At 40.6% G+C, this 62,380-nt stretch overlaps 2 protein-coding genes across 4 annotated transcripts; one reads left to right on the forward strand and one right to left on the reverse strand.

Annotated features, from left to right (window-relative positions):
* The first annotated feature begins 30,204 nt into the window (after nucleotides 1–30,204).
* On the forward strand, nucleotides 30,205–50,262 carry CIBAR1 (CBY1 interacting BAR domain containing 1). Its single transcript, XM_054985507.1, has 9 exons — nucleotides 30,205–30,451; nucleotides 35,274–35,508; nucleotides 38,789–38,857; nucleotides 40,593–40,694; nucleotides 41,546–41,551; nucleotides 43,375–43,479; nucleotides 44,198–44,311; nucleotides 46,692–46,811; nucleotides 49,857–50,262. The coding sequence occupies exons 1-9, from the start codon at nucleotides 30,420–30,422 to the stop codon at nucleotides 49,953–49,955; spliced, it is 882 nt and encodes a 293-aa protein (XP_054841482.1). The 5' UTR covers nucleotides 30,205–30,419; the 3' UTR covers nucleotides 49,956–50,262.
* A 2,815-nt stretch (nucleotides 50,263–53,077) lies between these two features.
* Nucleotides 53,078–60,730, reverse strand: RBM12B (RNA binding motif protein 12B). Of its 3 annotated transcripts, XM_054985413.1 has the most exons (3): nucleotides 60,487–60,730; nucleotides 57,526–57,572; nucleotides 53,078–56,909 (listed from the first exon to the last, which is right to left on the reverse strand). In XM_054985413.1, the coding sequence occupies exon 3, from the start codon at nucleotides 56,879–56,881 to the stop codon at nucleotides 54,410–54,412; it is 2,472 nt and encodes an 823-aa protein (XP_054841388.1). In that variant the 5' UTR covers nucleotides 56,882–56,909; nucleotides 57,526–57,572; nucleotides 60,487–60,730; the 3' UTR covers nucleotides 53,078–54,409. The 3 variants fall into 3 exon arrangements, with proteins under 3 accessions (XP_054841388.1, XP_054841387.1, XP_054841386.1); XM_054985412.1 differs by having other exon boundaries at nucleotides 53,078–57,572; XM_054985411.1 differs by having other exon boundaries at nucleotides 57,526–60,730.
* Nucleotides 60,731–62,380: the final 1,650 nt, after the last annotated feature.

Genomic DNA, 62,380 nt, shown 5'->3' on the forward strand with positions numbered 1-62,380 from the left:
GAATTTGGAATCCCCATTATTCCCTTTGGGGGCTGAAGGGGCCATTTTTCAAGAACACTACCCCAAAATTGCAGGGATCCTACTTATTCCCTGTCCACTAAAGACCCATAAAGTTTTAAGTGAGTTGAACCCTGAACAAGCTGCCCACAGCCACTCTCCATTGTCTCCCATGGGGGAAGATTCAAGGCTTTCTCCAGGATACAGAAAGCCTTAGCCAACACCAATGGCCAAAAGTTTCCCAATGCAAACAGAATCAATTTAGCCCAACAGAACCAATGTCAAACCAGAGAATCCCACCAGAACCAAACTGAACAAGGGACTCTGTTACAAGCCCAGCTGAACCAGTATCACACAAGGATGCTAGGCAGGACCCAGAGCCAATGCAAACCCCACAGAACCAATGTCAAATGACAGAATCCCAGCATCAACCTAGCAAACCAGTAATACCACAGCAACAGCCAAACCTGGCAATGGCATATGGCAAGCAAGCAACTCTCTCTCTCTCTCTCTCTCTCTCACACACACACACACACACACACACACACACACACACAGAGAGTAATGCTGCCTCCTTTCCCCCTCATCCTGTTGCCTGGGAAGCTTGCAAGGGGAGGGGGGACAAGTTGCTACAATGTTTAAATGGGACTCCTAGATATTCACAAATCTATCCAGATAATTCAGTAATGTAAATACTAGTTTATCCAAATATATCTGAATATGCTGGATATATCCAGATATACCAGAATAATTCTAAATATTTATTTTTGAGTATATATTTGGTATTCCCAAGCCAAATCACACACCCCTACATGGAAATGTCACATTGAAGCATATTCTAAGTTCTGAACTAATGCTATAAGCTTCTTCCTTGTAAGATAGGGTTTTTTTTAAACTTTACAGAAAGGGAATCTAAAGCTGAAAGCTCTGGGATGAACTTAGGCAAGATGTTGAGAACTGCTCCATGAAGAAAACATTTTCAGGTTCAAAAGGTATGAAGCCTGCCTACCATATTTTCAGGGAATATTTGAAAAGCTACTTAAACATAACAGACTTTCTAGAAACCACATCCTACTCCAACTCCGTTTAGAGGCACTTACCTCCTACAGCCATGAGTGAAAAGGATGTATCATGAGAGACTAAACTCAAAGCCTGAAAAGCAACAGAAAAACTACATTTATAAACAGCCACCTTGGGATGGCCCTGTGAGGGTAGAAAGATGGGTAAAAATCTTATTAATAAATAAATTAAATAAATGCATTAAGAACCCAAACAAGACAGCCATAAATGGACAAGACAGATCTTTCTAAAACCTGAAAAACAACTTTGGTTTGCAGGAAAACCTGAAATCTTAAAAATAAAAAATCTGGGGGGCTACATCCCCAGAATGATAAAGGGAACCTGCAGCTTTAAGAAACAGGTGATCTCAATGGTTGTTACTTTGCATCCACAACAGTTTCTGTCAGTAAAAGGCAGGGGGGTGGGGAAGGGGCCCTTTCCAGGCCTTTGAGTTTAGCAGCAACCACTGAGTGACTTGCTGCCACCTGACTTGCACAGTTCACCCAGGCCCATCTCCTTGCTACTGTTCAACAGCAGCCACCCCACAAAAACCAGTATGGTGTAGTCGTTAGAGTTTTGGACTAGGAGAGCCAGGTTTGAATCCCTTCTCTGCTGTGGTCATAGATGCAGAGGAGTTAGCTGTGTTAGTCTGTAGTAGCAAAATCAAAAAGAGTCCAGTAGCATCTTTAAGACTAACCAATTTTATTGTAGCTTATGCTCTGCTGTGAAAACACACCAGGTGACTTTGGGCCAGTTACACATTCTGAGCCGACTTGCCTCACAAGGTTGTGAGGATAAAATGGAGGAGAGGAGATTGGTCCGGGAGTGACATCATCACACAGGGTGATGCCAAGAAGAGGCAGAGAGAGCAGGTAGCTCGCTCTCTCGCCACTGCTGCTGTTGCCATGCCCCTTGTCCTGCCGCCGTGGGCTGCACCGAGGCAGCGGCAACCATGGCAAGAGAGTGGGCTGCAGCCACCACAGCTCGCTCTCTCACCACTGCTGCACCCCTTGTCCCTGCCAGTGTGGGCTCCACAGGGGCAGCAGCCACAGCTGCAGCCGTGGCGAGAGAGTGGGTTGCAGCAGCCGCAGCAGTGGCAGTAACAGACGAGCCCATGGCCACCGTGACGGTGAGAGCGGCCTGCTCTTGCCACTGCCACCTGCTTGCTCTTGGCCGCTGCCACCACCACCCACTCTCATTGCACGGGAGTGCGACTCCCACTTGGGGGTGCAGTGCGCCGCCCGGGGAGGGGTGCCCCAGGGAGTGGGCATGGGGGGAAAGGATGGGATTGGGGGCTCCCCTGCCCCGGGCAGGGGGATGGTAACCCTATGCCATAGTGGGACAGCACCAAAGCTGGCTTATAAATACTCAGGTATTAGACAACCCAAGACAAATTACCTTTAATCAGCTGCCAGCTCCATAGAAGTTGTCCTTTCCCAGCCCCTCCCCCCAAAAGGCAACATGTACAATGACTATATGGCTTAAAGAAGAATTTGAGCCCTGACATTTTGAGGGGGTCTGATATTCTCACTTTACTTCAGCAGCTCTTTCTAAAACCTGAAAAACAACTTTGGTTTGCAGGAAAACCTGAAATCTTATTCAGGTATAAAAAAACCTGAATACGTAATCAGACATGGGGTGGGATTATTGGAAAATATTAACTGTTTACTTGTTTTTAAAAATATCCTCAGAAAACACAATACAATGGGAGCAATAAAAAGTAGTCCACTGAAAGCAGTCTGTGATGTTGCAATTTAACTGTACGTGTTCTCTGATATTCTGCCAATTATTCACCATAGGGAGGGTCCAACCCCATTCCCTTGTGTGGAAGAAGGAGACACAAGTGAAGGGAAGTCAATAGCTTGGATCCACTAAATATTTAGGTGACTTGGACAGATTTTTCTTCTGCTTCCACTGGTGAGGAAGTAACCTTAATGTGTATTCTGTGGGTATCATGTCTCACACCTCAAAATGCAAATGTTTCCATGGTTTTCCACCTCCTTCTTAGGCCACCATTGTGTTTGATGATTTCTGCATACAGTAGACAGTGTTTGAATCACTTAGAAGAAAAATAAAATGTGAGTACATGGCAATCTGAGGAGTAGGGAATGAAGTCAGCATTGAAGCGCCACAATGTCACTACATCTTGGAGAATATTTGTCCCTAGTTTCCAAAAGATAATAAAAGAGATTCTTCAAAAACCCATTGGAAGGCTTTTCCAGACAATAAAATATAGGTGTGTTGGTTGTTGAGTAATTATAGGAGATCCAGATGGTGTTGTCTCTGTTAGCAGATTCACTACAGGTAAACTGCATTTTTATAGCATGCAAACCTTAGTTTTCAGTTGCTGAGAAAATGTGATCCCTCCCTTATAGTAAGCATATGCATTATAATAGATTAGCAACAACACCTGTTGTGTGAAAAAATACAACAGCCCCAGAAAACTGATTTGGGGGCCCCCTCCTGGCAGCTAGCAGGCGTTTCACAGAGGCTGGGATGCCAGAGTGAGAGAGCACTGAGGGGAGGTGCAGGGAGGAGTACTTAGCCCGTCAATTCAGTGGGCCCCCTCCTGGCAGCAAGCAGGCACTTTGCAGCGGCCTCAAAGCCAGAGTCGTCAGCAATGCGCCTACACAAGGATAAAAAGTGAGTTGTTGCCAATACAGTTTGCCTTTTATATAGTAAGATAGTGCTATGTGGATAGTGATCTTGAAAGTGTTACATGCACTTATTGGATAGTACCTATCCTACACACAACTAACTTAATGACTTTTTCAACACTGCTGTAATTTTTCATTTGGGTTACTGTAATTTGTTCTGCATTGGAATGCATTACAGTAGCTGATGCTCTGGGGCTGCTCTTGAGAATGGTTCAGAAGCTTCAGTTGATGCAAAAGGATTGTGAATTGACAGGAATGAAATGTTGAGATAACATGTCCCCAGGCTTGGCCTGCCTGCACTGGGTATCTAGCAGTATCTGATCAAGTGCCATCTCCCATAAAACCTCTCCTCAGAACTATCAGATCCTCTGCTTGAATTTGTTCTTTTAGTGTAGAGAAATCTGCAGGGTGTGTTAAGGATTATCCATTTCAAGAATTAGTCTAAACCAAACAGGTTGGCTAGATTCCCAAAGATCTTTTATCCTTGCAATGAAAAAGAACAGAATTTGGAAAATGAAATAGTCCCATTTGTGAGGGAAAATGTGAGAGGGTAAAGGGTTCACCTCCCCTTGCCGATGCGCTCCATTTCTGTAGAAGAACAGACTAACCCTCTGCTTTATATGTTAGCAGGCCAATTTGAACATAAATATATAAGGATGGACCCTGAATTTTAAAAAGACTGCCTTTCTTTTTTCCAAATTGGCTGCCCACGCAGTAGTTTTAAATAAAATTACAAAGATACAAAATTACAAAAGTAAAATAAAATGTAAAGATCTCAAATGCCAAAAGATCTCACCTCTTAAGTCAGTGGTTCTCTCTTACATAGTGAGAGCTGATCCTTCCTTCCTTATCACTGATCTCTTATATTATTATTATTATTATTCCCACACTAGCTTCAAAGACTCTAGGACACAATCTTTTCCATACCAACCATTTTATCCTTACAACTGTGAAGAATCCCCTAACACTGGCCATAATACACACACACACACACAAACCTTCACTAAATGCTGATGCTAAGATGTCATTCCTAAACCTATAAACTCTGATAGATCTTGCTGCCACAACTTGGAGAGGGTATTTTCTAGTATTTCCTATCAATGTTGGACAAATCTCACTTCTGGACAGACTGCTCCTGGTCAATTCTTTATTAGAAATTATGTCAAAATTATATTTTGTCTTATGGTTTATCTTTTTCTATTTGCTTACAACTAAAAGAAAATCTGTTCAAAATGATACATCAATGGTATTTAATTCCTAAAAAGTTGGCAAAAATTGATAGGAATCGTGCAAATAAATGTTGGCATTATAAACAACCTGAGCTGAACTTTTTCCATATGTAGTGAAAGTGTCTCAGGGCTGCTGAATACAGGCAAAATGCAGTTTGAAAGTTGAACTTAGCTCTTAATTTGAACATCCCAGTACTACTTGACATATTCTTATTAAATAACCTTATGATCATCCCACAGAAATATCATGACGTTCTATATTCTATAAAGACGGGAAGAATAAACTTTGTGAGATACTGGAAGGTTTCTCCACCCAGTATTTATTTATCGCTGGAGAAGGTGAAAGAAATGTATACTATGACACAATTAACTTATTTACTGAGTAGAAAAAAAATCACGAACTATTGTGGTCAACCTTTATTAACCAAAAAAAGTTACTCTAAATATATGTTGAAGCTATGGTTTAATAACAGTTTGATGGCTTTCCAATTGTATCTATGCAAGTCAAGCTTTGATGGTTGCTTGTACAACTATTTTGTACTTAGATTCCACCCCCCCTTTGTTTCTTCTTTTCTGTCTTTTGTATCTGTGTTAAGCATATTGGAAAATAAATAATATGAAATGAGCTACGAATACAATAAATGATTGAAGAGAAAAATGTATGTCATATGTATGTAGACACATGTGCATGCATGCAAGAATAAAACAAGGTCTTGCTCTTTTCTTGTCTCTTGTCCATTTCAGGGCTTCAAAGCAGGGGGTGACTGAGGACCAAACTAGTGTCCTCATAACCACATGAGGTCATTTTAAAGTTATTTAAAAATGCTACAAGTAGCATATGCTCCCCTCCCCACCCCATAACTTTTCAAGAGCCAAAACACTTGCAGGGGGAGGGGATGTCAGCCATTCTGGCACTTGATAAGGCACAAGAAGAAAAGAAGTGTACCTCGGCCCACTATGCTGCCACTTGATTGTGCCTTCATGCCATTTTTAAATGACCTTAAGGTGGCAGCAGCAGCCTCCTGGTGGCCATGAGGACACCCTCACATCCAGTTTATCCCTGAGCAGTCAGCACATGACTGGAATCCAAGAATTCCCTCTCTGATCAGATTTCATGAGTTTTATTTACTAAGCATTAGACATGAGCACGAACCAGAAAAAAACAAACTGCGAGGTTCAAGGTTCGTCCAGTTTCACGAACCCTGAACTTTACTGAACTTGAGCCAGTTCCTGGGGGCCCAGGATGGGCCCTTCATACTCAGAGAGCCCAAACTCACAGGGAGTTTTCAGCAGGTTTTCCTCCAGCCACCCTCCAAGTTTGTTGAAGATTGCAATACAGATCTCCGAGTTATAGAGCCCCGAATCTGGCACCCCCAAGAAAGTCCCATTCGATAGAATTGGAGCCATCAATGCCAGTTGCCTTATGCCTCCACACAAGTTCACACAGAGAGCAAACAGAAAAGTGAGGCTCCCGGGGGGGGGGGCACAAACCAAACCAGAAGAGAGGCCCTCCAAAAAACAGACAAAGAAAAAAAAGCAAATAGGCCTCACTCAGTCAAGCAAGGTCCCAGTTCAACTCAAAGGCCTAAGACTAGGGTGGGGTGGGAGAGGGAAAAAGCACCTTTTCCCAAACACCTCCTCAGTAAGAAAAGTGCAAGAAAAAAGAAAAGAGGCTTTTCCGTCCCTTTTCCAGCAACAAGTGCAGGATTTTGATTCCTTACTGCCTGACCAGACTTTACTAGTAGAGGCAGAAAACATACCAAGATAAAGCTGAGAAAAGGTTTGGGGAACCCAAACCTCTTACCTAGGATTAAGACCCTTAAATCTTCTTAAGAACAGCAGAAGAAAAAACTATCTCATTATATATGTAAAGTTACGGACCACTACAACATCAGCAGACCACAAACCAGTTGTCTCTCTTTGTCTTCCCCCTCTTTGCATGTTTGAAAATTCTGAACCCACAATGCCAGAGTTCAAAAAGCTGTTTAATCATCTCAGCTATTGTTTGGCGAGAAAACTGACTACACCGGGGGAGCCAGGGTCACATTTCCTAGGTTAATAAGAAACCCCTCTCCAAAAAAACCTCCCCCCAAACCTCACCAAAATCTGCTTTAGAAATGGTGATTGACTTACTACTAGTTCCACTATACACTGGTTGTCTTATTAGCTCGTAAGGAGATCAAATGTAGGGGATGTCATAGTTTGCAATAATAATAATATAAGGGGGGGGAGGTAAAGTCCATAGACAAAGTCTATGCTCCTAGAAACTGCCTTAAGTAGGAAAGAAGTCAAAGCTTCTCATTTGCTATTGTTTAATTCGCTACCTTAATGAGAATATTTCTGGTGGCTTTTATTCCTCAAAACTGAGCAATTTCATCTTAGTGCAAAGTTAATTTTTTATTGCAGCATACATATATTAAGTCTAATTTGCAAGTGAAGGAAAATCAGCGGAGGATGAAAATCCCACCTTATCTAAAACTACACAGCTCCATGTATATATAATTTTTCTTCTTCTCTGATTCCATGTGTATTTCCCTAACCGTCATTTATTAATAGTCTTACCATCTGCATTCAGCTTTCAGTTTCACCAATTAATAGGCAGGAGGCTGGCAACACTGTGCATATGACTTTCAGAATATGAGGGGGAAACACAGATAAGCAATTCATTTAACAGAAAAGAATTCAAACCCAATACAGAATTTTTTTTAAAAAAAAGATTGTAGGAAGACTTAGTTGTTAAGATTTCAGTAATCATAGTCAGATGCGACAACATCCATAATCCTTTCAATAGCAAATCTTCATCCAGAATTAATGAGTGAAAGACCCCTCCTTGATTAGCACAAGATAATACAAGAAGTCAAACTTCATCTTCCATTTTTGCTCTAGTGATTTCCCCCCCATTATGAACAGAGAAATAACTCAAAAACTGCACCGAATTGGAAGTGAATATGTGACTTATTGGTAAGCTTTTTTTAAAAGGGAGAATGGACCAGACCATACTGCATAATGAACCAAAGTTTGTAAAACGTGCTCATCTAATATACTCTTTTCTGGCCTTTCCAGATCAAGTTGCAAGCCTGAGCTTCCTTAAAATGCAGTTGCATGAGTGAAACTTCATTTGCACTCTGCACGGACAAAAGGGTTGATATTGCCTCTACCAATATAATAATAATAACAACAACATTTGATTTATATACCTTCAGGACAACTTAATGCCCACTCATAGCGGTTTACAAAGTATGTCATCATTATCCCCACAACAAAACACCCTGTGAGGTGGGTGGAGCTCCTTCATGTTATTCCACTATTTCATAAAAGGGAACAGAGACACTCTTGTGTACTTGTAACACCCTTTTATGTCACAAAGGATTATTGCCTCTCCCCAAGTCCTCCCACTGTGGCTTTCTGCAGTTTCCTGCATACACTCTGTAGAGGTCTCTCTCATCACTTATGACCTGATCCTTTTAATTGGAGATATTGGAGACCTTCTGCATGCCGATCAGAAACTGTATGACAGAGTCATCTCAGAACTGTGATAGACTGACTCTTGTGTCAGTGGCAACGCCACCTCTTGCCCCTTCTTGGAGTTGTTTTGAAGGTGTTAAAACAGTGTACAGGAGAAGCTTTAAAAAGTAACAACACACCAAACTAATGTTTGAGGAGATAAACATGCAAGGTATCTGTAAGAAGCAAAGAGGACCGCCTCCTTGAGATGGGGTAGAGCTGAAGAGAACACCATTTGGTGTTGAAGCTGCTGCTGGTTTATTTAATTATGCTCCACTTTTCTACACACTGGGTACTTCATGTGGCTTACATCATCATTCTCCCTCCTTCAAATTACCCTCAAAACAACCCTGTGGGGAAGGTTAGGCTGAGGGAAAGTGACTGGCTCAAGGTCACCCAGTAAGCTTCATGGCAGAGTGGGGATTTGACCTGGGGTCTCCCAGACCCTAGTCTGGTATTCAAATCATTACACCACACTGGCTTTTAGTCAGAGTAGACAATACTGATGTTAACAGACCGATGATTTTAGTCAGCAATGTGTGTTCATATGCACCACAAATACAGTTCCCGAAGCAGCTAGATTTGTGTAGGTTTTTCCTGTGCTCAATCCAGAGAAAAAGGATGTGCCCCAAACATAGTAAAATCACTCCCATAGAGAGGGGCCAGGTCTACAGCAAGATACCTCCTGTCCTGAAGCCTGCATGCATGTTGCAGTTCAGTAGAACAGCAGAGGAGATGGGTACTGCAGCAACGGTGTAATAACATTTCTGGCACAAACCCAACAATTCTGTCAGTGCATCGGCATGCTACTCTAAGAGCGTTGTGTCAAAGCATTGATGTTACTTCCAGGTTTGCGCTGGAAATGACATCACAGCATTGCCACAACACCTATTTTGCATGTCCCCGCCCCCTACCACTCCCGCTGATTGCCAGCACTCAGCCTTACTTCCATAACAAGCTCACTGTTAAAATTTTGTACAGCATCACTCACCCTGAAGGACTTCACTCCATGCAGACTGACTTCATCTTATGCCCAGCTTGATAGGACTTACTTGGGTTTGATAACCATGTGATTAGTGGGCACGACATGGTTCTTTCCACACCGTTGTTTCAAACTTAGGCCTCTTCCCCCACACTCTCTCTGCCACATTTGTAATTAATATTGATACAAACAGTGGGACTTCTTGGGGCCAGCTGGTAAATTTATTAGATCCTGACTGGGCTTTTGATTTGAGAACATCAGGAAACATGCAACTTTCATTTTACCAGCAGCAAGATCATATCTAATAATCTCCCTCTGTAAATTCTTAGTATTAGAATCATTATAGTATCTTTATAGTATCTGATATTATTTTTGTCTTTTAATTTGGTTATCATCATCAATAGAATCGAATTAAACAAAGCACTAAGATCTTTAATAACAATTTCTTTATATTCCCCAGAGGAGTTAGCCGTGTTAGTCTGTAGTAGCAAAATTAAAAAGAGTTCAGCAGCACTGCAGCACAAGCCCTCGATAACCACGGGGAGGACTGTGGTTATCGAGGGCTTGTGCTGCAGTGCTGCTGAACTCTTTTTGATTTTGCTACTACAGACTAACACGGCTAACTCCTTTGAACCTTTACACAAGCAAACTGATCCCCACACCAAAAGGAGCTGTCTGCATCTCCATATCAAAGGAGTTGTTTACATCCCCCCTCTCCTCCTTCCCCCCTTCCCCCCCTCCTCTTCTATATTTGGCCAGTTTCCTTCTGCCCTTCATGCATCTGACGAAGAGAACGTGATTCTCGAAAGCTTATGCTAAAATAAAATTAGTTAGTCTTAAAGGTGCTACTGGACTCTTTTTGATTTTATCTTCCCCATTACCAACCCCGCTCCCAATACCATAAAAAAAAGAAAGAAATCTGTTCACCTTTTCCTTGATGCCATAGCATTTTTACGCTTGAATATTGGGGGTCTGAGCAACATAAAAACTTGAAACTATTCAACAAGCTACTCTTCTATGAGAAGTAGATCCCTAACCTTTGTTCTCCTGTTCACAGCTGGGTAGTATTAACGCAATCTCCTCCCCAGTAGGATGACTAGAGAAGATGGTCATGGGATCATTATCACCTCTCTCCACTGCGGCTCCTTATGCCATCAATTCATTTGCGACTTGCAAGTAATTGTGTACCCAAAAGATGCCATTTGAAAGGCTTGAATGCATTCTGTATCCCTGCTATAGCATCCTTCTCACCATGAATTGCCTTTAAAAAACAAAACATTTTCTCAGTTAAATTAGTCTGTTCAATCTAAACAGCAGAAATATCATCACTTCCAATTAGGTTTGATTCTCGAAGATCAGCTGGTAACTGAACATGGCTTCTGGATTTCTTAGCAAGAAGATAGTTTGCCTCAGGCAAACCAACATAACTCAAATTGCTACAGCAGGGCTGAAGACAGAAACCCAAAAGGGTCCATTTCCCCCCTTTCCACTTCATTATTTTTATGCAAACTAATTTATGTTCTCATAATTATTTCCAACTAAATATGACAGCTCTCATACCAGTCTTGCAAAGGCTGAAAATTGCAACAGCAGAATGAAGCAAATCCTTTGCAGACAGTAACTAAACTCAGTGGGAACGGGATTGAGCTCAAGCCAGATACTGGGACCATCCAGTGTTTAGGTTATTAGATAACACAGAACTCCTGACACAAATTATTTTTGATAATTTATGCAGAATTGTAGCAATGCATTTTAAATGTGAGAATATAATTTCTCATGTCAGCCTGATACAAAAATGTTAGTGATAGGACAAATAATATTAGCATACTTGCAAAGCATTTGAAATGATCTTTCCCCAGTTGTCTGAAATGCAAATGATCATAATTGAAGTACATAATAATTCTTTTTGAAATGAACTTCTGTCGGCCAGTAAATTTACAAGGCTTTAACATTTAAACAAGGGTCAAAGATAAATACATTACAAATTCAAGAGAGTCAATGCACCAAAAAAAAAAGCAAACAACCATCAACCCTGAGTCCAATATATATTATCTTTGCAAGAGTATGTTGCAAAGAGTATGATTTCAATCACTTTTAGCTTTGACTTCAGCAGTTACAGTTAGCAGACATGACCCAAACTATCATTTCTTGGGAACCTGTAGAAGTTTGTAACAGCCCTTCTTCCTCACAAATATTTCTATGCATGTTGGCTCATAAACATAAAGCATGAAAGAAAAATCCCCTTTAGCTTCTCTTATGACATAAATGGCTGACCTGTATTGTGGTAATGGGCTTTGATAAAGAGTGCCAATCGTCCCTCTCCTCCACCATGCCTGTGCTGGAAGAAGGATGCCCTTTTAGAAAGCAGTCATCTCCAGCTGAAGATGATGATGCAGGAGCAGCAATATGAAGGCAAGAAAATGCACTTGTCAGGTACTTCATGAGGCCCATTATGTGCCCTTGGGTCTTATAGGGATGTACGTGTGCCCTGAGTGGGAGGAAAAGCAGGACACAAATGATTTAAACAAATAAAAATAATAGCATGAGGATGGCTACTACACAGCCTGCTGGTGAAAGGAAAGAACGTGTGATATACTCGTGCATTCTGCCTTCTTCCCGAATCCCGAGCAGCCACATCTTGGTGCACCAGCCAACCAGACAACAAAGATGGCTGGCTGTGCTAACACTGAACAAAACAATTGACAGCCTCTCAGTTAATTAAGTCCCGTTTTGATATCTTCTTAAGAATTGCTTAACCATTTGCAGGGCTATCAAGCAAGCTAGCAGGCACCTTGCAGAGCCCCTCTGTCCCTCACTTTGACTCAGCTGTCCCTCACCTCTCAAGTCACTGCTGCAACTGCAACAGCAGCAGGAAAGACAGGTAAGACAGGCACGAGCAGCAGCCTGGGAGGGGGGTCACTGGAGCCCCTCTAGATCAGCCCCCAGCACAAGGCCTAGGACACCTACCCCAGTTGCCCCATATCTAAGACCACCAGTGCCCCAAAGGACACTGCCCAAACTAACTCCTGCCAGCCAGCTACAGAATTCGATCATTCTTTTTCTCTGGTTCAATTCAAACAGCTTCTTCATTTTTTCCCCTAGTTCCTTGGCAAGTAAGTGTGACCTGCATTCCAGGCTACCCTTGACTACCTATTAATTAGCATTATAGTCAGTGGCCAAGAAGACCCTGAGCGAGGCAACATGCCTCATAGCAATATTTAGATCCTGGAGAGCTGTTACTTCATACTTACAGGGCATAAAATGGTAGTATTTTGCAGAAAAATTACAAACCCTGGAAGGAAAAGGGGGATTTCTGGCAGTTTGTATAAACTCAGCTGAGGACAAGAGCAAGACAAAAATGTGCAGCAATTCCTTTTTCTGCTTCTGCAACTGACAGCAAAATCCTAAGAAGAATTACTCCAGTCTAAGCCCATTGAAATCAATGGACTTAGACTGGAGTAACTCTGCTTAGGATTTCACTGTTAGTGTGTTTCAGCGCCACATCTCTGTGGTATATTATGCTTACCTTTCCAAGTCGCTTTCCTGGCCCTTTTAGTTGATGATGGCAAGATAAGCTTCTTTCCAGCGAGTTCTGTGATGCAGATCATTCCCTGAAGCCAACTGAAATACTGGCAGGAGCTACGAGCGCTTACAGAATTCCTTCTTCTCTTCCAATTAATGGCATAACCCGCAGTGTTCTTTGAGGTGCCTGTTTGTGGGATCTTGGGGGTGAATGGCCACCCACGTGAAATTTGCTTAGAAAATGTGATGCCAAATCTCCCACCCCCAGTGCTAGGAAGGCTAGTAGAACTATTCCTTCTCTGAAGCTAAAAGTGACAAGAGTTTGGACAGGGTTCAAAACGTGACAGAAACAAAGAATGCCTGGGAAGACTAAAAGCAACATCCCCTAAAAGCCACCCTTTTTAGCTCTTGAAGCAGGTACAAATGTTAAGACTCGAATAACTCCATTCTATGCAGTGGAATTTTGCTCTAGAAATTCACAGCCTTGCTTGTACAACTCGGTATGTCTGAGAAAAAAAATAGATATCCTGAAAGTGTCTTTAAGAATGATAGGTATGGAGAGACTCTTTTGATGTATTTCACAGTTCTTTGTGTGGCTGGAGCTGTGCAGGTGCCTAGGGCTGCCAAACTCCAGGAGGGGCCTGGAGATCCCCTAGAATTACAACTGATCTCCAGATCATTTCTAATGGAGAAAATGGCTGTTTTGGATGGTCTCACATCCCTGCTGAACTCCCTCCCCACCCCAAACCCCGCCCCCCCCAGGCTCTACCCACAAATCTCTAGGAATTTTCCAACTTGGATCTGACAACCCTATGTTTAGTTATGTAGCCACTTTTCTGTGAACAGGGAACACCCAAAGTGGTTTACAATTTTTAGATAAAACGTAATAAGCTACATCTAAAATGCATTTAATACACTAAAAGTGCAATTGTATGGCACTTAGACTAGAGTCACTCTTCATAGGATTGTACTGTTAGGGTGTAACTGCTTAGGAGGACAGCAACTAAGCTGCAAGCTGATATAACTCAGAGATTCTCCAGTGTAGAATGCTGCCAACAATACAAGCTTTCCCTGTACTCAATTAGAGTGAAAAAGAATGTCTCCACCACCAGCAGCCATGCTGACACAGCCATGGCACAGCTTAGAACACTGGCTAAGGCCACAGCCAATCATAACCCTCCCCAGAACCACATCAGTCTCAGCCAGGACACCAGTGACTACATCTCTCTGATCTCTCATGCCATGCCTACTTGAGAGACTTGCAGGATGAAAAGTATAGCCTGAGAAAGGACACCATGCACAAAAAGGGAGTACTTTGCATAAACAAGCAGGGTCTGGCTGTGAATTTCTGCGTTGTGCTGAGGGTTGGACTCTTGGTATGCCTTCTAGCTCAATGTTTCTATGACTCCACTTCAGGACACTGACCAGGATCCTGCACACCTCCAAGTGGCAACACAGGACCAAATGCACCACACAGGTAAGCAACGCAGGGGAATTCAATTCCTGCAAATCTCCCCCCTGCCGCAATATACCTACTTTGCAATAACTCAACAACTCTTCCTCCTTCAATAGTTACTGTGTCTCCTATCCTGGGACACAGCATACACATGCAAAGTATGGGGGGAAGGGCTTGGAGGTACACTGGCAGAACATCAGCACAGTGGCTGATTCCGCACACATTGTATAATGCACTTTCAATGCACTTTATCAATCGTTTGAGGTGGATTTTTTGTTCCACACACGAAAAAATCCATTCCAAATGATCTATAAAGAGGATTGGAAGTGCATTATCCAACGTGTGTGGAATCACTCAGTGTCATGCCATGTAACCCCATATACTGATGGGGTGACTAACTATTGCTGTTACGTCAACCATTGCTGCTGCTGACCCCTTTTGCCTTGCATGAGCAAAACCTCACGGAACAGCCAAACAGGAACTCTAGACTGAGTTTTGATGCAATTTCCTAGAGGAGATGGGAAATATTGACCCAATTTCTTCACTGTTTCCTCCCAGTAGGTGAATTCTGCTGTGTGGGAAGCTTCAAAGAGAAGAATACAAGAACGAGATACAGGAACTGAAAAAGCTGGTGCTGCCATCTCAGATCCATACCTCACACCATGTGCAGAGTGCTTGAATGCACATGCTGAATGTTGCTGCTTCTGAGCATTACCTGTTATTGTGTTTCTTTCGGCCCTTTCTAGGCAACCCTTCAACAGGGATCAAGCCAAGAAGGGACCCCATTCACAGTGCAGCACCCTCTACCAGCAGAGCCTCAAACAAGATCTACTGTACAGCTGCTGGGGCCAGTGTGCACCTAGTTCCTTGGCTATCCCAACGCCCTTGTTCCAGCCTCTGCAACCACATCCTGCAACCTCCTGCACTGCTGCAAGCTGCCTAACAAACAATTGTTTGACCAGCCCCACTGTACCTATCATGGGCATGCCATGCGAGTGAGACAGCCCTGTCTGAGAGTTTGTGGTCTGTCAATACAGCTCTGGTGCAGTTTAGCCTCCTGCTCCCAAATAAATGTGCCTGCATGCATTTAGTTGAATGACAGGTAGAAAAAAGACAGGAAAGCCTCCACTCTCCTTATTGTCCGCAAACTGTGCAAAACCAAATTATTCAGGAGGGCCTTCATACACAGGTAATAGGGCTGCCCTCTACATAAATGGTTCAGACAGATGTAGTATACCACTGTGTACAGCCTGTTGCAGCAAGTATGCTCCTATTGGATAGTTTCTATACTGTTAATATGCATATTAATCTGTCATATCAATTTTATCAGCATTTTCCAGCTCTGTATTGGATTTCTGCTTGTTTCCAAATTTCTTTTATCCTTACCCAATTGTACTGTTTATCAAATGTTCTAGTTGATGATCGTATTGACTTATACTGTCCACCTTGAGTCTTGTTGAGAAAAGCAGACTATAAATAACATAAATAAATAAAATAAACACTTGGTCAAAACATGGAAAAAATAATCCATATTTTGGGGGGGGGCATGCACAAGAGTAGAAGACAATCGTGGGATATAAAAGCCTACCCCCTTACTTACCAATTTTTTAAAAAAATTACTGGAGATTTCCTTTCATTGACTGGACCCTGGTCCCTTTCCAGGTAAACCAAGTCTAGCAAGTAGGCCAGTTTTTTTAAATGCTTTTTTTACCCAGCTGCTTTCATCTTTAATCACAACGTATGTAGATCAAAAGAAAAAGTATCTGCATTCTGCTGCTTGTAACAAAAGACAGAGAATTCTTTTTTGCTTGCATTCTAATGAATACGTCATATAATTTCCCCCTATCAAGTTGATTGAGCCCTCAAATGGTAATCAGAAGAATTAGATTTGTACCCATCGTCCATTTCACTCCATTTACGAAACAATAAGATTAATAAAAGGAATCCAATTTATTCCATCCACAGCACTTGATCTTTTTTTTTAAAGGAATAGCAAATTAAGAGTGAGAGAGAGCTAGCACTTTTGTCTTTGAAGGAAACTGCATGAATCCTCTTCACTATAGAATTTTACAGTAGCTGGTAGGATAGAATAGATCTTCCAAGCTGCTAGTTATGCATAACAAGAATTTTTTAAACTGCCGAAATGCAATCTTTTGCTGCCCTCTAGAAGCAGATGAATGAATATGTTTTTCTACAGCAGAACTTTGCAGTTGTTAACATGGTGGGTATAATCAAACTATGGGTTAAATGCACTTAATAGGTTTCTGTTCAGTGGGCTCTGTTTTGGATTGTGGCCTCTGGGTTTAAATAAAATGAACAGTCCCTATGCAAACATGGCTAAATAATGCAGCCCTGTACATGCAGTACCCACAGACTTTAAATGGACTTCCTATGTATCTGTTTTCAAAACTGCAGTCACGTTTCCCAGTTCTAGTATTTACATGGATATATCTACCCATAAACAGGCTAAATATTTAGATTTTAGAAGGTGAACTGTTATGGTAGTTAATTCCCCCTATTGTAAGAAGGTGTTTGCTGTTCTAGCAAACCTTACTGACAGATCATAGAAAATACCATTTTAGTCAGATCACAGTGCCCCTATGTAACATAACCTTGCATTCATTTTGCTTGGCTGTAGGTCAAAAAAAGATTTAAAGTGAGGGGGAAACAGCTCTGTTGACTCACTTTTACTGATGCTCCCCTACAGTTTTTCTGATGACACCACCAGCCCTTGAGGTTTGCAAGACCTTAAGAAGGGCGTTTCCTCTGACAATTGCATTGGCTCAAGACCAATGCTCCATTTAACATTATGCATTCATAGTAAAAGAGACCTGACCTAATAGACTTTTTCAAAGCATTTATTGGCACGTATGAGAAGAGCCCACTGGATCATTTTAAAACTAGAAATGCCACGAGCTGAACCTGGGGCCTGCTGCATGCACAACAGATGCTCCGTCACTGAACCACAGCCCCCTTTGCAAGGCTCTTCCCACAATCCCTCTCACCCTTAAGCGCTGATCATCCGCACTTTTAAATGCCCTTTGTTACAGCTATCACACCCCAAATGCAGTGATACTGATGTCATCAGTGGTGAGGTGCTAGCAGCAGTTCTGAGTTCTGAAATTCTGCTCCTTACCACAGGACATCGATGTGATGCTGAGAGCGGATGGCATACAAAGGTTTCAGACATTATCTAAAGATAGTAGTTTTGGATAATGGAACAAGGAACAGGGTAACAAGGAGCCCAATAGCACCCTTCCTTCTGGAAACAGCCCAACAGTAACACCGTGCTGTGCAACTTTTCCTCTGACTGTACTCCAATCAAAGACAAAGTTCTCTTGCTGCCACCAAGTTGCTCCTCTGGTGAGGAGACTTTAGAACGATTTATGCAACAGCTCCACCTACTGACAAATACTATCAAAAGAAAAGTAGGGAGAGCTGTGTCAATGCAGACAAAAGAATCCAGCTCTTAGCATTCAAGCAACAACAGAAAACATTTCAGTCATTCCATAAACTGCCCACTGTAATCTTTTAGAGTTTATGCTCTTTTCATTTCTGCAGCATACACTCCAATATCAAACAATCGTGTAAAAGTAGTTTCTACTGTTGTCCAGTTTGGTCTCTTGACTTTTGGATCGTACAGAATCTGTTTTTGAATATTTAAAAAAAAAAAAGATTGGGAACCATACTGAAAACAAGACTAGCATACTAAGAATTTCCCACAAAAAAAAGGATCCTACACACCTCTGTTGTCTCATGCCTGATATGAAAATAACACAAAAAATGTAGACATTTGATTCACTTAATCTTATGAGCTTCTAAAATATAGTTACAGAAGAAAAACTCTTTTTTAAATAACTGGACAATGCCAATAATAGCTGGGCAAAGCAATGTGAAGCTCAGTTCCCATATCATGTTAATGGAGTTTATTGATTGGTTTATTCATTTAGACACTACTTTCTCTCCAGTGGGGGCACAAAATAGTTTACTTTGTATTCCTCCCAGCAACCATTTTAGATAGGTTAGGCTGAGACTGTGTGACTGGCCCAAGGTCACCGGCAAGCAGAGCTGAGTGGAGAGTTGAATCTTGGTCTCCCACAGCCTAATCAGACACATTAAGCACTAGCCAGTGGTACAGTGTGGTACAGTGTGGTACAGTGGTTAGAGTGTTAGACTAGAATCTTGGAAATCCATGCTTAAATCCCCACTCTACCATGGAACATGCTGGATGACTTTGGGCCAGTCACAAACTCTCAGCCTAACCTACTCCACAGGGTTGTTGTGAGGATAAAATGGCAGAGAGGAGAATGATATAAGCTGCTTTGGGTCTCCCTTGGGAAGAACGGTGGGGCATCAGTGATGTAAAAAATATACCACACGGCCACTTGCTATAATTAGTTAAAATCATGACTGCCAGCATAGTATTAGAGAGAAAAGTGCACTATAAATACATCTAAATAAATAAATCTTATTAAAAGAGAATAGATTATAAGGGTCTAGATTACTTCTTTCTCTCCAATTTCTCCCAATGGCATTTTTAAGGATGATTATGCTCTGCAAGCTGACATTGTTTGAAGAAAAGTATTTCCACTTTTACAGTTCTGGCAATGCTGTCATCTATTTGGGTGGCTTCTGTGCTAAAATTCCAGCAAACTAGTAATAACTCTGTGTAGGTGGCCCGAAGTCAGTTGAAAGCATTATTCACTATGCAGTGCCTTGCCCATAGTGCAGTCTTCCTGGGGACAGATTAATTACAGGTTTTGTGGTGGATCTAAGGAAATGCCAGATTTCCAAAAATTCTGTTATTTGGAGTCTGCCCAGGACAGGTTTTTTATGTTTGTTGCAGCTATCTGTAAGATTAGAAACAAATTTGCCGATTCAATAGCAGATCCTGGAGACCATCTGTTATAACACAATACTGTTAATGTAACTGGGATTGTTCTTTAATTGTATATTGGAGGATGTGTGAAAAATTCTAAGATTTAACGTAACTTGGCAACTATTTAAATTTTGTACTCATTAAGATTCTCTTACTGTCTTTTTTTCAGTTAGAGATTATTTGTATGGATTAACTTTTTGTGATAACCTTTGGTTATAAACAAATGAAAGCAACTGAAAACAATAAATGAACATATATATAAAATACATTGCTAATATGCAAAGAGCTTCTCAGTAATCTATAGTCAGCCAAAATAAATATGACGCTTCCTTATATCAAGTCAGAGAATCAGCCCATCAACCTTCATATTAGCCACACTGACTGGCAGCAGCTATAAGTATCTAGTGCAGGGGTGGGCAAATTGCGGCCCGCGGGCCACATGTGGCCCGCTACAGAGTTTTTTGTGGCCCGCCAAGACAGTCAGAAAAATCCACCTTGAACCCAGATTTCCTTCTAAAATTAAATGTGCTTGCAGCTATAGATGATATGAAATTAGCACAATAAATAAATTGAATAAAACTACCACTATTTTATTTTAATTTATATTTATTGATTTTTATGATACAATTTATACCTTTTCTGAAATGCAAAGTTAACTAATGAATGCAATCACTTTAAAAGGTGCGGCCCTCCGCTAACCTCCGCTCCCACAAAGTGGCCCCCGAGCCAAAACAATTGCCCACCCCTGATCTAGTGGTATTTCTCCATTTCTCATTTCTCTAGTGGTATTTCTCCATTTCTCATTTTTAATTTGTTTTCTTTGTTTGTTTTCCTTGTTGTTTCTCTGTCCTTTCCCAAACCATTTTTGATCTGATTTGAGAAAACATGGAGAAACTACAAAGAAACCATAAAAAGACAATAAACAGAAAATGAGGGTGTAAGGTAGCTTAGAGAAAAACTTTGGCAGGTCAGTACCTAAACTATGGGTAAACCTCTGTCTGAAAGCATCTCTCCAGGACCTCAGGCAGAGAACCAGCATTGGCTACCCGAGATCCTGTGACTGGAGGTGCTGAGAACGAATCCTGGGACTTTCTGCATCCAAAGTAAGTGTTCTAACACAGAGCCTTAGCCACCTCCCATGTTTCATACAGGGTCTCAGACATTAGTTACTTGCTTAATAAAGCTGCCTTGTGATCTTGTCATCTTAGTTTGCAGCTAATTCTTGGAGCATTTTCACATATATTGCTTAAAGTGGTTCTTGCCTTAACCTGTTTGTGATTTGGAAGCCAAGCTTGTATTTTGTGGAATATTCGATTGCATCACTAATTCCTCTCTTCCATTTTCTCTTCTACTTTAACAGGAATTCCACACATTTTCATAAATAGCAGGCGAGGCACTAATATAAGCCTTTTATATGAAACCGTTCAACACCACTAGGTGGCATTAGCTGTATTTATTCCAGCCCTCTGTCTTACAAGGAGCTAAACAGATTATAGAAGCAGGTGATTTATTTATCAAAAAATGTATTATGCCAGATTTCAACCCACCATAGGACGTCCAAGACAGTGAACAATAAAAACAAAACAGGATTAAAAATACATATACATATATGGTAAGATTTAAACAAAGCACACAAAGACATGAATGGGAAGAAGGGTCAATGAGAATCAGTAAGGAAACACGGGGGGCGGGGGGGGGAGTCTTCACCTGCTGGCAGAAGACCATGAGAGAAGGGGACAGACGAATCTCCCTGTGGAGGGAATTCCATGATTTAATGGAAAATACGTGTTGCCCTAGTGTCATAAAATGGCAACTGCACTATTCCTAGATAGTGTAATATTTTTCTGCCTGCCAGATTAAATGCCATACCATCACCTGAATTAAAGGGTCACTTTGCAGGAACTCCTTCTTCAGAATGTTGATGCTTTTGTAACACAGGGAAGACAGGTACTTTGGTTCATTTAGTCTTTGAATGCCCTTTATTTAGTGAAGAGAGAGAGAGAGAGATGGATAACTCCGTTGCTAGGGAAGAACGAACCTATGAGTAGTGATCAAAGTTTCTCTTTTTTTTCTAAGTGATAAAGACCTGAATACCACTAAGGCTTCTTTCCTACTCGTAATCCAGCATAAAATTAAAACTTTTTTTTGAAAGTTTTTATTGGATGGGTTCACATACATTTCAAAAACATTTTACAACAAATATAACCCTTTTCTTAATATATGTTATCCCACCCCTCCTCCCCTTTTCCCTTGTTGACTCCCAACAGCACTCTGACCCCTTATCCCCTAATAACTAACTCTAGTCTAGGTTGCTTTCCCCCTATTGTTTAAGGCAAAGTTTTATCTTATATTTCTAAATCTCTCAATAGTTATCAAGAGACCACAACTGATCTTTCACGTCCCCTTTCTTTTCTAAATATTTTTTAAATTTACCCCAATCTTCCACAAATTCCCTTGGATTTCCTTCTTTCAATTTCCTTGTTAATTTGTCCATTTCCGCCATGTGCAACAATTTCTGAATCCAATCTTGAATTTCTGGTAGCTCCTCCTGTCTCCAATGTTGAGCATACAGTAGTCTTGCAGCCACCGTCATGTAATAAACCAGGACTCTATCCTTAACATTCACATTTTCCATATTTAACCCCAATAATAACAGTTCTGGGCTTTTTGCTATATTACTTTTCAAAATTGATGACATTTCAGCAAAAATCTTAGACCAAAATAGCTTAGCTTTTTCACAAGTCCACCACATATGATACATTGAACCTTCGTGTTTTTTACATTTCCAGCATTTGTTTGACATTTGATTATTGGCATTTGCTAATTTTTTTGGTGTTAAATACCATCTATACATCATCTTATAGCCGTTCTCTTTTAGACTAGTAGCTGTCGATATTTTCATTGTTTCTCCAAAGATATTCCCAAGTGTCCATTGTAATTTCTCTATTAAAATTCATTGCCCATTTTACCATTTGAACTTTAACTGTTTCATCCTCTGTGTACCATTTCAGCAAAAGTTTATATATCTTAGAGATAATTCGGCATAAAATTAAAACTTGAACATTTAGAGTGAGAGTTGTAGAGTCCATGTGCCCTAAAGTCAGTGTAGTCAGGCTTAAGGCTATGGTCAATAAAAAATGTACCCAGAAAGGAAAGGATACTGAGATAATGGCATGTAGCATGCTCTCCCAATAAGCATGGAGCACTAAAATCATAACTGGAAAGGGCCTGAGCCACTACTGCAGTAATCTCAAACTTGGCAGCCATCAACATTCAGGTCCCTCTTTCCCTACTAGCTAACTAGCAAATTGCTAAATTAACCCTGGGAAAGCATGTCAGGTCATGCCCTCTCATCTTGGCCAGATGTGGTATTCCCTATGCCTCTAAGCTTAGGATCGTCTTCCTGTGGGGTGTTTGTTCCCAGGGAACAAACCCTCCCCTTTAGAAATGAAACCTACAAACCAAAGAGCTAATCTTGGTTTCCTTTCTTGAACAGGAGGTGCTTCTGAAGAGTCCTTGCATCAGCAGTCAGCACCCATTTGGAAACAGCTGCCTCCAACACAGGAAGAACATGAATAGGAACCGCCAAACATCTTATGACTGGCCCTGATGGTAGACATTTTGTGACTGGTCCCACCCCACACACAGCCATTTTGTTCTTAATTCTTCCCCTATGGCAGCAATTTTGTGGTGGTGCCCACTACTGTTCCTTGGAACTTCACGCGCAGGGGGTACACGCGCAGGGGTACACGCGCAGGGGGTTGCAGGGGGTTGCCACAGGCGCCAGAAACCCTGGCGCCAGCAGTGCTTTGGACTCATGCTCTGACCTCAGACTATTCTGCCTGTGCTGGCCCAGCCCATGACACAAAACTGGGGAACTGTGCACTACTGTGAGACAACTGCCAAAAAGATAGAATCTTTGGAATTAGTTGGTCTAGCATGGGAAAGGAAGGTCTTAACTACAAATGCAAGCATAAGTTGGACTACTGCACACAGTTTTATCACTCCTATTCTCAGTGCTCTGGTGTTTCTCAAACAGCCTATCCCTGTGATAATTAGTCATTACTGCATCTGACGAAGAGAAGTGTGGTTCTTGAAAGTTTATGCTACAGTAAAGTTCGTTAGTCTTAAAGGTGCTATTGGTCTCTTTACCATTTTGCTACTACACGGCTAACTCCTCTAGATTAGTAATTACTATGTGTCATCTCCACTTCTTCTGGAAATGCCCCCAAACAAAAGGTAATCTGCAAATGTGAACATCTCAAATACCTCAAGTTTTTAGTCTGCAATGATTTTTGCTATGATTTTAAACTAGTTCTATGAAACCTAACTTTTTAAAAAAGAATATACTCTAAAGCCTCCCTGTTCAAAGAGTAAATAAGAGTAAATGTTAATTGAGATATCGGGCAGCGCTGGAACCATATGAATTTCTGATCACAAAATGGAATACCTACACATTTTTACATACATGCCTTAAAATATACATTCAGATTGGTTGGATATTATCTATTCATAGGCCGTTGTCACATGGGCATCTGTTCTGTTAAATTAACAGCATATAGCGTTATCACTGATATCTGCACAGTAATGTTTCTTTGGGTCACCTCGCGTTTCTTCGCGCTCCCAGCTGTCCACACCTAAGCGCTCTATTCCATTCTCTCTAATGGGCGCAGAAGCAGCTCCTCCCCCTTTTTAAAAAAAAAATTTTGGCGTTTAGTTCCGCTATAACGGAATAACATTAGCTTCCTAATCTACTGCTGTTTCCTGAATAATCTGAAATCTGTGTGCACAACTGAAGTTGTTGTCAGCTGGATGAGGCTGCAGTCTTCCACACCTAAGATCCTCTCAGTAACGCAAAACTGAAAGCGGAAGTCGGATAGAACGGTTGTGGAGTTTAAAATTTTCCCGCGCAAAAAAAATAAAGGCATTATATCGCTATAACATCGTAATTTAAAAAAAATGGAAAATGACTGAACACGGCCATTTTTAGCAAGGTGTGGTTTTGGGTTAAAATAAAAATTTCTCTAATGGCAATTCAGTCATTTTTACTTGTTTTCTTCAGCAGAAAATTTTCATTGTGTGATGTCGTTATAGCGATGTAAGGACATTATTACAAAAAAAAAAGGGGGAGTCGCAGGAGAAATGGATTCTGGGATTGAGGAGAGAAAAAAAAGGTGGGCCTATGGTGTGGCAAGGCAAAAAACATCGATGTGAGGCATTCACACTGAGGTGCAAAATATCGCGACTATCAAGCATAAAGCAGAAGAGAGAAAATCGCATCAGTGTTGGAATAAGGTGGGTGTTTGCTGGGAAATTGCGCCATTTTCACGCTAAATAGAAGCCCGTGTGATGACGGCCATAGTTTTCTACTTAAGTCACTGGCTGAAAGCTACCATTTGCCATGTCTATAGTTTTAGGAAAGGAGATGATATACGCTGATAATTAAGAGTAAAATTAAGGCCATACTTCTGCACTAATTTGTGGTTTTGAAGACAAGATTAAAAGCAGTATTTCAAGAGCTGGTGATCAAAATCATATGCCATCAGAGGTTGGGACTGTGGATTGAGAACTCTTGGGTCCTATTTCTATTAAAATTTAGGAAAAAATGAAATAATCTCATCCTGATTTCTGCATATTCCATTTAAGTACTTAATTTTTTTATCTCAGCAACCAGGAATAAAAATATTATAGAAGCAAATAAAATTAATCATAAAACATAGCAAATACAATTTTATTAAAACACAAATGATACCAAATTAAAACTACCTACTGACTACTTACCCTTATGCATAGAACATTCACCCAAATAGGAAGGCTTTGCAATCATTCAGGAAAACATTTGGGTTCCCCTTTCATGGGTTTCCAAAGGAAAAGAGTTCCAATAATGTAAAATCAACAGTCACCGAGACTGTTCACAGGACCAGTTGAAGTTTGTAACTGCAGGACAAACATTTCTAAAACCTGTGCACAGTGGCTTCCCAGCCATGAGCTGGACATGCACCTCTGCTGCCATTTAACATTCAGCTCTTAGCTATCACAAATGCTCAGAACTTGGCCATTTATGGTGACATACCAAAAACACAGTAGCCCAAGCTTGAATAGTCCACTATGTGCAATCTTAAGTGGTCCTTGTTCAAGATTCTCAGGATAGAACTCTTGTGTTATTTGTTCTTTTTCTTAACAGAAAGCTTACTCAAGAGTTACAATTTTATGGGGAGAACTATGTAGTTATTTCCCACTTTGTCCTTTTCCTGCCCAGAATAGCCAACCCAAGCACATATATCTCCAGTTGAGAAATAATCATATGATCAGCTTGAGTGGTGATTGTCAGCAGCAAAATGGCACCAAAGGAACATGTTAAATAGTTCCTCTTCCACCATGCCTGACTGCCCCTTTAAACTGCAGTTATAATTTTTTTTAATAAAGATATATTGATTTTTTAAAAAACCTGCAGTTACCGCCTGTTTTGTTTTTTACAAGTAACTGGGGAAAAGAATCATAACTTGTTCTGTTCTGAAATAAGCACTGTGTGTAAATATCCTCCCAGGGTCTCCACAGTAATCATCTATAACACTGGGCTTCAATCCCCTGAGCCAGTTGTGAGCCCCTAAAGAGGCACTGTTTGGAGGGGGGGGCTGGTTTTTCAACTGCCATCTCTTACTTCTTTGAACACAAGTACCATGCTATGGTAACACTGAGATTTGACTATTGTAATGCACTATACATAAGTCTCCCCTCTTTTTTTTTTTGAAAAATTTTTATTGGATTAGAAATCAATCAGTATTATACTCATTACAATCCTTTTCCTTTAAATATTCCAGTTCTAACCCCCTCCCTTTCCCCCCCTTTTGTTGACTTCCAACAGTTTTCCAACCCCTTATCCATTCTCCCCCTACTCATTTCATACTTATTTTATTCTAATAAACATATACTTTCACTCTCTTCTAAGCTTATCTATTGTAACACCGTGCTATCTCTGTTCCCTTTCCCACTTAACTTATCAACTAGACATTACATTCCTGGCGTATAACCTTTAATAATAATAATCATTTATCTATTTTTGTATTCTATACTCTATCTTACACATTCTAGTCTCATCAATATGGGACAAACAATTTGTCTCACATTCTACATGACTTTAAGTACTTCTATAAACATGATATACATTCAGCATAAGTCTATCAATTTAACCTATACTCTATACGTTACTCTTTACTTCCTTCTACTTGTCTTATGTTCATTATATTTTAATTATATAATTTCTCCATTATACAATTATCTGCCAGCAATGATCAAACAATTTGACCCATACACTGCATATTTCTGAGTACTTCTATGAACACAATATACATTCGGCACAGGTTAAACAATTTAACTCATATTCTGTATATTACTATATATTTCTTTCCACCTTTCTTATATTCATTCTATTTTGATTATATTTTGATTATATACTTTCTCCGTTCATCAGTTATCTGCCAGAAATAAAACTAATTAATTTCTATCCTTATAATTCTTTATAATTGTTATAATAACACCTCTATTACTTAATACTATATTTAATAACCAGATAATATAATTGCTTAGAATTTCTCCTTTAACTTTCCTACCCCCGGTAAAGTCACTTCCCTCTTCATTTGTTTTATTTCAGTAATTTTCAAACTGCCACAGTTCTCCTCCCACCTCCCATTTTTTCACCAAATATTGTTTCAGCTTCTCCCAATCCATATTAAACTGTCCTGGATCAAGGTCTCTCAGTTTCCTTGTCATTTTGTCCATTTCCGCCATGTACAGCAATTTGTAAATCCAGTCCTCGATAGTTGGCACTTCTTGTACTTTCCACTTTTGCGCATACAACAGTCTAGCCGCTGCTGTCATGTAAAATAACAATGTCCTGTGTTGTGCCGGAATATCCTCCATTCCCAAGTTCAGTAGCAGGAGTTCTGGGTTCTTATTAACTTGAAATTGTAAAATCTCACTTATCACTCTTATTTCCCCCCAGTACTGCCTAGCTACCTCACAAGTCCACCACATGTGGTACAACGATCCTTCATGCTTTTTACATTTCCAGCATTTATTAGACATGTTCAAATTCCCTAGCGCAATTTTCTTTTTGTCAAGTACCAACGGTAAATCATTTTGTAGACATTCTCTTTAATATTAGTACATGTCGTAATCTTCAATGTATTTTTCCACAAGTATTCCCACACCTCCATTGTTATTTCTTTATTAAAATTTATAGCCCACTTCACCATTTGCACTTTGACTATCTCATCTTCTGTGTACCATTTTAGCAACACTTTATAAATCTTAGAAATTTCCTTTTTGTCCTCTTGTAGAATTACCTCCTCTAGTTCCGAATTCTCCATTCTTACCCCTCCCTTCGCACAGTCTGAATTGTAAAGATCTCTAATCTGTCTATATTGAAACCAATCGTAACTTGGAGACAGCTCATCTTGCGTCTTTATTCTTACTTTAGAAAATTCTATTCGTATTATCTCCTTGTACGTTAAGCGTTGTTGTTCATTATCGACAGTTCTCGGATCTATTACTTCATAAGGAACCACCCAGGAGGGAATTCCCTCCTGTAGGTAATCTCTATACTTCTTCCAAATTGTGAAGAGGCTTCTCCGAATATAATGGTGTAAAAACATAGAGTCTGCTTTTACTTTGTCATACCACAGATATGCATGCCATCCAAATATTTTTCATAAGTCTCCCCTCTAAGTTAACTCAGAGACTGCGGTTGGTGCCAAATCTGCAGCTTGGTTATTACTGGGAGCAAGTAGGAACATGAATATTACTCCCATTCTGCAGTAACTCCATTCAGTTACCAGGCTCAATTCAAGGTATTGGCTATCACAGGCAAAGGTCTTCACAGCCTTGGTCCAGCATACCTACAGGCCCACCTCTCTCCCTATGTTCCTCCACGGCAGCTTCGCTCATCTGAACAAGGCCTCTTGCAGGTGACACACTGCACATGGGCAAAATCAACAGGTACCCATACATGTGCTTTCCCTGTGACTGAACCCACCTTACAGAACAGCCTACTTGAAGAGGTTAGGAAAGCACCCACTCTCCTTGCTTCCCGTAAACAATGCAAAACTGAATTATTCAAGAGGGTTTTCTTACTCAGATAGGAGGGCTGTACTGTAAGGAGATGGTCTCAAAGAGATGCTTCACTGAAGAGATAAGGACTATAGACTTCACTACTATGTACTATCTGTTTCTTTAAGCATGTTCTACTGTGTACTATCTGTTGCTTTAAGTATGAGCCTACTGGTAGTTCTATGTTGTTTAGTATGTCTGTCTTAGGATTGCTTATGCTTTGTTTCAGCAATTCTTCAACTCTGTACTGGATTTCTGCTGTTACGTCTTTGCAAATTCACATTTATATACCCTACTGTTTATTGAAATGTCCTTGAAATTGACTGTACTAATCTTACACCATGTAACTCACGGTGTTTCTCAGTAAGAAGGCAAACTACAAATGACATAAATAAAATTAAATAAAGTTGGGAGGAATAGCAAGACAGTAAAACAAGATCATTCTGTAGTGCAAAGGGTTACTTTTCAGAACAGGCAAAATTCAGAGACCCAGACCCAAAGAAAGCTCGTTTGTCATCTCTGTTCCTTACCCAGTGGCAGGCCAGGTCGTACTTGTGCAGTGGAGCTCCTAGAGAAGTCCTAACTGGCTAGTCCACTTCCTGTCATGTGAAACTGCACAGCTGGAAAAAGAAACATCTTTTCCCAATTACTTATTTTTCAATTTTTCAAACAGAAAAATTGGGACATTTGGGAAGCACTGAAAAAACTCCTATGAAATACTTTGTCTATCGGAATGAGTGGAATACTTCTTAAGACAAGGTTTTCTCACTCAAAACAGATAGCATGGAAAGGTCTGAGAATTTCTTTCCTTTTTTCCAGTTGAAAAAATGGGAAGTTGGGGGAAATACTGAAATGCCTATGGTTCCCCCCTCCCTTTTTTGGAATGGTTTTTAGGGTAGTTTTACTCAAAAATTGTAGTTCCCAACTCTCTGTTAAGTACTAGGTATATCTGCAATGTTTCTTATAAAAAAACCAAGCCATTTATACTTTTTAATTCCATAAATATGCCAAATAATCCAATTCTATACATTAAGTTATAAATGATACATTTTAGTTGATAAATCCGTAAAATAAGTTCATATTTGACAGAAAAATTACATACATTTGTTTTTTCAAAATTTCCATCCCACCTCCCTTAATTTTCTAAAAATATCTCTAAGCACACTGGTGCCCAGCTTTGCTCTGCTGGCCCAGGCGACCTGCAGCTGGCAAGACAGAGTAGGGCAGCGCCGTTTCACCCTATCCCACCCAGTGTCATCTGTGGGAAGAAGCACGGGCACAACAGCACCCAGCTGTGCCATGCACCAGTCCAGGCAAGGCGCAGCCGTGATGCCTCTTTACCCTCCAGCCGGTTCTTCTGCTCTCCATCAGGTGCATGGGAGCATAGTGGTGAAAGGGTAACCCCCTCGAGAGCCCCTTGGGTCTCCTAGCTGCAGAAAATCTAAACCTGTCAGCGGCTACCAAGTGAAAGGCAGGGGAGGTAAAAACTTCCATTCTTTTAAAACTCTCTCTCTCTCTCTCTCTCTCTCTCTCTCTCTCTCTCTCTCTGTGTGTGTGTGTGTGTGTGTGTGTGTGTGTGTGTGAGAGAGAGAGAGAGAGAGAGAGAGAGAGAGAGAGAGAGATGTGCCGCCAAGTCGTCTCCGACCTATGGCGATCGTATTTTCTTAAGCCTGCAGGGTGTCAGAAACTACTACAAGTTTGCACGGGGCCGAAAGAATCACGCCAAAGCTACACTCCATGCAAATCACAAGCCGGAGCGCAACAGAGGTGAATATTCCCTCCTTCCCACTCGAGCCCCAGGCAGCTCCATTGTCCTGCGCGCAAAGGCGCGGCGCTGTGCCCCCTCACAACAGCACGAGGCGAACGGCGCGCGTGAGTGAAGGGGCGCCAACGCACAGGCCCCGCAGCCTCCCAGAGCCGGGAGAAGGCCGGGCGGGCGGCGCTCAGTTTCCATGGCAACTGGTTGGAAGCAGAACGCGCCCGCCTACTCTCGACCCCCGTCTTCGCCGTCGCGCCTGCCGCCGCCATGTTGATGCTAGGCCGCGGGCTGGACGCCAGGTAACCGGGGCCCGGGCGCCGCCTCGGGGCTTTCCCCTCCTTTACTCGCTACCGTTTCAGGCCCTAGCGGGCTACAGAGCCCCCGCTTTCAAGAAACCTAAGGAGGGAGGGCCCGCACCTGGGATGGGAGGGCTGGGATTGGGATGGGCGGGGGGGGGGCGCTCGCAGGACATATTTTGCCCCCGATGCATGTGCTGATAGAGAAGCGCTGGGAGGGAAGAAGGGGCTGAATGTCTGCCAAGCCTTCCCCGGAGCGCGACCTGGTCCCGTAGTTAGGCTCACGGGGAAGGGGGAGCGAAGCGCTCTGCGCCTGCTCTGGGACACCTTTGCCGAGCGCCATTTCCCAAGTTGGTTGATGGTGAAAACAAAATTCCGGGACAGAGTCCTGATGAGCCCCTGGCCAAATTAAAACTTGGAGGCAACAGAGAGCGGACCTCTCCCATTCTTTCTAAGAGATTCCAGACACGCACAGCGGTCGTAGTTATGCCTACTTCAAAAGAAGCAGGCCAAGGGTGGGAAGTTCTTGTCCTCCAGACTGCCCAACCTCATCCATTTCTGGTGGTTGGCTTTGGGATGAGGTGTGTTCACTCCCCTTACCTGGGAGCTCTCATATAAATATCTGCACACACATTTTAAGATAGGGCAGGACTAGAGTTGCGAACTCTAGGTTGGGGAGCGCCTGGAAATGGGGGGGGGAGGGCTGTACGCACCTCAAAATGAGTATACTGTCGAAGAGTCTCTCTACACCAGACATCTTAGATGGGACGCGCACACGTAGTTAAAAGACAGGACCAAAGGCTCTGTCAATTTCTCTCTACAGGAGGGTAGTTTAATAGACAGCCAGTGGAGATCACTCCTCAATGGGTTTGTTAATTTCATCTTTGCCTCTGGGAAGGTTCTGTCAATTTCATCACCTCCCCTTTGGGGAGGCGAAAATGAAATTAACAAACCCTCTGAGGAACCCTCTGGGGGCTCTGTCTTTTTAAACTACTCTCCTGTAGAGAGGTGAAATTGACAGAGCCTTAAGCTCTGTCTTTTTAAAAACTAAGCTTCCCTGCTAACATTGCTTCTCCCTACACTTGAGCAGCCCATGTAAGATGTCTGGTGTACAGTCCACCTTCCAAAGCAGCTATTTTCTCCAAAGGGACTGATCAATTGTAATTCTGGGAGCTCTCCAGGTCCCACATGGAAGCGGCAGCCCTAATGAACAGGATATTATCATGATTGTGAATTTTCAAACCATTATTTAACTATGTAATTAAAAGCTTGAAATGTGTATGTTGAATCTCAAGAATAAATAAAGGCAATTATTTGGAAGTTAATCCCATTGATTTCAGAACTACTGCTGTTCAAGATCAAAAATATAGAGGTTCCCTGCTGGATCATCAGACCAGTGGTCCCTCTAGTCCAGTGTCCTTTTCACAAAGTGGTGGCACTAGAGAGCCATCCAACAGGGTATAGAGTTCAAGCCCTTTCCCTCATGTCGTTTTCTAGCACTGGTATTCAGAATTTTGCTGTCTCTGGACGTGGAGCTCTTTAGTTCACTTAGCTGTTTAGGTTTTGGGTGCTGGGATGGAAAGGGAGTTTCTTTTGCTTGTGGCACTGCATTTATGCCAATCTGCAGACTTCCATATTGAAGGCACAGAGTAGCTGTGTGTGGTCATCTACATGTGGATTTCATATTGTTTGATAACACAGACACATTTTCTGTGTAGGAAAAGAATAACAAATTAAGTGGCAATGTCTGATTCCAGAGTTTGTTGCTTTTGTCTGTCCATGAATTTCTATGAGCCAAAAAGTTTGGACCAGAAGACAGAAAATTGCTTAGGTCAGGGAGACCTGATGGAAAATTCATCTTCTACCTTAGCCTCACCTCTCTAAATGGAATCTTGTAAGGACAAATCTAAACAAAATGTGTAAAGCACATTTCAAATGTAAAATGATCTACAATAATAATTTTTTAAAGTTAACCATTTGGGGAATTCTCTCCCTCACACCCACACCTTCTGGATACTATACAAAAACGCCAGTTCTTACCCCATTTCCCCTTCTTTTTTTCCCCTCAAGTGTCACTTACCTATCCTCAACATTCCTTGGTTCCTGGAGAGCAGTGAGTTTTTCTATATACCCAGGGAGTCCCTTGGTACAGTTGTGAGAGACTACTGAACTCTAGAGCTTTCTAATTACCCAGCCCTGATCCTGAACAGTCCTGGGCTGTAGCTCCATTGCTCTGTATTACTGGGTGCTAAAGTTTGATGCTAGGTGGACAAAGCTTATTTACATGATGAATAATCTGAGCAGTACAGTCAAGGGACATCATGAGGATCTCAGAATGCATCCCCCAATCTTATGTGTTCCAAAATATTTAAAACTGTTAGGGTCTCTGAGTATTAAAAAGCACAAGCTGTTAAAAAAAATTGCAAGCAATACCGTTTTTCCTGCTAACACACATCTGCTCTCTTTGGTCAGTGTCTCCTTTAAGTCAATGAGCACATTGTCCTGGTTAGACTAATTTGGAGGGGGATGCTTGGGGAGCAATACTAAGTAGGTCTACTCAGAAATAAGTCCCATTTTATTCAATGGGGCTTACTCCTAGAAAAATTGATGATTGCAGCCTTTGTTTCTTTTACCCAACAGCATTTTTCTGCATACCAGGGAATCTTCAAATATGTACAAATCCCTGTCTATTCTGAGGTTGGCCATAAATAATACTGCACTCACATGTAGTGGTATCTGGGAGCTTTGTTAAACTATATATAAGCAGTGTGGAAGTTATGGTGGTATCAGTCACCTGTCCTGTATTTAAAGCATGAAGTTCAGAATACAATTCAGAATCAAACTGGTTTATTGCTGTCTGTGCTTTTGTTGACAGCAACATTTTATAAGGTAAATCTGCAATGCCTTTGAGAGAGATTGATATGGGCATTCCGGTGACCAGAAAACATAAATTTGAATAGTTATGCCTCAATAGTTTCCATACTGCATATCTAATGTTAAGTCCTATTGAACTCCGACTTAAGCACGTAAGAATCCTGATGGATCAGACCATCTAGTCTGCTCCATTTAGTCCAGCATCCTGTTTCATATAGTGACCATCCAGTTACGCTGGAGGGCCAACAACAGGCATAGAGGCAATAGCCTTCCTGTAATGGGAACTGGTGTAGTGTAGTGGTTCAGTAACAGAGCTGTGATGTAGCTCTTCACTAGTTTGAATCTCACTTCTGCCATGAACTCACCTGATGGCCTTGGGGAAGTCACCCTCTAAGCTGCAGCTTAGAGTGGTATACAAATGAACTATTGTTGTATTGTCTCCTAGCGCTGGTATTCAGAGGTTTAATGTGGTATTCAGAGGTTTAATGTGTTTGAATATGGAGATTCAAACAAATTAAACAAATTAAATAGCACTAGTCTTAAAACTGATCATTGTGAACCCTATGACTCAGTACTCTCCACAAGGTTTACTTTTGAGTAAACATGTAATAATGTACAAATACTATGTAGTTAATGGAATCTGCCCGCACCAGATTGCTGCTTCCTCTGTCCTGTTGCAACTACTAAGAATGCCTAAGAGCACCTCTATCCATCGGTCAACCAGCATTGAAAATGTATAAGCTTCCCTGGCTCTGTTACTCTCCTTCAGTTGAGATTCCCTGAAATCCAGAATTGGTGAACATAAAGTGATGAAAACTTTTCTGTGACAAGCATTTAGCGACTTATCAAAATAGTGTTAGATTTTTCAGAGATTTTCATACTGAGCTATTTTTTTCTGTTCAATGGCATTTTCATAAGTGACATTAAGTATAAATATATATGAGCATATAGATATATATGACAGCCAGTGTGGTGTCGTGGCAAGAGCATGTTGGAAGTTGAGAGATCCAGGTTCAAATCCCACCCCCCACGCACAAACCATGGAAGTTTACCGAGTGACCGTAGGCTAATCATACACTCTGCCTGACCTACCTTAGAGCTGTTGTGAGGATAAAATGGAGGAGAGGGGGAGAAAGGCAGAGTATAAACGAAGTAAAAAAATAAATGTGTTGTAGTCTGTAATGCGTTGTTGAAGATGTTGATAGAACATAGAAGAGAAACGGTTTTCAAGATAGCCAAAGCAGAGCTAATGTGATAAGGATACATACCTGGACTTGGAATACACTGGCCTGGCTTAAATTCCTTCTTGGCATGAAGCTCAGTGAATGAGAACGGAGCTGTTTTTCAGCCTAACCTACCCTCAAAGGCTGGTTGTGAAGATTCCCATGGATTGGATGAAACTAGTTTTTCTGCTGGTGACCACCAAAATTGCTATGCTGGGGATCATGGGACCTCCATGGGCAATATGAAACAGGGCCTATAGTCAGGAGGGGACTTAAGTGAGACTGAGTGAAAATGATGGCTGCATACAACCTCATGAATTCCACATGGAGTTCCTTGGAGAAATTGAAACATAGACATTTAGTAAATAACAGCAAGTACTAGGTTGGAGCCTACAGATCTTTTCTGCTAACAGCAGAAGAGCCTCTTAATTCAAAGAAAGGTTCCTTTCGTGGGAGGAAAGCACCACAGGTAGGATATAAACCACTAATTTAGATTTCATTCATGAAAATTACCTTATTGTTGTTAGTTATGTTTTAATGCTACATAGTGTGTTGCCAACTCTGAGTTCTTGTGAGAATTTAAAACTACATCCACTGATTTTTTTCCTGGTTTCAGATGCACAAACAAGACCATAACATTTACAGTAGTGTTGTCAAAGTTGTTTACTCTGCAATTGGTGTCAGACTAGTCTAACTTTAGTCTAACATTACTGTCTTTCTGTCTCCAGGGACAATCAAACTAGACAAATGCGGGATGCTGTGTCAAATGTGGAAAAACATTTTGGAGAACTATGCCAAATATTTGCAGCATATGTACGAAAAACAGCCAGACTGCGAGACAAAGCAGATCTTCTAGTGAATGAGATACATGCTTATGCAGCAACAGAAACACCAAATTTAAAGCTTGGATTAAAAAATTTTGCAACTGAATTTTCCAAACTTCAAGATTATCGCCAGGCTGAGGTATAAAATTAAGCTCGTACACTGTTTTAAAATTAATATTTTAAAATACAGGTCATCTTTATTATTAGCACACTTAGTGTTAACCATTAAAGACTAAGAAAACCACCAAAATAAATGAGGTAGGCTTGGTAAAGCATAAGGTTTACTTCTGAGTAAATGCAATGTACAAACAGTATGTAGTGTACGGGGTGGGGGGAATCATCTCTCAATCTCACTCAGCCTCTGTATCCCTTCAGATAGCCATCTGCGCTATAAGCATTTGTTCCACCCAACTGATAAGCAGGCATTTATACCCCGCATTTGATGGTCTTCTGCTATTGAGGAGACAGCAATCAAGCGGCTTGATTCTGAAGAATTCCAGTAAGGAGAGGAAACCTCATCTTGAGTAATCTAAAGAACAATTTTATTACTCCTCTATACTCTTTATTCAGTATCTTTGAACCTTTTATGTTAAGTCATACTCAGATACTCAAAGACTCAGTAGTTGGTTCGACAGTGAGTTCAAATTCCTAAAGATGATGATTCCTAGCAAACACTGCGAATTTAAAAGGAACAATACACTGGTGTTTTAAGGGAACTGCCTTAAAAGCCAATACAGGAACACATTAAACAGGAAAAAAGAGAGGAATTGCATGGGGCTGCCTAATTTCTGTAATAAACAAAGATTTCAGCATTTTTTTGGTCATGACCTCTAGAAATTTGGATAGACCATCCCCCTCGTTCTGTATCTTTGCCTCAGAATGTGTATTATTGAAATATTTTCCTCTGAAACTACACTATATGACTTGACCCCTCCTGTTGGCCTCCCCTTCTGTCCCACTATAATTTAGCTTGTATAATTAAGCGTTTACGTTCATGGAAAGCTCCAGGCTTGGCTTTAATACCCAACAATTTATTTAAGGCTAACCCAGCATGATGGGCTGAGATTTTAGCCCGTTTTTTCTGAGATTAACCTTTCAGGATAGAGTCCCTCAATTTGGAAACATTCTATTATTGTTTCAGTCTTTAAGGCTTTGTGTCAGATCCAGCAAACTACCACCCTATTAGTCTTCTCTTATCAATGGCAAAGCTGTATACCTCCTCCTATCTATACCTCAAATTAGAGGAATGGATAACCTCAATATCCTTGGGTAGGGACAAATTGGCTTCAGGAAGGGCTTTGTACCTCAAGATCATTGTATGATCTTAGCCCATTTAGTTGAAAAACATACCTCCCCACCTAGAGGTAGACTCTATGTTGCATTTATTGATCTTAAGAGAGCTTTTGACACTATAACCAAGAATAGACTGTGGGGAAAACTGGATCGCACTTCAATTGATAAAAGATTGCTCTGGCTAATGAAAAATCTACTTCTCTTGTGTGGTTCAAGTTGCTGTGGAGAAAAGGGAGAACTTACGGATTGTTTTCACCTTAATGAGTGAAGCAAGGCTGCCTCTTAGCACCTCTCAGTTTGTATCTGAATTACCTTGCAACTGCCCTTTCTTCAGCAGAATTCCACCCTCTGTGTTTGTCCTCAAAGGCACTAACTCTTCTCTATGCAGATGACGCTATCCTTATGTCCCACATGCAGGTTGGACTGAGAAGACTCCTAAGTTGCTTTTCAAATTACTATAAACATGAAGAACTTAATATCAACTATTCAAAATCAAAGATCAAAATCTAAAGCCAAGAAAATTACTTCCTCGGTTTGGAGAATTGACGGTGTCCAATTAGAACAAGTCTCCAAATTCCCATACTTGGGTATGGTCTTCAATCCCTATCCTTAACTGGCAATCCCATCTTAAATTTGCAGTAAATAAAATCAAATCTTTTGTGTCAGCGATTGAATGCTTCTTCTTCTCTAAGGGAAGAAAATATATCCCAGAGAGCCTGCATGTATACAATATGAAAATCATTCCACAGCTCCTCTATGGAGCTTTAGTATGGATTCTGAAGTAAATGGGAACCTAGCTCACTCATTTTGTCATTTTCTGCAACGTATTACAGGAACCCCAAAATGTATAGCTGCGATAGCTTTAAGATTGGAATTGGACCAGGGCTCTATCGAAGCCAAAGCATGGCTCCATGCATTCAAACAGACTAAAGGTTTTTCTTTCCACAAAGAAGGGCAGTCTGCTTTATGAGCTAAATCAAGATCAACTCTACTCCTGTTAGGTGCAAGAAATAGACAAGAAACTGTTTAGTCCTGGTTTAACAAAGGATGATATACTGAGACTTGGGAAAAATGAATCTTTACTATCAAGAAATGCATAAAAGACCTAGATTACTTTAGCTCAGTTATAGAAGCTCAGAGAGTATGTTACACCCAGTTCTTTGGCATCCTTCCACCTCCAACCATTTTAGCCTACATCAAATACCTAACAGTTCCTCATTACTATAGATCATTCATGCTCGCATGCCTGAATGCTGTCCCCTCAGCAATCCTATATGGGAGATACTGTAATTTGCCTTCTACAGATAGCCTCTGCCAATGTGATTTGGAAAAGGTTAACTCCTTGTCCCATATGATATTGGAATGTCCTCATAATTTTTATCATAAATTATGGATTGCCCCTATTTTAACCAAATTATCTTCTACAGTATTAAAAGATAAAATATTTCTCTATCTGTTGGCAGATAGAGATCCAAGGACTATGCTGGCTGTGGCCAAGTATCTCTCCACCATGTTTTCCTTAAAGAAATAAGTCTCCTTTGCTGCTCAAGATCATTGGATCAAAGGAGCTTAACACACACCTAGTCTAGGCCAAAGGAGGGAATCGGTCACTTCTTTCTTTGAGACACCTATTGTCATGATTTCACATCAGTTCAGTCTCCATGCCCTTTCCTTTTTCTGTATCCTACACCCATCTTCTACCCCTCCCTATTTCTTGCCAGAAAATCTAGTCTTTGAAAACATCTCATGTAATTTTAATCAATATGATTGGTCAAAGTTTGAGTTTTTTAGCTGATGGAGGACAATTTTAACTGGTGGGGCTAAGAGTTAATGGCAAACTTGAGGCTATTTGATCTCAATGTATTAAATATTTCCTTCTGACAATAAGTAGTTTTGTTGGCTTTATACTTCACACTACTGAAAGTAGTCCTCAATGACTATTTTAAGGCAAGTAAAATTCCAGATTTAATTTGTATAATACTGAGCTTACAAACTGGATAGTCTTGCTGTTCAAAATGAGGTGACACTCTTTTTTGTATTTTTGAACTGCATTTGGGTCTGTGGGACACAGTTTAAAATTTGTAGCCAAAATATACTATTGAGATTATTCTTCCTTTTCTCTATAGGTGGAAAGACTGGAAGCCAAAGTGGTTGAACCCCTGAAATGTTATGGGACCATTGTAAAACTTAAGAGAGTAAGTGGAGGATTTTGTTTTGCATTCTTAAGGTATTTCATTTTCCAGAAGAGAAGCAAGAGTAACTGATTTTCATATATAAGTAGTGTTTCAATAATAAATTTTTACTGTTTTCAGATAATTCATTTTGCACACATTAATGTGGAGTTACCATTATCCGATTCAGAGTATTTTGATTCCATTGACCATTATCCTTTTTGGATTGGCTGGCAGAGAATTGGAGACACCGAATTCTGCTTTTGTCTGGCAAACTAGCATCAGAAGGCAGAGCTGGGAGATTACTGCTTAAGCCCATGACATTTTTAAAATCCATAATATAGCCCACCAGGGACTGAGTCAGGACAAAGGTTGCACTTTAAGGAGCAGATTCACAACTTGAGGATGCTCTGATTTTTTGGTCTGCATGTATAGACATAGATCATCTCTGCAGCATGCACTATTTTTAATCAGTTCTGGCTGGTGTAGCAGTTACAGCCCTTGCTTTGGCCACAGCTACTCAAGCTCTGATCATATTCAAGTTAAATTTCTGTAACGTGCTTTACATGACCGCCTTTGAAAATGATTCAAGAGCTTCAGTTGGTGTAACATGTAGCATGATTGCTCACCAGCTCTGCCTAGAAGGAACCTATCTTGCCAGTCTTAAAGCAACTGCACTGGCTACTGTTCACTTCCAGGCTTAGCACACCTCTGATTATTACTCTTAAAACCCTAAATGGCTTGTAACTACATTAAAGGACCATCTAGTCCTGTAGGTACTTGCCTGACAGTTGAGGTCTTCTCCCAAGACCCAGGTTCTTCCTTTTTAACACAAGAAACAGGATTTTCTCAGCGGTGGTACTCGTTATGGAATGCGTAGCTGTTTACCAGGTGAGTGAAAACTCTTGTCAGTTTTGAGAGTAAGGTAACATTTATTTTAGGTTCCATCCCTATTGGTGGTCTTTGTTACTCTTCCCTTCTTTATTGGCAGGATTTTAAAATAATCTGTTATTATGTAACCTTCCTAATTTATCTATGCACCATCTTAAAATAGTAATTTTACTGCTGTTTTCAACAGCCTTGAAAATTTCAAATGTTTTAATGTTTTATTTGTGATGGTTATTTTACTTTTCATTGCAAGTTCTTTTAACTCCTTGTAAGTGTCCCTGAGAATCTATAAAATACTGTTCTTTGGTTTATGAAATCAAGAACAATAGTAACCTTGGAAATTCTGAAACACAGCTGGCTTCTTAACTCATGGCAAACTTCTTTTTTGAAAGTTAAAAATGCTGTTGTTCCCATGGAGGCTACAGTTGTGCTTAAATAATAAACAGGTTTTTATTTTACTTTGAAAAACTATTCAGTTTGGTTGGAATTATTAGCTGAAATTCTGCGATAAACTGTACAAATTTCAAAACTATGGGTTTCTTTTTTTTTTCTCAGTGAGTTAAATATATTACTTGGCCTTTAATCTACATCTAATCTATTTAGAAACTGCAGTTTTACATCTTAGGTAGTCAGAGTTGAGATTAAAATCTAAATTAACTTTACCTACTAGCATTTCTTAAAATTGAATGAAATTTTTTTCCTGATTTATAAACTTACCTTGATCATATCTTAGCACATGCCCCAAATATTGTAGAAAAATGAATGCTATGAAGTTTTGTAAAAGTGATTTGGCTTGATAACTTATTAGAGTACTTAAAAGAGCAGGAAACCATGTTTCCATTTCTGAAACCATCTATAAATATAATTACAGGAGGATCTCAAAGCCACTTTAACAGCAAAGAATCGAGAAGCAAAACAGTTATCTCAGCTGGAAAGGACCCGTCAACGTAATCCATCAGATCGGCACATTATTGTATCCTTCTTGTAATCTTGTACATAAGAGAGTGAATAGAAATTCTATTTAAGATTTTTGCAAAATGGTTGAGGAGGAAGTACTACATCTCTATGATGCAGTTTCTGCCAGTTATCTCCCTAAAATTTCAGTTGATTGGCAACTGCATTAGCAAATCAGAATGACTCAAAGTGTTTTCTAGTAATAAAATGTGGTTCTTGGAAGGAACAGATTTATTTTGCTGTTTAAATTTATTAAAAAAAATAAACCCAGTAATTCTTATGAATCCATAGGACAGAGACTTGGATCCAGTAATGAATAAATAGAACTATGAACAGACTCAGTGCAGTTCCACTTGTGCAAGATCTTGTACAACACCTACTCCTTTCCTCCCTATATATTATTGTGCCCAGAAATTGGTTATGCAAGATCTTGTGCAGGCAGGCAGACATTCAAGTGAGGATACAGTGTTTGACTTAAAGCAAGCAGTTTTCACAGTTCTTTTCCTCCATTTTTACTTATGCAAGAACTCTAATGCAAACAGAAATTTTGCACTGGATCCAATCCAGAGTGATACAGAGAACCTGCTGGGTTGGATCCAGCCCACTCCTCTGCTGCTGAAAAAGGAGCGAGAAGGGCCATTTTGACCACCAAAAGCAGTATGCAGGGGATCCTGAGCCCTGACTGGACAAACGCTTTGTGGGATGGGGACTGTTGTAGAGAGGGGTATTAGGTAACATTGAGTGAAAAAGCTGCCTATGTCCTCTTATGCGCTGAGTTGCATGAGAGAGAATATGTATGTCAAATATCCCAATATATTTTAGTATTTTCTGTTACTCAAAAACTATGTTTTCCTTCATTGTCAACATCAGTCACAGGTTGGTTTTTTTATCTGAGATGAAAATACAATTTAATGATTTTTGCTTAATTTAGATTTTACATTGCACATGGTAAAATACTGGCCAGAAACTGAGATGCCACTGATAGTTTACATATTATAATCCACTGGTGTAGTACAGTGAACAGACACAAGATGTCATCAGCTGCAATCTTATTCAGCAAATCATGTACTTTTCTCCTGACATGAAGTTTGAAAAAGATGGAATCAAAGTAGCTTTTTAAATTATTGTGTTTAACATATTAACATTTGTGGTTAGTTGTTTTGGGAGCCAGAGGAATTAGCCGTGTTAGTCTGTAGTTGCAAAATAGTAAACTAGAGTCCAGTAACTAGAGACCTTTAAGACTAACCAACTTTATTGTAGCATAAGCTTTCAAGAACCACAGTTCTCGTCAGATGCTACTGGACTCTTTACTATTTGGGGAGCCAGTTTGTAGTAGTAGTCAAGAGCAGCAGGTCTCTAATCTGGAGAACCAGGTTTGATTCCACTCTTCCTCTTGAAACCAGCTGCATGACCTCGAGTCAGTTACAGCTTCTCGGAGCTCTCTCAGCCCCACTCACCTCACAGGGTGATTGTTGTGAGGATAATAGCACACTTTATAAGCTGCTCAATAGGCATTAAGTTGTCCTGAAATGCAGTATAAACTGAATGCTGCCGTTATAATTGTTGTTGCTGTGCTTTGAAAACGCTCATATTATACAAAGAAAATTTTTAATTTATTGTTTTAGAAATGCACTCTTGAGAGACTCACTTCCTTTCTAGTATAGAAATAGGTGTATTGAAGTTCTTAGGCGCACAAAAGAAATAGCATTGAAAGGTTATTCCTTTATTTTACCTGTAAGAACCAGCATGCATGTTGTAGCAGTCTCTGGTTTAGACTGCTCCAATCTTTTAATTTGCTTTTTCTCTTCATCTCTTTTCAAAATGTCTCATTTTAAATTTTCTCTCCATTCACCATAATTGAATTTATCATCTCTGCATTGTCTCTTAAGTTATTTCTTGTTTTGAACATCAGCCTCTATCTCCTAGTCCCAAACCTGACACCCTAATTACATTTCTTTCAGCATTCCTGGTCTTTCTGCTACTTGATACACCTCTGGTGGCAGCCACTCTTTCTCCATTCCAGTCTCCTTTTATGCTTCTTCTTGACCAGCCTAAATTCCTATCAACCACCCTACCCCTGCCACACTCAACAGCTTTCCAGGACTGCCAAAATTTCAGGTGCTCTGAATTGTCTGCTGCTACTTGCTTGCTTACCTACTTGCTTACCTTTCCCAATTTTGCTACTTGTTTTATGAACCCCCAGATAAATCCATTTTCAAATTTAAGATCACTTGACACAAATAGTCATTCTTTAACATGTTCAGAGTGGTCTAAGGTAAATTTTTCCCCTTACTATTTACATATGGTATAATGGTTCTATGTTGGAATTTAAGTATATGGATCTAAGAAATGTCAGTTTTTTAAAATTAATATGGAATACACATGCATGATTTTTCTTGTGTGTGTCCTATAAAGCTGTTTAGCCACTATGTAGGAGCCTTGTCATTTGTATACACATCATCTTCCAAACCATTCTGCTAAATATGCAGTTTATAATTATCTCTAAGTAGCAATAACAGGTTGTTGTTGTTATGTGTTTCAAAGCTTGGAAATGCAGATGTTAAAAATAGAAGCTTTCCTTCAGGAGCCTACAACTGTACTCACATGCATTTCCAGGGCAGCCTAATTAACAGGTTCTAAGCTGTAGAGTAAACTAAAACTTTATCTTGCACAATAATTATTTGTATTGTTATTTGAAGGCTGAAAGTGAATTACAAAGAGCTTCACTGGATGCTACTAGAACAAGTCGACAGCTGGAGGAAACTATTGACAACTTTGAAAAACAAAAAATAAAAGACATAAAGGTGACTTCAGAATTGTAATGTAAACTAATAATCTTGCAAGGGCTTGGGAAATGAGCATTGATCTTTTTTTTTTTTACATTTCCCCCAGTTTACATACATTTGTAGGTAAAACAAAACAAGTCAATTTATACGGAATTTCTAAAGTAGAAAAATAGCGGAGGGGGGAATAGAATTGGGGAATTCTAGAATTTTAGGACACAAAACAAACCCATCCACAGCAAGGCTCTGCAGCCTTTGCCAAGTAAACATCAAATAACTCAGCGTTGCCTGCTACCAAGCACAGAATATTATAATAATTAGAATATGAACATGACGTATTAAAATCCATTGATATAAATTGTTCAGCGGGGGTGGGTGGGTGTGCATTTTTTCAAAGCCCACCAAATTTGCAGAGGAACTAGTCCTTCCTGGCCACTAGACTCTCCAAGCTTTAGAAAGATTGGGCCCAAGGGACCAATTCTGTGGGCCCCTGAACAAGCTGCCATTAATGTGGCATTAATGCATCTGGAATCCCAATTTTATCTGGAATTCTCTAATTTGATTTCAGTATACCCAGATAAAAGCCAATTTAGCCATCATCCAGGTATGTATTTGGCATACCAATACCAAATTGTACACCCCCTAGTGACAATCTCTGTTATTTATTATCTGGCTTTGTATCACAGGAAGAGAAGTTGGCATACAAGAATATAACTCTTTTATTTTAATTTGGTTTTAGAACATATTTTCAGAATTTATAGGAATTGAGATGTTATTCCATGGGAAAGCCTTAGAGATTTACACAGCAGCCTATCAAGCTATACAAAATATTGATGAGAATGAAGATTTAGAGGTAAGAGCCCAGATGAATCTCCTACACAGAGCTGCATTTTAATAGAAGAAAAAAATGTATCAATAGCCCAAATGTGGATACATCTACACAATTACACATAACATTAATTCAGAATGGGCTTTTTTCTGATGTAAATCTAGTTTACCCTGTTGGCATAAAATTAACTGAAAATGTAGCCTGACAGTGGCTTAGATCCAAACCCCTGTCCTTCCCCTGTTGCCAGAACAGAGCCAGGAGTTTACAGAGGGAAGGGGGGACACATTCCCCCTTCCCACTGTAAGATGTGCTGCATCCTACACCATTCAAAAAGACCCTCCCCCAACATTCAGGAGCAGGTTTGGGGGGGAGGGGCACAGGACCTGCAGTGGGAATAGAATGATAATCTTTACAGGGCTTACTCTGTTTGGGATGTCTGGATCCTGTGGGTGACTAATTCTGGGACATCAGATATGGCATAAGCCAAAAACAAACTGAATATTAAAGACCAATAGCTGCATCATTCCTTCTAGAGATTTTAAGGCATGTATGTGGTACCTGCGTTGGCTTTAGGGGGAAAAACCAAACACAAGTATGATGTAGATCAAAAGACTCAAATCTTCAAACTACTTATTGTGTCACGTTCCATTTAGCTTAGTTCAATATCGTAGCACTGTTGATTTATATTTTAAACAGAATGACTGTCATGGGTCAAATACTGATTTGTACTTGTGATCTTTTTGTTTCAGACATGTAGTAGAATCTAGGAATATCATTTTTGTTTAGATCTTTTCTGTGGAGAGCTGTACAGAACTAGCATGGTTTGAAAATGATTGCCCAAAAAGTAGAAACATCTTTGAAAAGTATGTTTTTAGAACTACCTTGAAAGGCAAAACTTGGTGCTTAATGCAAGCAAGCTTAGTGTACTCAGGGACTGGATCCAACAATATTATATATTAGAAACATGAGTGCAGCTGGAACTTCATGAATTGCTTAAAGATCATTAAACAAGTTCAAGTAATAAATGGCTTGTCTCTTTTGCAGTGGAAACTAGATGCTATGGCTTTACTTGGCTACACTTTTATATTAAAATATATGGGCTCCTGGTTTCAGTGTTCATACTATAAATTGCAGTGGTGTGCTTCTCAGTGAAGCTAGTCCCCATTGGAAAGCAGAGATTTGCCAGCCAGGCTGCTTCTATATTGGTGCTGGAGGTGGGGGGGACTTGTTTCATAAGTAAGTCAAATTTATATCTAAGAGCATAAATTATTATAGTTAGGAAAGAGGGGACGTGACTTTCCTTGCTGCGAACTCCCTAGACCAAGGTTTCCCTGGAAAGCACCCTGGTAATCAGTTGCCACCATTCAGATACCTCCTGAGAACATCCATCTTGACCTGCTGAGAAGCTAACCCTTCCAGCTCAGTCCTAGCAAAATAACAACCATGGTGAAACCCTGGAAAATACTTTATAGCAAATCATGTAGTGCCCAAGTGGTCTAGCAACTAGGGAAGAGATTCAGAGACAGATCCCAAAAAGTTTATTGTGCTAAGGAAGCCAAAAATGTCTTTATAGAAAGGTTTATTATAGTAAAAAGAGGAAATGGTGGGTGAATTCAAAAAGGGTAGAAGAAAAAAATACAAAACACAGGGAAGAGCATACAATCACACAGCACTCAGACTCTTAAATAAAAACGATGTTGAGCTAACTCAGCTAAGTACACTTTACTTAGGTTGTAGCATGTAGAGTTCCTTGCAATAGCAAGATTGTGAAGGAGTCCTTAACCCCTTGTCCACTGATCTTGGGGTCTCCAGATGTTAAGCTATTCCAAAGTGAATATCTGACGAAAGTTGTTCTGACACTCAGCTCATACCCTGGAAATCTAGTTGGTCTTTAAGGTGCCAGTGGACCTGAATCTTGTTCTTCTACTAGACCAACAGGGCTACCCACCTGAAACATTCCAATTATGTCGTAGAGGAGTACAAATCTAGTAATTCAAAGTGCAGCTTTCAAAGTGTGTTCCTCAGAATCTTCCTAGGGATTGTTGTTCCTGCCCAGGACCCAGTTCTTTAGGCACTATATTTTATTTTTGTGCTCCTCAGTAAGACCAGTAAAGATGGACAAACTTCCTTTAAGAGAACTTTGTATTCCATTACCCATAATTGCCTATACTGGGTGACTGTAGGAGAATGTATCCAAGATCATGTTTATGAAAATCCACCAGGTCTGTCCAGTGTCCCATGAGATGAGTGTATGCTCTGGAGCCTACTGCTGAATCCTTTGCAACATGAGGTTCCAAGGTAGACAAACATGAGCTCTTTCAGGAACAGAGTTATTGAGGAAGAAAGTTTGAAAGCTCTTATCTAAAGTATCTAGAATATGAAAATCATTTTTTTTGCTGAACAGGTTTTTCGGAGTTCTCTCTATCCTCCAGAACATCAGTCTCGTCTGGACATAGTACGTGCAAATTCAAAGTCTCCTCTCCAGAGAACAGGTTCATCAAAAAATTGCCCTGGAATAGTTCAGGTACAGTAGAAATACTGAATTACTTTATCCCAAAGATTTCAAGATAAAACACTGGACTGGTCACAAAGGTAATAATCTGCCAGCCTAATGGCACTTACTGATCCCTTCTTCCCAATGTGCCCTCACATGTAGCTCAGTGAGCTACACCAAGGGTCGGGGGGAGAGAGATTGGGGGAAATCTCATTCTGCAGTCTTCCGCCCACAAATAGTACTTTGGATCAAAACTCAACAATTTAAAGCAAAAATTTATAAAATGTTAGTCATGTTCAGATTTGGTAGAGGTTACCTCTTCCATTTGTGAAAGTATTTTATGTTCTTGTATTATGGGAGTACAGCAATTCTTTCATGATCAATTTCTATTGTTTATGTTTCTATCACAACACTAGGACAGAACCTGTAGTCTTTGAATCTTAGCACACACTTTAAAACTTCCTGTTCTCCCTAGTGCCATCTGATAATTCAGTTGTCTTTCCTATTCAGTAGAGGTGGGCACAAACAGGGGAAAAAATGAACCGTGTGGTTTGTGGGTCGTCCTGTTTCACGAACCAAACCATGAACTTTCATGAACTTGTCCCAGTTCGCAAACCGGTCCATGGGGTTTAAATACCACTTTCTGTGCTGCTGCGAAGCGGCAAGGAAAGGGGCAGTTCACCCCCCCACCAGCTTGGATCAGCTGCTTGTCGGGGAGATCCCCAACAAGCAGCTGATTGGGGGTGATGGTTAAATGCCCCTTTCTGTGCTGCTTCGCAGCAGCAGGGAAAAGGGCATTTCACCCTCCACTGTCTTGGATCAGCTGCTTGTCGGGAACATCCCTGACAAGCAGCTGATGGGGGATGAAATGCCCCTTTCTGTGCTGCTTCGCAGCAGCAGGGAAAAGGACATTCCCCCCAGCTGGATCAGCTGCTTGTTGGGGAGATCCCCGACAAGCAGCTGTTTGTGGAAGTTCATGGAAAATGGGCTTCCACGAACCGCTGGTTTGTGAAGCACAAACCAATTCAGTTCCCCTGTACTTATCTAGAAGACAAAGCCTGTCTAGAAGACAAATCCTCCACTTTAGAAAAATATTGTGCTACCTATCCAGGAATCTGCTCAAGGCAGGTTATCTTCAGAGCTCGAGAATATTTTCTTTATGGAGCAAGGAAATTTTTCATCCACAAGACTATAAAAAATATGGGAAGCTTTGTGTCACTTGAAATGGAACCCTCACACTACACCTGGGTTTGGGAATTTTATTAAACCTGCAGTTAGCAAGAACCACTGGGGTGGATCTAGTATAACTGTCAGGGAGGAAGAATGGATGGTTGCTATATTCCCCCCACCCCACGGCAGTCCTTTGCCATGCTAGGAAACTTAATTACTGAAGTCAGAGAACCCATGTAGACTTAACGTCATAGCAGAGGATTTTAATCTGGATCATCCTAGTCCAGCTAATCTAATCAGTACTTCAGACTGGCTTGTTTGTTATGAATTCAGCTAATAACATTTCAGAAACAAAACATGATGGGTTAAGTTTTCATCTAGCACTGATTTTAGCTGAGTACACTTTAAAAATGCACTTTATTCAGGATATGCATTGTGCTTCATGAAACAGATATAGTAGATAAGTTTACATTGCTGTTTGAAGGAAAATGCTGAAGGAAAGCTTACAGAAGTTACACAGTAAGTTTGACCTATAGCCTAAATTAACAGCACAACCTATTTGCAGTCAAGAGACTTAAAAAGGTGTATTAAAGACACATTGTCAGAAACAAATGTCAGTTGCTGGATCACTCTTTTTGCTTACATTGTTTTAGTGCAAAAGAGGATGAGGATAACTAGACATGAGAAGGCCTGTGGGGACAGGAGGACAGGAAAATGTGGGGGGAATCTTTTTCTGAGATTTTTTTTCTATTTTTCCAACAGAAAAGTTGTACAGTGTGGGGGACCACTAACAAACGCCTATGAAATGGTTTCTCTTCTAGAATAAAATGCTTCTTAAAGGAAGGTTTTTCCCTACTCAAAATACATAGCATGAAAAAGTGGAGGACATTTTCCATCTTTCCAATGGAAAAATGGGTGCATTTGGGGAAGCAATGAAAGAAATTATACTACAGACATGTATCGTCAGTAATTTTGATTTAAATGTAAATAATTTGGCAAGTGTAACTCTGCTGACTTACCATACTAGTTTTGATATCAAAATATAAAGGTTGCCCATGTTCCATATAAGCCATCTTTTCCACACTGACTTCTGCAGTATAATTCACTCTTGTACTGTTCACACTGCCACTTGAGTGGACTAAGTGACTGTCATTCAAACTGTAAAAGCAGCTTTCCTTATTTTCTTGTAAAAGGACAGTCATTCTATTCTACCTTCAAACCACTTGCATTTTCTTTATCAATTATCAGGAACAAGAACAAAATTAATACTAAACTCATAGCTGAAATGAAACTACCAGAGTTCAGTTATTCACTATGTAATGCTAGAAACACATCTAGTAGCAAAAATGCCAGCACAAACATACCTTATCTGCCAACAGTTTTTATTTCTGTTCTTGAAGAAATTATTCAAAAAATAAAGTAGTAGAGAGATTTTCAGAACAGGCTCTAACATAACTTCTTGACTGAATGGAAACCATTAATAGACTTTTTGCATGAAATGGATAACAAGGATTTATTGACATCTGGATTTATGGATTAAGAAACAGGAAGAATAGAAAAAAGAGGGGGTTTGTGACTAATTTAGAGTAAGGAGGACTCTAGAAATGATATATACTTGTTGCGGAGAAAATTGGAACTCAACTTGTAGTGTAATTTAGGGGGGGTGTTTTTTTCCCTTTTCCTCTTAATTTTATAGATGTATGTATTGTTAGTGTGTCATGTTTAGAATTGTGTTTTTTCTTATTCTCTATGTTTATTGTTTATTATGTATAGAAACTATAGTGTATAGTTTCTAGTTTAAATAAAGAAAATTCAAACAGTAGAACAGGCTCTAACATAATGACTACACTCTGTCTTGTTTCCTCCAAGACTGTTACAAAATAAATCTGATTATATTCTGTGCAGATTTCCAGGGATCAGTTAAAAAAAGAAGACGAGGAAGAGGAAGATGATGAGGAAGAGGAGGAAGAGGAGGACTTAGAAGCCACAAAGGATGAGAGATAGCTTTGGAGACTAAAAGACCTTTTTTCAAATTTGTTGATGCTTGATATTAAGACTATTAAAATTATCATAAAAATAAGAAACCTGTTTAACTTTGGGGTTTAATATAATCTCCTCTAAACAAGCAGAATGGGACAAGTTCTCTAGTTGTCTCAATTGTACAAGACCATGGACTCTAATAACAAGCTACATCTTCACTTATATATCATGGAAGCTGTTTTTACAGCTGGTGAAAATATTCGTGCACAACATTCTGTAACAGTGTTTCTCAACCTTTCATATCATGCATCCTAGAAGTAACTATCAAAGAAACTGAGTTCCACTGTGACAGAAACAAAAGTTCCACTTTTCCCAAGAAGGATATATATGGTTACAGGGATTCTGTTATTACATGTAGCATGCCAAAAGATCACAGATGAACCATCTGTGGCAGATAAGATTTACAGGAGACAGCACATCGCACCTACAGGGAGATATGGGGATTAAAGGAGAGATAATTCTTAGTAATTTATGAAATCCTTGTGTTGAACCTAGACTACTGCTGCATGAAACACTATTCCACCAGTGTGGAAGCAAGGAAGAAGTACCACAAATTGTTCCCAACTTCTAATTCTCCAATATGTCCTATGCCTCCAATCCAAACCCTTATCTTAGCTGCATCCACATCAACCAGATATGCTCTAAGGATTTTTTCCTGAATTCAGTTTCAGTATTTCACATTGATGTGCCTTCAGCAATGTTATTTTACATGTAGTACAGATGAACAGATGTACTACATGTAGAAGAGCCCCATTGTGCAGAGTGGTAAGCTGCAGTACTGCAGCCCAAGCTCTGCTCACAACCTGAGTTTGATCCCGGCGGAAGCTGGGTTCAGGTAGCCAGCTCAAGGTTGACTCGGTCTTCCATCCTTCCAAGGTCGGTAAAGTGAGTACCCAGTTTCCTGGGGGTAAAGTGTAGATGACTGGGGAAGGCAATGGCAAGCCACCCAGTAAAAAGTCTGCCAAGAAAACGTTGTGATGCAATGTCCCCCCATGGGTCAGTAATGACTCAGTGCTTGCACAGGGACTACCTTTACAGATGTAGTACATGTAGTGGACGCATCACTGAAGACTGTTGAGATGTGGGAATATTGTACTTTCGTTGCCATTTCTTCTCGTATCAAAATGTATACATGATAATGTCAGTATTATAAAGACCATTCTTTCTACCTGAGTTTCTTTTAATTTTTACAAATGCCCTTTTTAGAGGAAATTGAAACCACCAAGATAAGATAAAAAGTAAGGACTATTGATAGAGACTTGACATACAGCCATTTTATACTGATTCACAACACAGAGAATATGCAAACACAGCAATGCTTATCCTCTACCTGGCCACACTTTCCCTTCACCCTACATGGTGCAAAGATGTGATAAGCCAACATAATACAGGGAGCATTGGAATTAAGAGGAAGGTGATCCTGTATGCACAGAAGGCAAAGTTTTTCCATGATCCTCTCTATTCTAGCATCTTTTCCACCTCCTGGAAAGATCATTCCTGTGGTTGCAGGACCTGTGCGGAGAAATGGGTTGATACACTGCAATGAGGAGGGGTAAGGAGTTCAAATTAACCCTCCCCTTTCTTCTGACAACAGAGCTTTATTTGCAGAAGACACAGAAGGAGAGATGTCAACCTTTTCACTGTCGTCCTTGTACTGCTGTGACACACATCCTGCAACCCTAGGAATTATCTTTCCAGCAGTAAGAGGAAAATCCGTGGTCGGTTCATGCAAGGCTGGGTAAAAGCCACTGACAGTTTTGAAATTTTTCACAGGCCTACTTCTACATGACTACAGCATAAAGTATTCTAAAGAACAGCAAACCAAAAGAGTGGTCAGTGGTCCTGAAGCATTAGCAACACACACTGCCATTCCAATTTTTAGAGATTACCAATGCCTTATCCTGCTCCCTCTGCAATGAGCCTTGTGCACTGGACTACCCCCTTTTTAAAATGTGCAGCAAGCTGCACTTGCCAGGGCATCTCAACGCACCACCTCCCAGCACTTCTCTTGGTACCCAGCCAAGCTTTTCAGAAAATAGGCCCATTATTGGCTGCCTTCTTTCAAATGAAAGGCGTTACCATTGGAAGATCAGGACTGGTGACCATTCTTTCCTCAGTCATGCCCCCTCTTCCCAGGAGTGAGCTATTCTGTTTGGCTCTACCTCCTGTGGCAGCCATTTGGGATAGTGCTCACCACCCTCTGTCAAAAATCCGAAGGTGCCCACAAGCTAAAAAATGTTGGGGATTCTCGCTCAAGTGTCCTCAAAATAATAGTGTAAGAACCATCAACTACATTTTAAAAACAAGTTTAAATAAAATTATTGTATTGTCTACTCATGACCTGTAAGTAGATTATACGCCACAGCTCTCAACCCAAGTTTTAATCAGCCTTACCCCTTGAAGATACTTTGTGCTGGAGACACCAAGAAATGACATTAGTTACGAACTTCTAAGTAAGGCCAGCTGAACAAAGGTGGAAAGGAACCTGGAAAAACCTTCAGAGCAGCTCATGGAAACAAAAGACCAACATCACACAAAAACATGAACTTCTGGTCTTCAAGTGAAAATTCTTACTGGCTACGGATGCAGAACACCAGTTCCATCTCTGGTGAAATACTCTGATTGGAAACTAGAGTGAAAGCCACCTTTAGACACAACCTGTTTCTTTGCAAAACTGGCTAGCAACAAGATATTCCTTTGTCTGCCACACAGTACAAGATCAATCAGGATTCTGCTTTCAAAAGGAAAACTGTAAGAGGAGCAGGCAAGGTTGGAGTCTGCTATTGAAGACTTGAAGTTTCATTGTCCATATCCTGGCCCAAACATAACTGTTTAATGCATACTAAGCACAAAGGTGTATCTTAACTATTATTCAACATAACTGACAATTTCAGAATGATAATGATGCTCAGAAAAGGGAGAGGAATAAACCCTGACAAATTAAGCAATTGCATTATGAACTTAGGGTTTTTTTTAGAACTACACTATGTTAATGGTAGGACCCGTGCAAAATACTAAAAAGGTAACAAACTGAAGCATAGACATCAAACAGAGGTAGAGGGAAGCTACTGTATTTATTACAGATAATGGTACAGCTCACTTTTTTAGAGACCAATGAAGAGGCTCCCCTCCTCCCAAATCACTGGAAGGTTTAATTTCTGGGAAGTTCCTTCCAACATGAGACATTCCTTCAAAGTACTTTCTCCTTCTTCCTGCAATCCGATCTTCATAGATCTTTCTTGTGTCTAAACAGAGTATTGTTCCCAGACTTATAAACTCTCCATTCATTTGTTAAAGAATCAAAAGGCTGACCATTCCTAGTTACTGTTATCCTAAAACCTGAGGGCCTCTTGAGTGGACATGACAGCACCTATCTTGGCCCTTTTGACCAAAATCCATTGACACTTTCTCTTCAGGAACCAACATGGCTGCGTCACTTGATTTGAAGATACTTCGTGCTGGACACAGCAAGCAACATCATTAGTAAATAAGGTGTTTTTAAGATCTTTCTGGTTTTCAACAAACAACCCCAGCACTGTTTCCAGGCCAACCCTTCATTGGGAAAGAAGTAATTTTTATGTTGTCTTATCCTTAAGTAGTATCAATGACTTGGATCATAATTAGCTGTTCCATTTCCCTAACAGCAGTCCAGCTGACAGAATGGCATTTGTTTGTGGAGGAGGAGGGGGGCCTTTTTGCTGATTCATCCCTCCCACTGTAGGCTCCCAACACATTGTTTTTGGAGGTGCTGACCCCAAGCAGCACAATTTCAGGAGGCACAGAGAGCTGGAAGGGGAGGCAGAGAAGATGCCTGCCTCTCAAGTATGACTCCACCTATGTTTAAGATCCAAGCTAATGTATTTTATTTTGTGTAGCATGTAGAACTACACAAGCTTACAGGTAGACACTATCAACATTTCTTCAAATTCAAGTCTGCACTGATCCATCAGATATACAAATAACCATCCATATATGTCAATTAATGTAATTTATTTTGAAAGAACTGTTGAGAAGACTGTACTAAAAATCCTGAATTTAACCCGCCATTTAATGAAACAATGGGCAACAATGTAAGAAACTCATACAACCAGCTTGTTTGTAACATAACAATTGGCGACAAAGTTTAAGCTTGCTGACTAATAGCTTGGTAGATACAGGTTAGCAAACAGCACGTTTAAATATGCTGCAAATATATATATATAACCATACATATGGCAAAGTCAATGTGAGAGAACTACTGAAATGATCAAATGCTATCCAATCCCGCCCCCTAAAGTTCAGAGGGGAAATACAAATTTTAAATTAATGTAAAATTATTTACAAACATTTAAAGGATTTTTACTCCCATTGTTGATGTGACTCTGGCTCTAATGTAACACTGTAAATTTCTTTTATTTTCTTCTTTAGCATGTTCTCATTTATGCTAAGGTTAGCCTAACTTTGCGGTGGCCAAATGGCCGGTCGTTCAGTTCATTAACAGCTGCCACTGCCTCATTATAATTCACCAGAGCAAGTGTAGCTTCACCAGAAGGCATTCCATATTCATTATGGTGAATAACAAGCGATTCTGGTATAATTTTATAGCCGTGGAAGAAATCCAGAATTTCATTAGGAGCTGCTCGAAATGGTATATTCTTTAATTTAATCACTGTAATGTGATCAGAGCCACTACTGAAATTAGAATCAGGCATAAAGCGCCCCTCTGGGAAACCTCCAGGATTGCCTTCACCATGGAATTCTGGGAAAGAAGGAGGGCCTCTAAACCGATCGGGTGAGCGCAAGAAGTCCTTGGGACATCTATAATCAGATGGATGCTTAAACTTCCCCTGCATGGATGGCCCTTGAGAACCAACTGCATAAAAATGTTCACCTCTAGCATGTGCATGGGGGTTAGCCTGCATCTTTTCACTTGACACTGATGAGACATTAATACCAAATTCCTGCATTTGCTCCTCAGATATACATCTTAGTAGTACTTCTGTTCCCAAAAAACGTCGACGATTTAAAGTTTCAGCTTTCCGGGCTTGATCTTCAGATCTAAATTTGACCAGTGCTTCTCCCAATCCAGTTCCTTTGTCATCATAAAGCAAATGTATGTCACTGTCATCAATATTAAATCCTGCAAAGAACTTCTGAACTTCAACATTTGTCACATCAAATGGAAAGTTCCTTACATATACACACGTCTTTTGGCCAGCACATCCATCTCTTTTTTCCTTTACATGGTGATGCCTTTCTGATGATCTTTTAGCTTCTGAAGATTCGATGAATTGCAGAATTGAGTTTTTAGAAGAGGGGAAAATGTGAACTCTTTGACCAAAAAGAGACTCCTTATGATAGGTCAGTGCAGTCTCATATTCCCTGATCGATTTGAACTGCACAAATGCTTCCCTTTTTTTTAAAGGGTTATCTGGCTTTAAAAGTGTAATGTTATGGTTACTTATATTTAGTGCTCCAAAGAACGCTCTCAAATCTCTCTTGTCAACATCAGGTGACAGATTTTTAATGTGTATGTAAAATTCCCTACTGTTTGATGAATGAGAGAAGGCAGAATGCGAGAGAGGTGAATGGGAGCGTGCTGCAGCTGCCCTCTGAAGAGACCTTGAGCGGGAGCGTGCCAAAACTCTCCGTCGAGGAGATCTTGAGCGGGAGCGTGCCATAACTCTTTGTGGAGGAGATCTTGAGCGGGAGCGTGCCATAACTCTTTGTGGAGGAGATCTTGAGCGGGAGCGTGCCAAAACTCTTTGTGGAGGAGATCTTGAGCGGGAGCGTGCCATAACTCTTTGTGGGGGAGATCTTGAGCGGGAGCGTGCCAAAACTCTTTGTGGAGATCTTGAGCGGGAGCGTGCCAAAACTCTTTGTGGAGGAGACCTTGAGCGAGAGCGTGCCAAAACTCTTTGTGGAGGAGATCTTGAGCGGGAGCGTGCCAAAACTCTTTGTGGAGGAGATCTTGAGCGGGAGCGTGCCAAAACTCTTTGTGGAGGAGACCTTGAACGAGAGCGTGCCAAAACTCTCCATGGAGGAGACCTTGAGTGGGATTGTTTTCTTGAAGACATGTAATTTGATTCTCTTCTGCTTGAAGAGCTTTCTTTATTTAACTGAGCAAAGTGTTTAAAAGAATTATCCATTTTCTCATCTCCTCCACCGTACTGAAGCCATGTTCTTTGATTAGAGGGACGTAATTCTAAAAATCTTGGACCCATATACTCCCTATCACGTTGTAGTCCTTTCATGGCATCACTTGGTGTAGCAAATTTTACAAGACCATCACCATTTGGTCGACCCTCATCATTTTCTAACAGGATCACTCCCTCTACATGCAATCCTGAGAAGAAATTGAGGACATCATTTTCTGATGCAGAGTAAGGCATCCCACGTACAAACACATACAAATTGTCTGACTCTTTCTTGGACTGATCAGAAGTTGATTTTGAAACCTCTGCATTGCTATTTTGAGAGCCATGTAAATGAAAGTCATCCTCCAAGTTATCCAGAGAATCAAAGCTGGATTTACCGATTCCTTTTTTAATAGCTGCAACTAAATTTGAAAGGTTCCCAACTCCTGAATTACTAGAACCTGTCCGTCTAGACCCAGTTACTGTCTCTCTCCCACCATGATCGTATCTTTTCCTATTAACTTCTATTATATTCTGCATTTCAGTCTTGCTACTAAGGAAGAGCTCTATACGTGAATCCTTGACAAATCTTCCTGAAAAGCTCATTCCTTGTCGTGCATCTTCATCTGTCGCAAAGATAATAAAGGCTTCCCCCTTCTCTCCTCCAATGATATGTACACCTCCATCAGGAATATTCAATCCTGAGAAGAAACGGCGAATATCTGCAGATCCCGCAACAACAGGAAGCCCCTGTAAACGGATGACTACTGCCATTCTGAGCTCAACCCACAGCAATAATCACCTGTGGACAGAAAGGTATACATGATAGCAAACCTTTAGTACCCTGTAAATGTAAGAGCTTTATCTCAAGCTATACCTTTTGAAAGAATCACCCGACCCTAGTCAAAGTATGCAAAATCCAAAAAAACAAACAGCCCTCCCTTGTTCAGAATCTCAGGACACCTTTTTTAACACTGAAATTTAGAAGAGTCACTATTCCATCTGAAATTTTTACATTGTTTTATCACCATTCCCAAACAGTAATATCAACAGCCTGTGACAAGATATATTGAAACTTTCATAGCATATGCTCTGATCTATCAAAACATCCATATGGAGATTAAAACACAGGACAACTCTGGCTTTGCCTTCTTGCCACCAAGACTCAAAAAGCCTAGAACTATCCATGACCAAAAAGAAGTCTCATAAATTTACCACAACTGACATGGAATTCCATTAAATTTTCAGACATCATGATCTACCAACAGACCATAATGAAGCAAATTCTGTCATTTAATACTGTTATGTTTGCCTAGGGTTAGGTTATCCAACTGTGTATCTTGCTTTCCAGCTAAAAGTAACTGACAAAGGGCCATCAGATAGGTCAGTAACTCAAATGTGAAGCTTCAGAAGCTTACCTGTTTTCACTTGGTAGGCCTGATAAAAGTCTGAGAAATCAACTTAACTGTGGAAAGAAAATGAAACATAATTAATGGCTAACAAATAGCTTGGTTTACATATTGTGCCACATTACCATGGTATTTCCTTAACCACAGGTAACAATAACCAGTGAAAAGAGTAAAGTTAGCGGGTAGTCTTGAGCCAAGTTGCATCCAAGGGATACACAAAAAGGAAAAAAAAACACTTCAACTGAGGAGCATGTTGGCCTGTATATCCAGTTTTTAAATGTCCAAATATTAAAAATGACTTCAGTAAATGATGGAAATTAGTCAAGAGTAGTCTTCAATGGGTCCATGCAGAGTTGAAAATTCAGCAGCCTCGTCAATGCTTCTAGTGCTTGAAACATGATATTCCACATGAAAACAGATATTCCGTTCTTCTAAAATCCTTACATTTCTGAAGTTTGGCAAGATGTGCACCACAACTGAATCTTCCACCAAATGTATAGAATAGTTCTGATTTTTTTAAAAATCTGCAAAGCTGAAATTCTAGGAAAATATTCAGATTAAGCTCATTTGAATTTCCCTACAAAGTCTTGTTATCCCACCACAAACATTTTTAAAAATCCAAAATTCTCTATTCTCTAGGACCAAAATGCATTATAAAGTCAAAAACTCCAGAAAAATATATGCATGACTGTTGACTTCCTTACTAGCAAAAGAGGAAATCACAGAAAACCACACAGTCCAAGCCTATGCATGTTCATCAGAACACCCCTCCGAATTCAACAGAGCTTACTTCCAAATAAGCATGCACAGGATCATGCTTGGTCCAATATTTCACACAACACAATATTTTTCAGTGGAACATGTGTTCCAGCAAATGAGGACCCAAGTCACTTATGCCTCTGTCCAGGACCTAGAAAGACCAAAGACTGTGAAGTTTGTTAAACAACTGTACCTTGAACCACATATATGCACCTCAAAAAAATTGCATTAGAATTCTGCACAGAAACTTCTCAGTCTAAAAAAAAATTGTTCATAAATTGCTTTCTTATCCCATGAAATCAATGCCATAATTCCCACTAACAGCAATTGAACTACCAAGATCCCCATACACAAAATGGTTCAAATAATTCTCATTCATATATAACAAAATGTAATGAACACAGTTACAGCTACTCTAAACGTTATTCAGCAACTCAGACTTTCCATGACCACCAAACTTTAAAAAGCACCACATCCAACACAGAGTAATCCAACACGAACATATGCAAGCATTTCCAGTAACCAGATCGAAAAATATATAATTAACAATAATTAACCCTAATTGGGAGTCACAGCTAGCAGTATAGGCAGCGCCTTATGGAACATAAGCAGCTTCAGATCTGTTCAGGCCTGGAGAGGAGCCATATGAATTCCACCTTGAATTCAGAGAGAAAGACAGGATAAAAGCTTACAGGCTGGATTCCTAACAAACTTTTCCACTAGTGCCAGAAAAAAGAGGGGCAATTTTGCCCAACTCCCTTCCTCAATATAGCCTGAATCTGCATTGTTTTTTGTCCAAATCGCACCATTCCCAGTTTAACCTTTCTGGGTGTCAAAAGGGGTCTCTGCTCACTCTTGATTAAGGAGAAAAGAAAGTCAATCCAACACAGTGATTGACTCAACCAACTGAACAGCCTCCACATGACTTGTTGGAGATCTAAGATGCTGCCCACCCCACAACCAATTTAAACACTAAACCATATTACTACATTTAAACTCAGGAAATAATTTGAGTGTAAGAGGTACTATATCCACTGCAATAGTTTGACAAACCCTGAGTGTAAGAGGTATTATATCCACTGCAACAATTTAACAAACCCTGGCTGCATTTCACTCCTAAGTAACTCTCAGTGAGAAAAGTTAACTCATGTTAATATTAAGTGCCACCTCTGTTTCTTCCCAGCGCATCTCTGTCCATCAGGAAAGATTTACCTCCCCTCTGGAAAGCAGATAGAACACCTAATATCCTGTCATAAAACATTCCTGACAGGAAAACCATGTCCTCCAAAGCCCAGTAAATAAATGGACAGTACAGAAGGTATGCTCTCCTGAGCAACTACACAGGTGCACCAAAAGCTGTCATCTTATTGCTTAAGTATAACATCACTCAGCAGTTTCAAGGGGACATCAAGAGAGGTCTCACGTATGAAGTCTGGATGGTGCTTGCGTTTCCTTAAATCCGGCGTCATTTTCACTTGCCAGTTCGCACATAATCCAATACATTCCTAGGGAAGGAAAGGCGCTTCCAAAAGATCCAGTGCATTCCAAGAAATCACCATTAACCAACCCACGGGACAACGAACTCGGTTTCTTGGGAACTGAAAAGAGTTTCTTCCAGAAGAGCAGAAAATTTTTCAAGAGGAGGCTGGATGAATACTTGTCAGAGATGCTTTAGGCTGATCCTGCACTGGGCAGGGGATTGGACTAGATGGTCTGTATGGCCCCTTCCAACTCTATGATTCTATGAAAATTTTACCAATCCTAGCAAACAATTCAAGCCGTGGCGGGAGGATTCGCTGGCCCCGTCTCTACAAGTCGTCCTTTCACACGCATCTGCACACGTGACCAAAAAGCGCCTCGCTATGGCAGTGTGTGTTCAGCATGCCTGCTGCCAAACGGAGCGGGAAGACAGCCACCGCTGGCCTGAGACCGACTCCCCAGTCGACCAGAAGCGAAACACGCGGTAACTACCGCCAGAACGGGTGTCGCTGGCTTGGGCCCAGCCGTAACCCCCTCAACCCCTCGAAGGAATACAATGACTTCGGAAGAGAAAGCCTCGAAAGACTACGACCCTCCGCACGCTTACTTGGGTGTAAGTCTCCGCCGAGCCAAGTGAAACTTCCTCCCGAGTAAGCGTGCGCAGGATCAGATCGCCCCAGCGGAAGCCAGCCGCCCTCCACACCGGCCCACTCGCGACCCTGTTCTACTAACCAGGCCCGGAATCGAGGGGGGTCCGGAGAAAGCCCAGCGACTGTCACCAGAGAAACCAAGCGACGAGTTCGTCTAAGCCGCTACGGCTCCGACAGGCCAAGCCTCTACCCCGTCCCCGCCGCCCACGACGCTGCCAGAGCGGCTCGCTCTGCTGCCACCAGCCTACGGGAAAAGCGTTCCCCGTCAGCGACAAAATGGCAGCCACGCGCCTCTCCGCTTTCCCAGGCCACCTCAAAGACTGAGAAAGCGAACACTGCGCACGCGCGCTAGATCTCGCCTAACGGTTTCATCCCGCCATCCTCAAGTTACACGCATGCGTACCCACTACCAGAGACTCTCCAGACTCTACCAATCGTTTCTACTGGATTTTTTTTTTTAGTGCGGCTTCTTCCGGTAGCAACTGCGCGTGCGTGAATAACATAGGACGGTTGCTCTGCTGACTACCTTGGTAGTAGGATTTGTAGCTTTTGTTATGAAACGTTAGTCAGTAGTTGGACTACGAAGCAGCAGTTCGAATCCGCTACTGCCCTAATCTCCTCAGGTGTCCTTGGATAAACCGCTCCTCACAGCCCCGGTTCTCCACCTGTATTGTGGACAAAATAACAACACTAACTTAGAAGAGCACTATATAAGTGCAGTTGTTATAATTAGTTGGGTTGCCGCGTGTTTTTTTTCCTTCCTAGGTATAGGACTGAAGGTGGGGGGAGGAATTCTGACCTTTCCATATTTGAATATGTTCTTGGTAGCTTCCTTGGAGAAAAATACAGGAATTTATTTACGAGTCAGTTGTACCCGGTGTGGCACCTACATAAGCTGAAGGGGCCTTGGACTTCAATCAAGATGCGTACACTTAGCTGGGAACAACAAGAGATTTCCAAGTAATGTAGCATAGGCTGTCAAAGTGATGATGATCTGATGTTTCATTTCAGCATTTTCATAGGATTCTATGATTCCTGCCTTGACTTAGCACAGCAAAACTATTTTTATTAATTTAACGTTATTGTACGATGCACTCGAATCTGCCCCCAAAGTGTAGTAAGCAGGAACTCTCAGGACACCTGAGAGGCATTTATGCAACACTAGATACAGTACAATCATTAGCGGGATAGAAGTTTATATGAATGTAATTGTGTATATGATTTTGTTTTACTATAAAGAAGCCTGGCTCTCACACTGCTACACAAAGCAGAAAAAGGCCCTTACCCACATTTCCCTTAGCTGTGTAAACTGGTAAAATGCTGACTTTACAATTGGAACTGCATTCCTGAAACTGCAAAAACAAACTTGCAATTTGTATTCTGTGTACCACATAAAGATACAAAACAATTTGCCCATCCTGCCTGGTCTCTGCTAAGTCTCAAGAGATTAGATACGTTCAAACCTCAGAATTAGGGTATTGGTTTTAGTTTGAATTGCCTCGTGTCTCCATATGGGACAGGGTAACAATGGACTCTTACTGTCTTAATGCATGGGAACAGACAAACTGCCCGCCTTTGGAATGGCACGCATCCACAGGATACTTTATTGATACTACAGGTGCCAGAAAAGGACTGTTTGTTCTTTGAAATGATAAACAATTTTTGCATTGAGTAAAGGGACAACCCCTAATTATGCCAAACCAATGGAATGACCAGGGCTTTTTTTTCAGGGGGAACGCGGGGTTCCAGCACCTCTTGAAAATACTTGGAAATAGTGCTTGAAAATAATATGATTTCAAAGAATCCTGTGTGTTTCTTCCTCATTTCCCTCAAGAGTTCCGCCACCTCTTTTCCCAGGAAAAAAACCCTGGGAATGATGTTAGGTCATAACTAACTTGACCAGTAACTTATTGAATGTATAATTTCTGCTAATGAACAAAAGGTGATAAAAGTTTGTGTAATGGCTTTGAAACCCC

Source organism: Eublepharis macularius, chromosome 7, assembly GCF_028583425.1.
Source record: "Eublepharis macularius isolate TG4126 chromosome 7, MPM_Emac_v1.0, whole genome shotgun sequence".
Lineage (NCBI taxonomy): Eukaryota > Metazoa > Chordata > Lepidosauria > Squamata > Eublepharidae > Eublepharis > Eublepharis macularius.

Excerpts from the sequence above, each read along its gene's own strand:
- RBM12B (XM_054985413.1), bottom strand. The coding sequence starts at position 56,881 with ATGGCAGTAGTCATCCGTTTACAGGGGCTTCCTGTTGTTGCGGGATCT.
- CIBAR1 (XM_054985507.1), top strand. The coding sequence starts at position 30,420 with ATGTTGATGCTAGGCCGCGGGCTGGACGCCAG. Across the intron at positions 43,480-44,197 it reads AAAAAATAAAAGACATAAAG|AACATATTTTCAGAATTTAT; the intron begins GTGACTTCAGAA and ends ATTTGGTTTTAG. Across the intron at positions 46,812-49,856 it reads ATTGCCCTGGAATAGTTCAG|ATTTCCAGGGATCAGTTAAA; the intron begins GTACAGTAGAAA and ends TATTCTGTGCAG.